Source organism: Mirounga leonina, unplaced genomic scaffold (genome assembly GCF_011800145.1).
Source record: "Mirounga leonina isolate KUSES-001 unplaced genomic scaffold, KU_Mleo_1.0 Mir_129, whole genome shotgun sequence".
In the NCBI taxonomy this organism is placed as follows: Eukaryota; Metazoa; Chordata; class Mammalia; order Carnivora; family Phocidae; genus Mirounga; species Mirounga leonina.
Genome location: NW_023270323.1, coordinates 33,922,484 through 33,994,572, shown reverse-complemented (window position 1 = coordinate 33,994,572; position 72,089 = coordinate 33,922,484). Strand labels below are relative to the sequence as shown.

Below are 72,089 nucleotides of genomic sequence, written 5' to 3'. Positions count from 1 at the left end.
ACTGTTTTTCTTCTGTCTTACATTCCCGGCAATGAGCAAACGACAAAAACACCAGGCATCTAAAACCCTATTCTTTCATGAAACTTGGAAGAATATCTTAAGTGAACATCTTGGGTGGAATCATTAGGCTCTTTTCATTTGTGCTATTGTTGAACTTAATTCCTGCCTTGAGGATTGTATGTTTGTCTCCTCACGAGACAGGCTCCCTGAAAACAGACCCAGCTTTTTGTTTCTGGAGCTTCGAACAATGGCACGGTGCCTATACACAGCAGGTGCTTTATACCTGCTTAATTAGGGAAGAACTGATTGGCTACATGACAGAATGAATGATGGACTGAAGAGTTTGAGTAATGGAGATTTCGTTTGTCATCATAGGCTAACAAGGAAAGCAACAGAGAACTGTGTCCTCAGCAGTTGTGTGGAGAGGGTCATTACGCTACAGGGGCCCAGCCCTTGATGTCTCAAGTGGCAGTTGCCCCCGTCATGCAGCAGGTGACACCAGCTACGCCATCACTGATAGCTCCAGGGAAGGCCACTTATGGGGTAACTGCCACTTTAGGGGGATTTCCTATTTGCAGAGATAGCAGGCTACCAAGGTTATCCTATTCCTTGTATACATTCCATGCAACTTCGGGACACCAACACGAGTATATACACATTATATTGAATCCGGTGGTCTTCTCTGCCACATCCAGGGGTCGCTCGATAGGGCAGACACACCTTACAAGGATTAAAGGAGTTCTTGTGAAAAATAGATAAAAAGAGAGATGCAAGGTAATGTAAGTGAAATCATAAAGTGAATTTTATGTATCATTAATTCTGACGAGTTTATTGCTTTAGAAAATTATTATGGCAGTCTGCTACAAAATACTTAACCTAATTTAAATTTCAGAACACGGTTTTTGGCAAATCATTAGAAGCAATATTTTTAATCAACAAAGTGGATCTAATTTGGATTTCAGATGCATAGAGAGAGAGAGAGAGAGAAAGAGAGACAGGGGAGTGGGATGGCGGAGGGAAGAAGTTTCCTAAGGTAAGCACTTTGTATTTCATAGCTGTATTTTAAACATTGTTAGAGGAGCAAAATTAAATAATGATTTTTTTATTTCTATACAGAAAACCCACAAAAGAGGAAAGTCTGAACTATTTCCTTGCTAGCATATTTTAATTTATATTTTTATAAAGTCATTATGGTTCCAGGAATTACTTTACCACTACACACAATAATTTTGCCAAGAACCAGATGAATTTTAGAAGTTCTATTAGAATACCTAGCAAATACTGTTTGTTTGTTTTTTTAATTTTATTTACTTGAGAGAGAGTGGCAGACAGAGCATGAGCAGGGAGGAGGAGGAAGAGGCAGAGGCAGAAGCAGACCCCATCCCAACCCCCACTGAGCAGGGAGCCCGATGCAGGGCTCGATCCCAGGACCCTGAGATCATGACCTGAGCTGAAGGCAGATGCTTAACTGACTGAGCCACCCAGGCATCCCTTGTTTTAGGAATCAGTATTTTAAAATTGCCTTCGCTTTGCTCTGACCAACAACTTAACCTTAACAAGTTATTCTGATTTTCAAAAGTTTAAATCAGGAAAGAGCGCTACATTGTTTTCTAAAGTTTAATTTTTCCAGTTCGTTCAGATTTGTTTGATGGCATCGTCTTTTTCACAAGGTTTGGCTGCATCAAGCATTAGTGCTATAAATATAGGTCTCTTATACAGATGAAAAAGAGTCTCTGCTTTCACATTTGCTCACTGTAAAATGTTGGAAAATGTGAGAAAAGGCAATGTTCATATCAGTCAGTTGACTGCATGCTGTGAATTGTAGGCAGCTCTCACAGAATCCTGGCTTCATTTCCTTGTTTTATTTCTTCCCAGAGCAATCATCCATGATACCAGCAAATAAAGCTATCCACTGCCCTTAACCTAAAACCTAGATGAGGTCAGTGACTGTCAGAGTCGAATAAGAGCCAGCAGTACATAAACTGGTCTGTCCTCTGGACATTGTTGAGGAATGCAAACATTTTTTAAAATGATGCATGTGTGTTGATAGGAGGAAAAGTGAATTAACTCGGCTTATTCAAGGGAGATCAAAGGCTTTAAAATCAATGGGCCAAATTCTGCTTTTTATTTATGTGTCTATCACTACTGATGAAGTCAAGATGCCCATAAATGAAAGCAGAAGGCACTCAACTCATTCTAGATATTGGCATGTTTTAGCTTTGTCTTAAAATGTGATGTTTTGTATCACACACACACACACACACACGAAAGGTTATATACAGAGCACCTATTTTTACTACCTGTGATTGACAGCCCAGTTTCTACTGACATACCTTTTCTTTAAGATGTGTGGAAGAACGTGAGAAGACTTCACTTCACCCAAATGAATTTAACATGATTTGGTGAGAAAAATTAGATACTTAGAAAGTGATATCAGGAACCAATTTGCTAGGTGGTCCTCAGACAAAGAGCAGGCCACCTGAGTCTCATGGGGAAAGTTAATCATCCCCTCAAGAAATGAAAATTCCGATCCTCTTAGAACACACCGTGGAAGAGATAACTGAATCAAAGAACTTTTGAATGAAAAACAAGAGCTGCATTTTTCAAAAAACAAGTTCAAAATGTCCAATACGTGTCATGGAGAGCAATGGATTACTTTCTAGGACATCCAGCATGCCCTCATCATGGGGGAGGAGAGATTATCAGGAAATGACATGGGGCCATTGAGGATTTGGTCTTCTTAACAGACCATTTCACCAAACAGGAAAGCCAAAAGTCTCAGGCAACAACTGCAGCTAGAAAGGAGGATACTCTGACAAGTACCCCATACTTTGGTGATATTTCAAATACCATAATCTCATCGGCAAAATATCAGAGGACGTAGAGGAAATACATTTGAGTTTCTTCAGAATGTGGTGGAACAATACGGCCCATACGAAAAGGATTCCTTGTTTAAAGGTAATGGATTGATATACAATGGAATAATTCCAAAATAATTTAGGAAAACTGTATTCATATACATTAAAAGAAAATAATCAAAAGGAAATAAAGCAAAACACAGAATGCCTGTATCAGAATATTTAAGGATTACTTCATTAGCCTATGCTTTCTACATTTTATAACAAAATAGCATACTTAAATATTAGACCCGAGTACAATTATTTAAAGAACTGCTGTCCTCTACATATTTGTGCAATGAAAAAATACACATAATTGTTTTGATTTATAAACTAAATTAAAAATGCCTTAATTATGACATAAAGTGAAATTTCTTGATATTTTAATCGCATAGGTCATTCCCACATCAGTTCATTTGAACATTTAGATCATTTCAATATACACTTACTGAATGCCTGTCCTACCTTGAAAAATGAGATTCCAAGAGTTTCATGAACTAACTCTATTAATACTTTACAAATTATGTTAAAATAAAGCATTTTATTTCATCCTCACAACTCTGTAAACTTTTATTTTCAGCAAATGTGTAGTTGAAGAAGGATTAGGTCACATAGTTAGAAAATAAGAGAGACAGAGATTAAAAGCAGTGTCCCTTCCCATGCTCCACTTTCTATTATAATTGCTTCCTAATAACAAAAGATTCAGTATTTTTGATTCACTATAGACTAAAGGTGTTATTTGTGGAAAGGTTGAGATAGAGTAATTCCTTGTAAGACAATAATGACCAGTGGCAAAATGATTCCAAAAAACAAGTATGCTTCCTGTTCTCTATGGAGCTACTGGAGAGGGTGGATCATGTTGGATAACAGAATACTGTACGGCACATTCTGTAGGAACAGAAAGAAGGCCAGTATGAATGATATAGAGGAAAGGAAAGGTAAAATGGAAAGAATTGAGCCTAGAGAAATCGGTAGGGCCACACAGCATTAAACTGTGAAGGTAATGTCAAGGACTTTAGTGTTCCTCTTTAAAGTCTAGGAATCTATTCAAATATTTTAGGACTATTCAGATTTTATTTGTTTAAAAAATATGGCTTGTAATATGCAGAATTGTGGGAAACCAAAGTGGTCACACAAGTCACTGAGGAAAATAACCATTGGTCTCCATGATTCAATAATCTTCAAAACTGGGCCATAGTAGTGTATGGCTATCTACAATTTGCTATGGATTATGAACCAAAATATATATAGGATCCATTGACTCCAGCTGTTTATACATATTCTTAATGGAATTGTGTTTTTTTTTTTTAAAGATTTTATTTATTTATTTGACAGAGAGAGAGCGAGAGCAGGAACGCAAGCAGGGGGAGTGGGAGAGGGAGAAGCAGGCTCCCCGCTGAGCAAGGAGCCCGATGTGGGACTCGATCCCAGGACCCTGGGATCATGACCTGAGCCGAAGGCAGACGCTTAACGACTGAGCCACCCAGGTGCCCTGGAATTGTGTTTTAACTACAGTGTGATCTTTAAGGAAAGAAAAAGGGTTGTCACATTAATTTCTGAATTGTTGAATACTGTTTATTCATTTAAATGAGTATCACTAAAAACTATTTGATATTTGACCTCAGTCAGGTATGTACACAGCTGCTGATTCAATTGTTTTGCTAAAGGACCTATGTGATTTTCTCCTTGGCAGTAACATTTTCTAACAATAAATGTTTACTTACTATTGTATATATAGTCACAAGTAGATTTTTGATGAAAATATTTGAAAGAGTTGAATGGATTAAACATGTCAAAAGCCAAACTTCATTTTGCCAGTGAGGCTTACTTAAATTACTACCTACCAATGGTCAATATGCTAATCTTGCTTCTCAAGGATCTGATAAATTGCAGCACCTGAAAATGCTTACTTTTAAGAACTTAATAGCTACTGTATATTGAAAGCCTGTGTAGCAGACCTGGAAATGCCCCCACTTGGATGCCCTGCATAATTGAGGGATATATCTGCTGTCCCTCTAGATTCTCATCACATTCACTCCCAGGCAATGCTTGTCTGAGCTGATTCCAGCCAATGAATGAGCACTCTGGGGTACAAATGAGGAGCATCTTTTGAGATGTGGGACTTACCTGATGAATGGCTTCAGCTCAAGGACCCTCAGCTGGTCTTGCCAAACCTTTCATGAATATGCACTGCACTGAGACTCTTTCTATTCAAACCTCCTTTCCCCTTCTCTTTTTCAGCATCATTGCAGCTTTTCAGCTAGAGGCTGTCCGCACCTTCTTCCCTTCCCTTATTTTTATCCTTAACCCACATTTCTTGCAATCATTCACTCATGTATCTAATTTTATCTTGGCATATGCTTCTCAGAGGAACCGTACAAACAGAAGCATTGAAAGGAGTGGTCTGAGAAAACAGGCATGCTAACATGAAGTTAGCAAGGCCCCAGCTGGTAATGTTTCCATTCCTAAAGATTTCACTGTTGGTGACCTGAAAAAGAAGTCCACGAGGAGGGAAATTCTCTAATAGGCACGATGATTCCGGATTTTCTAAAGATACAGGGGTAAATGGGTTCTGATTTTCAATATATGTGCTTGGGGGGTGCAGTTGCCCCAAAGCCCCTACCAAGCAATGCTCTGCTACCAGCTGGGTGTCCTACAATACAACTCAATTCTGACACTATCTACTTGGAAATAACATCGGATTCTACAGGTTAAGGGTTCAGTCTCACAAGACCATCCCCATTTCAGATGCCAATCCCAAGCCCAATTTATTACCTGTGCTTCTGACCCATCAGATATCAGCTCCCAGGATGCCCTCCTTGGATTTAATTTGCTAGAGTAGCTCAGAGAAACATTACTTACTATATAACAGCCAGATGAAAAGAGATGCATAGGTCAGGGTACGGGGAAACAGGCTCAGAGCTCCCTCCAAGCATGCAACTTCCCCCAAATCTCCATGCGTCCACACTAGCTTGGAAGCTCTCCAAACCCCATTCTTTTGGCTTTCTTATGGAGGCTTCATAACACAGACATGATTAATTAAATCAATATCCACTGGTGATTGAACTTAATCGCCAGCTCTTCTCCCCTCCCTGGAGGTCAGGAGGGTGTGACTGAAACTTCCAACTCTCTAATCACGTGGTTGGTTTCTTTAGCAACCAGCACCGATCCTTAAGTGGAGTCCAAAAGTCTCCTCATTAACATAATAAAGGACACTTTGATCACTCCCATTACTTTAGAAATTGCTTGTTTTTAGGAGCTCTTTGCCAGAAAAGATGAAGACCACCTGTTACGTATTTCTTATAGTAAATCACAGTATCATAGAAGGAAGTAATACCTACAGGGATAGTAGAGTCCACCCTTACAGCTGATCTGTGTTGATACGTTGTAGAGGGGTAGTGAGAAACTGAAGGTCATTAATTAGCTGCTAAAGGCTACACATGAAAGTCAGGGAGTTGCTTTAGTAACTTACAAAGAGGCACTTATCACCTGAAATGGATGACTGGAAACAGCGGAACAGCAGACCGAGGCCCAGATAAGAGTAACTGAGCTAATGTGACATTTAAATTTCCAACCAAAGTAGGTCATTATGCTAACGTCAGACCCTTATTGTTAGAACTTGGGACAAGTAACACGGGATGAAGCTATCTAGATGAATATACCAAAAGATGAGAGCTTTACAGAGATCTTTAAACCCTCAGTGTCATGTAGGCAGACCAGGTCTGAGGACACAGAGAGGGTTTTCCAGACCAGCCAAAGATGTTATAGCCACTCTGGAAACAGTTCAGCTTCAGGCAGGGTGGAAATCAAACATGAGCCACAGGAAATGAGAGCAGAGTATACTGGAGATGTGGAGAGAGTGGATACAGATGGAGCGAGCATCCAGGAGACTCAGAAAGGAAGAGGAGCATGAGTCTTGTCTTTGCTTGGGGGTCTGGAGTTTTTATGGAGGATGGTGGTCTGGTGTTCATGTCCTTTCAGGCATTCAGCAACTGGTCAAACAAGGATGAACGCTCAGGTGTCCTCTATATGTTTCTTATGCCCTGGATCACGGGGTCTTGGCATCAAAGCGTGTGGAGTCAGTGGTCTTGGAGAATGTTTATAAGGACCCTGCCTGGTCACTCCTTAGATATTATCTATTGTGCTGGAAGACTCCAAACAAATCATTATCCTTAGCTCCGTTACCTTTACAGGAGGACATACATTAAGGCATGTGTAAGGTGGAGGTGCGGGCCCTAGCAAGAATAGAAGCAGGAAAAGAAGCAAAGAAAAAAAAAGAAAACAGCTTTCTCTTTCATGGGGTCCCTTTAATGTCCCTGTCTTGAGAGCTTCAGAAGTTGCCAACATAATCCCTAGAGCCAGAATTTCTCCTACACTAGTGGATGCTACAGAAGCATCTCCCCAAGAAGTGCTACACAGGAATGCCTGGGTGGCTTAGTTGGTTAAGCATCTGCCTTCAGCTCATGATCCCGGGGTCCTGGGACTGAGTCCCACGTCAGGCTCCCTGCTTAGCAGGGAGCCTGCTTCTCCCTCTGCCTGCTGCTCCCCCCTGCTTGTACACTCTCTCTCTCTGATAAAGAAATAAAATCTTTTTTTTTTAAGATTTTATTTATTTATTTGACAGAGAGAGAAAGAGCACAAGCAGGGGGAGAGGCAGGCAGAGGGAGAGGGAGAAGCAGACTCCCTGCAGAGCAGGGGGAGCCAAATGCAGGACTCAATCCCAGGACCCTGGGATCATGACCTGAGCCGAAGGCAGTCGCTTAACTAACTGAGCCACCCAGGCGCCCAAATAAATAAAATCTTAAAAAAAAAAAAAAAAAAAAAAGAAGTGCTACACAGATGCTGCACTCAGAAGTTGTCTCCATCTTCTCTCTTGACTTCCAGGCTGACTAAGGTTAAATCCCAGGAAAGCTCAGCCATGGATTTGCAGGGAAGGAGGAAACTATGCACCAAAAGAGCTGCAATGATTAGAGAAAGATTCCTCATGGAAGCTAAAAGAGTATCCCTGAGACTTATTTAGAGCATACTGGATCACCTAACCTAGAATGTAAGACTTGATAAACAAGAAGTTATTGATTTGGAGGCATTTTCTTGGGTTATCAGATTTCATACTGAAATAAAAACCCCACAAATTGGGGCCAATTCACTGTTGTAAAGGCTCTTGAAGTGTGGAAAAAGTGATGGTCAACACTGAATGAAGTATAAACCCTTGACTTGTCATGGCAGGTGGTAGAGCAATAAAGAACTGAGAGTAGTAGACATGCTGGGATGGATATATATATTTGTGAGTCCAGAAGACTCACAGAAGACAATGTTCCACAGGTAAGCCTAGAGGACATAGTATTTATTCAGTAAGACTATGAGAATGCACTGATTAATGGAGCTCGGGCATCACAAAGAAGTTCAATTGTGAATCTTTTCTGCAGGCTAACCCTGAGGTTAAGAGAGCCACCAGAGAGCCTGGTTTGATGATATTGATGGGGATAATATAGCCTTAGAATAATAGAAACCAAATGGCAAAAGTGACAGTGCTAAATTGTCAAAAGCCAGGATACTGTATCTACTTTATGGCATGGTGGAGGGGCTTGACACACAGTAAGTTATGGAAATAATAGAGTGTGGTGGCAAGTTGGAGTGAAATAGATGGGTGGTGCTAGACATCTACAACTAGGAAAAGGTGAGAATAGATCAGGAGCATGAAGGTAGTTTTCTTGATGAAAGGTCATAATCCCTTGCTCAATACCTAGACCAAACCTAATTTTTACATTCAAAACTCTGCCTGGAGAAGTATCTGGGTCCCTAGGAGGAAAAACCCTGCAACACAACTCCAAGTGTGTACTCTAATAATTCCTCTAGTCTATTGCAAAGTGACCTATGGCCATTTGACCAGGTGTATACAGTGGGAACAAGAGAATACCCAGGCGTTACAAACACTGAGGGAAAAAGAGCTTGATTTTAGTAATACCTGAAGACCTAAAGCATCAAATCAACCTCCTTTTAGAATAGCAGGCCAGTTAATTTTTTTTTGCTCACAGGAAAAAAGCCAATAATTTTTGAGCACGTATGATTCATTAGGCACCAATGACATCATTTAGTAACATTCATATATCTGTTTACTACACTACCATCATTATTAGATGCACAATTGGCAGACATCATGGTATGATATAAAAAGAATGGCCTTTTAAGCCCACTGAATTCATGGACTCACCCAGTGGTCATTTCTCTGGTTTTTAGTGTATAATTGGAATTGACATACTTGACAGTTGGAATAGCTGCCAAATTTGGTTCTTGGTCTATGGAGTAAAAGCTATTGTAGTGGGAAAAGCCCAAGTGGAAATCTCCGAAACTGTGCCCCCTCACACACTGGCCAAAATATAAATCCAAAACAATGAAGTGTCCTGGAAGGAGAAAGGGAAAATGGTGGATTTTAGTGCATATGATTAAAATTTTAGTGCAATGATTAAAAATGTCAATGATGCTGAGATACTAATACCTATCATATATACATTTATTTTGCCATTTGTTATCTGTAGAAGGTGAGAGATCTGGAGAATAAATGTGGACAACTGCAATTAGTAGTATCTATAAATACCTGAAGGAAAGGAAAATGAGCAAAGTTGGTTTATAGATGGTTTAGCTTTCTATGTGGGTGCAAGCTGAAAAAAAGGTAGTGCCCTTGAAAGACAATGGAGAATGACAATCTTTCCAATAGTTAGAATTGCAAGCATCGCACTGCTCATTTACTTTATTTAGAAAGGGAAGTGGCCCAAGAAGAGGGCATGATAGAGACACAGAGACAGAGATAGAGACAGAGACTCTTGGGCAATGGCCAATGGCTTGGTTATCTGATCAGGGCCTGGATGGATCCATCAGTGGATGGACATTGGGATTGGGCACAGAGAATGAAAATTTTTGTATTATATATTAATGGCCAGGAGCAATCACCCAGAAAACAACAGGCATTGAACAACAAATTGGGTAAAATGACTTGGCCAATAAATACGAGTGAATCATCACCGTTGTATACTCTGGACTGGCACAATGGGCACAAGAACAAAATGATCATGGGGGCAGAAAATAAGGCTATAATGGGACACATTCTTTAGTAGAAGTGCCGGCAGTAAATACACAGAGGAATAGATAACTATTTTGTGTACTGAATGCCTTTCCTGCCCACAGATCCATAATCAGCAGCACTATTTGAGGTCGTATGGAATGCCTATTCCATAAGGATGTAATGCACAAAACATAGCATCTAGTCAGATAATCTACTTTCCAGTGAAGGAGATATGTGAGAGCAAACACAGCTGTGGGATCATGGGATCCACTGGTAGAATAAAATATTGTGCCATCCGGGAGTAGTTGGCCTTATAGAGAACTGGAATGGTACAACTGAACTGTCAACTCAGAGGCAACCCTCTGAAAGAATAGGATAACATCCTTTAGGATAGAGTATAATGCATTAAATTAGAGACCTTTATATAAGGATGTATCCACAATGGAAAAATATATGGGTCCACCAGCCAAGGAGTAGAAGCAGAACTAGCTTCATTTACCATCAATCCTAATGACCCATGAAGTGGTCTGTGCTTCTTGCCCTCAGAGTTTACATGGTTGAAAGTCCTAGTCCCCAGAGAGGTGTACTTTTGCCAGGGGACACACAAGTGCTCAAGTGGACTACAAGCTATGGCTGTTGCTAAGGCACATTAGAGTCCTTGTGTCCAGGGACCAGCGGGTAAGAAGAGTTACTGTCATCACAAGGGTAAAGGACCTTGATCACAAGGAGGAAATGTGACTGCTTTTACACAATGGGAACAGGGAAGAATAAGTATGGAACCCATGTGATTCCTGCAGTTGCCTCCTGGTATCCACTTACACCATTGGAACTGTAAAAGGACATGTATAGCAAGCCTGGTTTGAGAATGCATGATTCCCAAGGACTCAGATACTTTAGTAATAAAGGTTTGGGCCCCAGGACCATAAAAGCCATCAGGACTTGCCAAGGAGATAGCTGAGGGTTAGAGTGAGAGGGATTTAGAATGGATAATAGAGGAGAGATAAATGAGTACCAGTTCTGGCCCTGCAACCAATTGTAGCAAAGAGGGAGTAGCTTGTCCTACAAGACTTCTCCTTCACCATTTCCCCTTAGAAAGTGAAGCTCATGGGAACCATAGAGAAAAAACTCCATAAACTTGTGGAGTAAATTATATTTACACTGCACAGGGGTGGATGATGGCAGCCATGAAAATATGCAATTCAAATCATCTTGTGGGTTCCATGCTTGACCAATGTTCAAGCTACTGACTCTCTGGATTCACCATACGTTTGTGCTGAAACTACGTTTCTCACAGGCTTCTTCCACATACTGACTTGAGTACTGTAGGGATTGGTACTGCAAGCCTACTCCTGCAAGGCATGGGATCCTTTACTGGGAAACTTTGGCTCCAGAACTACCATTACTCTGGCTGAACCTTTTCTTGGAACGGCACTGCAGTTAGATTCTTTCTATTCAATTCTCTTGTCGTCCTTCTTGCATATGTGTTAGATGTCATCACAGGCTGCAGTCTCTCTCTCTCTTCTTTTAATTTCACTCCCCTTTTATCCTCCACCAATGTTTTCCATCATAAATTTCTTGCAAGCCATATTCCGTGCTGGTGTCTATTTTCTGGAGATCTCTAACACAGTCTGGAATGGACTGGATACATAAGACATTCTCTGTCATGTTAACAATAGTTATATAAGGTAAATGTCATCATCACCATTATGTCCATAAGAAACTGGTGCTCCAGAGGTCAATATATTTGTCCAGGAAAAGAGCAAGAAAACTGTGGAGCAAAATCTGCTTGAATCTAAGGCCAGTTCATTTTCCACAACACCTAGGAGTGATTCTTCACTTTTAGCCCCCAGTTCAATTATTACCTAGTCCTTTGGAATCCAATCACTTTTCCATGGCAACCATTTCATCTTGGCCCAAGCTCCAAAATCACTTTTCCTCCCCACTCTCCATCCACAGTGGCTTCTTCCATTTTTATTACATGTATAATATTTCCCTCTGCAACGGGGTCAACTAAAATCTCTCTCCTTTCTCTGGTTAGTTTATCTTTATACATTAGATCTCATCAAATATTTCTTCTGGAAAGTATCTCTAGCTTCCACTCAGCTACAGTTAATATTGTGTGGTCATTTGATTAATTTTTAACCCTTCCCCCACTCATGTAATCCATATGAGACAGAGATGATATCTGATTCCACCTTTGTTTTACCAGCATCTTATAATATCTACCACAGTAGACACTCACTGATATATTGTTGAAAGACCAAAGAAAAGATTAAATGAATACACCATGCTTCTGAACACTTGGTTTTTAGAACATACATTGTATTTGTTTCAAAATTCATTCTAATTGCAAAAGATGATTAGAAATGGTTGACATAAATTTTGTGCTTTACTTGTCATACTTGCTAATAAATTTCAGTCACCATGTAGTAACTACTAAATCATAAGTTGAGAGACTGAGAGCTTATCAAATGAGGGTGTTAAAATGGTGGCATCATTACATTTGTCAAACCAGAAAATTATCACTGGGGTGACTTTGAAAAGCACAAAATTATCACTTTCTTATTTTTTCTCCTTTTTTCTTCTAATAATATCACACAAATCCAATTGTAAAAAGTGAGAAAGGTATGACTTGTCAATGAAGAGAATAAAATTAATGATACTGGCCATTATTCAGTTTTCCTCTGGCTCCATGTAGAGAGAGAATTCAACCCTTCCAAGCCTTTTGACTTTGGATATAGCCATCCAGTAAGTTATGGCCATGAAATGTGACTGGACGTGAGGCGTACTCAACTTCCCAGATTTCACTTCCCCTTCTCTATGGATACTTGAAGCATATATGGGGATGTCAGAGCATTTCCCCCAGGATCCATGAGCGTATAGTGCAGAATTCTGAGCCATGTAGCAAGAACAAGAAGGAAATATTTATTAAAAGCTACTGATATTTGCATGTTATTCTTCCACACGTTAAAACATACTCTGTCCTAACTCTTAAAATGTGTTTAGGTATATTCCTGGACATGTTCAGAAATTGTGTGTAGGAGGACATATCTGCCTGAATATGTATTTTCTTTTTTCTTTTTAAAGATTTTATTTATTTGACAGAAAGAGACACAGCGGGAGAGGGAACACAAGCAGGGGAAGTGGGAGAGGGAGAAGCAGGCTTCTTGCGGAGCAGGGAGCCCGATGTGGGGCTCAATCCCAGGACCCTGAGATCATGACCTGAGCTGAAGGCAGACGCCTAACGACTGAGCCACCCAGGCACCCCCTGAATATGTATTTTCAAATTCTTAGGTAGCTGAAATAGAGGACAAAGAACTATATACGTGGAACAGTAACTGAGCATACGATCTCCATAGCTATTTGGGTCTTAGATGCCACATTTTATTATATGTGGGTGATATCTGCTTAACATTCAATGGTCACCAGGTCATGAATTACATTTACTAAGAAAGATTTCTTAAAAGTTTACTACATATTTTTTTTTCTTTTTTTTTTTTTTAAACTTGAAAAGGTTATGGTTTAGAGTGGTTATGAAAATTACCTGGAAAGTAATTAATATAAAGCCCTAGAACAAAGATGGTCTCTGAAATATAAAGCAAAAACATGAGCTATTAACATTTTATGTTTTAAGCAATAGTCCACAAGAATGTTTCAAAAGCATGAAGCCTTTTAATTTTTTTTGTTTGGTTGGGGTATTTTGTATGTATTTGTTTTTACTTTTCAGTAATGTAAACATATGTAATAATATTTTCCAGATGGAAAATGTACTATGCTTTGTGTATGCTATTTCATTCTTTCAAAGTATGGTTTTAATCTTGATGCTTTTTTACATAAAAAAAGCAAAGGTTGTCAAAAAATGGAGCAACATTTTAGAATATGCCTGAAATATATATTTTTACATATATAATGTCCCATAATATAAGCATCATTAAATATCTCAGGACCTTAATTTGCCTGTTCAACTTCTCTTGAATTCAAAGAGCAAAAGCAAGAAAACGTATTTTTGTATTTTTCTTTTATCTCTCCCACCTTGTTTTGATGGATTAGGGAGTGTTGCCTTACAGCAATTGATAAGTAGATACTCTCACAGGGTGAAAATGGAAAGTTTACAAAATGTTACTTCTTATAGCTTGTAAACTTCTCCCTCACAAAAATTCTTAAGGAAAGAAAATATTTTCAGTCTTTGTCTTGATTCTTGAGAAAATAATACATCGTTTCTTATCCACAAAAATGCACAGTTAATAAAATATTTTTGAGTTGGCTTCCTAGTCACATAGTAGAACATTCAAGCCCATTAATAAATAACTGAATTAGCCATAATTTACTGTGTATAATCACCATTGTTAAAATTAATTGTCTTAACATTGAAGTCTTTAAATTATTTATTTTACCAAAATCCAATTTAAACTTCATGTACAAAAACTTGTACAAAGATAATTAAATGATCATAGCAGAGTTTATCATAATAGCAAAAACAAAACAAAACCCCTCACAATAATCCAAATGTGAATGGATAAACACAATTGTCATATGTCTATACAAGGAATGCTACTTGCAATAAAAATGAATGGAATATTGATACATGTTGCTGTATGGACTAACCTCTGAGATATTACAACAAGTGAAAAAAGACAGAAAATAGCACATACTACATAATTCAATAAATATGAAATGTTCAGAAAGGGAGAGACAAAGTAGATTAGTGGTTGCCTGGAGGTGAAACTGCAAGACAGGATTAATTGTAAACTCTCACCTGTGTTGATGGATGTTCTAAAAACAAATGTTGGTGATGGTTGGTAAATTTACTACAAACTAATTGTGCATTTAAAATGGGTGAATTTTATGGTATGTACTTACTATATCAATAAAATTGTTTAAAATACCTAATTCAATATTATTGAGAAAATTACGTGTGAAAGGTCATTAAGAAAAACCAATTCTAATTACAATAAAAATACTTAATATTAAGAAAGAATATCTCTAAAAATATTTATGATGATGATCTGTAGCTATTGAAATAGGTGGTTTGAATTTTATTTCTGACATTTTTGACTGCATTTTATGCTATTACATTCTAAAGTAAAATAGTTAAGATAAAAATTGATTTACACACGACATTTTCATCATGTCTGAATTACATGAATAATTAGCAATTTGAAACCAGTAAGAGGTACTCAAAAACTTTAAACGCATTATGTTATTATAAAATTTGTGTTCTCGTGATTAGTGACAAAACAGAAAAAAATATTGAAAATCCAGCTATATAAATGATACTAAGAAAATAATAATAATAATAAAAGAACCAACTGAAATCTCAAAAAAGTAAAAAGTATCAACTGATAAAGACAGAAGATAAAATGTCATAAACCTGATTTGAGAATTTTTATTTAATTAAAAAAGAAAATCTTTAAGTGAAAAAAGCCAGTCTGAAAGTCTATCTACTATTTTGATCCCAACTATATGACATTCTGGAAAAGACAAAATTATAGCAAGAGAGTAAAAGATCAGTGGTTGGCAGAGGTTAGAGGGAGGGGAGAGAAGTGAAACACAGGGAATTTTTAGGGCAGTGAAACTATTCTGTATTATAAGGTAATGGTGGATACATATCATTATGCATTAGGCAAAACTAACAGAACTGTACAACAGAGGGAATGAACAGTAATGTAAATTAGCAACTTAATAATAATGCATCCCTATTGGTTTATCAGTTGTAACAAAAGTACCACATCAATACAAAATGTTAAAAATAAGGGCAGCTCTCTTGCACTGTTGGTGGGAATGCAAACTGGTGCAGCCACTGTGGAAAATGGTATGGAGTTTCCTCAAAATGTTAAAAATACAACTACCCTATGATCCAGCAATAGTACTACTGGGTATTTATCCAAAGCATACAAAAACACCAATTCAAAGGGATCCCCACACCCCTATGTTTATAGCAGCATTATTTACAATGGCCAATATATGGAAGCAGCCCAAGTATCCATCAACTGATGAATGGAAAAAGAAGATGATATATATATGATATATATCATCTTCTTTTTTTATATATATATAAAATGAAATTATATGTAGTGGAATATTATTCGGCCATAAAAAAGAATGAAATCTGGCTATTTGTAATGGCATGGATGGAACTAAAGTGTATAATGCTAAGTGAAATCAGTCAGAGAAAAACAGATACCACATGATTTCACTCACATGTAGAATTTAAGAAACAAAACAAGCAATGGGAAAAAAAAAAAAAAAAAGAGGAGAGAGAGAGAAAGAGAGAGAAAGAGAAACCAAGAAAAGACCCTTAACTAGAGAACAGATTGATGGTTACCAGAGGGGAGGTGGGTGAGGGGATGGGTGAAGTAGGTGATGCGGATTAAGGAGCTCACTTGTGATCAGCACCGGGTGATGTATGGAGTTGTTGAATCACTATATTGAATACCTGAAACTAATATAACCCTGTACGTTAACTGTACTGGAATTAAAATTAAAAAAATATCCTCAATATATCCTTCAAAAAAAAAATAGGGGTAACTGTTGGTAAGGTAAAAAATATGTATAAACTTTCTGTATTTTCTGTTCAATTTTCATATAAAACTAAAATCTAAGAAAGTCAATTAATTATTTTTAAAACAAGTTTAATGATTTCTGAAGGTACGTAAAATAAAATGACATCATTTCATTTTTATTTATTAAATTATTAAAAATTAAAATTAATGATAAACCAATGATAAATACAATTCTAGGAGTTATATAAACATATACCCATTTATTTCTTTAGACATTTGAATGGAGGACTCTCTTTTAATATGGCAATATATTCCATATTCCTTAAAAATGTTCTTATTTGACATAATCACAGTCATAAATTTGTATTACGGCAATAACATGAAAAAAGAAAAAATAAAATATATTAATTATTTTAATAAGCATAATGTTTGATAATAGCAATAATAAAATAAAATTTATGGTTAACATTCATTGAGAGTTTCTCCCGTACTATGGTATTCTCATTACATATATGAACTGAATTTCAAACAATGATTCAATGATTAAATAATCTGATTGTCATACACTAGATAAAATATTAACTCTAATCATAGGTATGGATATTAAAAGGAAATATAGAAAATGTTTATAATATAGTGTTAATTTTTAAAACAATTATAAAACTTCAGATTGTAATATTATCAAATTCTCAAGAATATAAAAAGGACCTGGAATAAACATGGAAAAGTAAAAACATATTGTTGGGATATGGAGAAATTGTGAATGTTCTTTTGTATTTCTATTATTGGGAGAATTTTGTCTATGTATTTAATACAACTCTTGGCATTACATTATAGTAATATAATAAAATAAAATCCTATATTGTATTTGCCACAGGCATTTTCTAAAATTAGAAATCTATTATGCACATCTACCATGATTTTAACCCAGTTTTATTGACAAAGACAGGGAAGGAACAGGCATTTCCAGTAACTTGCCCAAGAACATGCAACTAATAGCGAAGCCACTACCAATTATATAACTTGGGTGATAAATGTGCAATGAACTCGTTTTGTAAGCTTATTCGAGATATCCAGGCTTGAAATCATCTAATGAAAAAGGCAAGTTTTTTTTCAGTAATATTTTGAGAAAATAAAGCTCTGTCAATAAGATCCACCAAGAGGTTACATTTTAAACTGTTCTACAGTAACTTAACCTTTTATTTGCAGAGATTTCACAATAGAACGATGTTGCCCACACTATCTCATGTGATATTGACAGCTAATTCTTTGAGATAGGAAGAGTAGGAAACATTGCTTTTTGACAGATAAAAACAAACACTGAACTTGGGGATGTTAAATCTGTAGCAATAAGGAGGATGAAATCAGAGCCTTTCCCATCAACATCTGCACCCTGGCCGTTCTGCTTTCCGTAGGTATCTCCTAGATTTACCTTTTGCTCTATATGCTCCATTGGGTTTCCTTACCTGAGCAATATCATGTTTAATTTCCTTGGAATTTAGATTTCTGAATTCTGCCCTAAGAAGTTTTCAGGTGGGAGAAGAGCAGGAATTTAAAAATATAAGAAGCTCACTTTTATCTTTCATCACACAAAACTGTGTAATTCGGGAGTAAAAGATGGACAGAATTTCTTAACTTCAAAATCAAGGATGAATTCAATATTTCCTTTCTCCTCAGAAATGTTCTTCATTAGAAAAGCTTGACTTTTTTACTATCCAGTGCATGTGAGGATTCCTTCCTTCCTAGTCTTGTATTTTCCCAGTGGTAACCACAAGCTAGTGTCTAAAAAGAGAAAATGTACTCATTTAGCCATGCTGACCAACTGTCTTAGTCAACTCACCAATTTCCTTTAAAATAAGCAGTGACATCCTTGAAATCACTTTCACTTTTATAACGAAATAGTGATTTTACAAATCATATACTCTATGTTACTTCTCTTCTAGGTGATAAATTTGACTACTTGTTAGCTACACCAAACTTTTTAATATAACTATTATTTTTTAAGTAACTAATTGAATAAATTGCATTTTTTACATCCTAATTTTAAAATTGTGATAAATAATAATTGGTACATTTAGTTTTATGAGGGTTTGAAGCTTATTCAATGTTTGGGTGCTCTTTAAAAACAATGCAACATTTTAATTATAAATCGGGTATAAAACATTTGAAGGAAGCCCAGCAAATAAAGATCCCACAGCTTAAGTTATATTAGCTTCTTGGCAAATCAACTTTTGCTAACATATAGTGAATGCTTTCCCAATAGGCTTTATTGAAAATGCTTTTCATGTGTTATTTCATTTTTTCCCTTATAATGCCCATGTGAGGTAGATACCTTTTTTAACCACAACTGATGAATAAGGACACTGAGGAAGAGAAAGATTAAGAAGATAATAAATGGCAGAGCTGGAATCAAACCTAGCATCCTGTTCCTGGATTTCTAAATTAAAAAAATATATACATTAATGAGGATGCATAAAAACAGAATAGACGTTTATCATTTTGCCCAACACCTTTATTTTAGACAAAGAGCATCAGATAAGTGACTTAACAAAGGTTATATAGCTGGACTATTTGTCATAAAGTTAAAACTGAAACTTTAAGTGACATTTGACTTTCATCTCAGTTACTTTTCTTCTTAACATATCTACCAGGAGCAAATTTTAAGAGATGATGGTAAATCACCATGACACTCAGCCATGTTAACTGATTTTGTTTCAAATTATTTGCTTTGCAGCAATTTCAAGCTTAGCCACTTTATTTTTCACTGAGACTTGGTACATATCTTTTGATATCTCCAGCCACAGACAGCTAGGCCACAGAAAGTCATAATGTCAGATTCTATTTGTTCTTCTTCCCATTGCAATTTTGTTCCTGCAAAGCTTTCAATTCTGCTTATTTTTATCCAAGGTTTGCAGTGGGTTACTTGCTTCACTCTCTGTTTAATTTAGTTATTTTCTCCCTGGTCCCACTGTTAATTCGGTGACATATCATTCTAAACCTATCTGTCAGTCTCGTGGATTTGCATGCAACATTATTCACATTTTGCTTAGTTTTACAGAGACCTTTATGCATATCTTTTTGTTTTGTTTTGTTTTGTTTTTAAGATTTTACTTATTTATTTGAGAGAGAGAGAATGAGATAGAGAGAGCATGAGAGGGGGGAGGGTCAGAGGGAGAAGCAGACTCCCTGCCGAGCAGGGAGCCCGATGCGGGACTCGATTCCGGGACTCCAGGATCATGACCTGAGCCGAAGGCAGTCGCTTAACCGACTGAGCCACCCAGGCGCCCCTATGCATATCCTTGACAGAAGAATATCTTACTGAATTGTGGAAGGTTGCTGTATATGGACAAGCATGTAAGCATAACCATTATTCCCATGGCTTTCTCCTAAATTTAAGTCCAGTCTTTCTATCCAAAACAAATTTCTGTGCTACCAGATGGATGACAATGAGGCCTATAGTTGAATATTTGTCATTTATTACTTACTACCTTAAAAACATTTCCTAGAAGAATAAAACAGAGTATGAATTTTATTGGGAAGCAGAATAAGGTTTTTATATACCATGAAATGTGATTCCATACATTTCCTAATGGTCAGAGGAAAAAATGAGATATGAGATATACTAAAATATAGACATCACATAACCAGACCTTTTACTTCACCGATATGATATTGCCTAAAACACAAGAAATATCAGCACCATCCCAGGAATTAAGGATTATTGATTTAAATGGTTAGTTTTTTTTCCAAAAGGCATAGATAAAGAAGTAGTAGAAAACAGCAAAAAGAATAAGAAAAAAATGAGAATAGGCTAAGGAAACTTGGTGACAAAAATAGAAAAGAAAACATGATAGCATTTTTTTTTTAAGATTTTATTTATTTGACAGACAGAGACACAGCAAGAGAGGGAGCACAAGCAGGGGGAGGGGGAGAAGAAGAGGCAGGCTTCCCGCTGAGCAGGGAGCCCGATGTGGGGCTCGATCCCAGGACCCTGGGATCATGACCTGAGCCGAAGGCAGACGTTTAATGACTGAGCCACCCAGGCACCCCCATGATAGTATTTTTAATGGAAATATTTAATATGTGATGGTATTGGATATATCATATTTTTATGGCGTATAAGCTTTGAAAATTAGATTGGAGGACATGTATTACTTAAAGTGAACATTAAAAAGTTGGATCAGATTGGTGGTTTAAAAAACATTAACAAAAAAATAACATCCTTTTTAAAGATAAAATCTGACAAGTATGTCTGATGTTCAAAGCAGATACGCTGAAGCTGTTCAATTTCAAAACGTGATTGGACATCTGAGAGCCCGGCTTATTTCACCTGCTGGTACTCCCCTCCACAGCCTCAAAGGGGTTGGCTGGGGCTCTAGACGTTCTGTAGAGAATAGTATGAAAAGTTCTCACTTCAAATGTGTTTTTAAATTTATAGACCTGACAAGTCTTTATATGTTCTTACCCTTTCAATTCCTATCTCTTTCACTTGTGGAAAATGTTCCCTGGTAAAACAAAGTAAATCAGCATACACTTTTCAGTAATGGGTCATTGACATTCTGCTATGAATGGAAAGATGGTTTTTGCTGAGCAGTCAGCTAAATTTTGCTGTGAAGCTTGTGTTGAGTGTGGAGGTCAAAATTCATGACATGCATGACAACACAATTATGAAAGTTTTCACGTATTTTTACTTGTGATGAGATAAAGTTTGAAGGTAAAATAGTGGGAGATCAAGAAGCTTTTACACTTGTTTGGTATGGGAGGAACATATCTAGAATTTCTGCCTTCTTCATGGTAAAAACAAAGTGATTTGGAAACCCTGAAAGTATACAAAGATTATCAACATAAAAATTTGAACTTGCATGGATGATAGTGGACACAGTATAGTCATTCACATTTCTCATCTGGTTTCTTCAAGGGAAAAAAAAAACGAGAAAAAATATTGAAAGAAAAACCACATAAATGAATCATAGTGACTAATGTGTAGTTCACTCAGGTGGTGGCCCCAATTGTAGTCACTTTGCTAAATATAGCATTGTTAATAGAATTGATCGATACAAGTCTGGCATCTGGCATGGGGCTATTTATATATGGACAGTGTTCTTCTTGATCCATTATTAGAGATTATTGAGAGAAGTTTACAGATACATAGCAAGAAAAGCAATATAACAAAAGTCTATGTTAACTGTCCTGCAATCTGTAACTATATAGTCCTGAGTACTATGCTGCCCCATTGTGTTAATGGGAATAATACTAACTGGACTTGTTGAGGAGAAACTGGCAAACTCTATAGACATCATAGAAAGACATAGTTATGACAGTAGATACAAGGAAAAAAATCCAGAAAACAAAACAAAACAAAACAAAACAAGTGTCTGTGGACTTCTTAGGAGGTTAGTGATCTGGGATATACTATGCTATCCCTTTAAGATACAACACAAATAGGGTGATGGGTGGCTCAGTTGGTTAAGCGACTGCCTTCGGCTCAGGTCATGATCCTGGAGTCCCAGGATCGAGTCTTGCATCGGGCTCCCTGCTCAGCAGGGAGTCTGCTTCTCCCTCTGACCCTCCCCCCTCTCATGTGCTCTCTCTCTCTCTCATTCTCTCTCTCAAATAAATAAATAAAATCTTAAAAAAAAAAGATACAACACAAATAGTTGCACTTTACCTCTCCTGCCACTAAGATAGAGGCACAGCACTTGAGATTTTATTATACTCTTCCACATAATTTATTGGGTGACTTCCATGGTTGTCAGTTTTAAGTGAGGTGCAGAACAAGACTCCACTTACGAATGTTCAGGCAGCGGGGAAAGCTGCCATCCCACTTGGGATGTAAGAGTCAATAGATTTCATCTTGCTAAAGGTATCTGATGAATAATGACAGCATGTGGAGTCAGGGATGTCCCAGAATAGGGACAGGGTCCTGAAACAGGTGATATCCTCCTCAGAAGAGAAGTGCTGGTACTCATGTAGAGAATGAGCCTCTGATATCGATACACTAATTGACTAGGCAACCATGGCTAGTCATCATGAAATCTGTGTCATCCAATTCCCCAGTGCATAAAGTTAGGCAGACACAGCAGCAATCTTTTGCATGATGGTAGTGATACAATCAAAAATTGGCCTGACCAGTTGCAGAAGAAATGAAGACACAGTTGGCTTATAACTATAAACAGTCGTCCTATACTGTCTTATCACCAACTACTTTTGCAACCATGCCACACACATAGTTTCATGGGATGATCCCAATGATCAACTGATGGAAGAAGAAAGGATGTGAGTCTTTACAGAAAGATTGGCATGTAATGTGGCAGTAAGCTGGACCAAAGTTGCTGCTACAGTTCTGCCCCTATAAAAATTGGTCATGAAGACAGAGGTGAAGGGAAACACAATCCATAGTGCTGCTAGCAGAACATTTGGCTGTTCACATACCATGGAAGGAAAAGGAAGTTAAGATAGAGATATGCTTTGATGCCAGGGACATGGAGAATAACTTGGCTGGTGCCTGGGACTTGGGCCAGAATTATGTGAATGAACCTAAGGAGCTGGACATGTGGATCTTTGTTTCTCATATAACACCAGAGATCATCTGACACAGATGAGGCTCGAAAACCAGATGAACAGGATAACTCAACCTGTGAGGACCACTAGCTTTTCTCTTCAGCTTACCCTAGACTGGGCAGAGACCCAAAGTAGAGTGGAAATGGTGTCGGGGATGGAACTATAATTGTTGCCAACAGTGCAGGCTCTCTATCTCACCACAGCTGGTGAGATAGACAGTTGTCAATCTGCTAGTAATATAAACTGAAGCTGAGCTAGCATTATACCTTGGAGAGACCAGCCATGCACTAGGTGGTAGTGTGCTAAAATTTCATAATTTCCACACACAAGGAGAATTCATCCCTAACAGAATAGATATGGATATTGGAATATCTTTTCTGGCACAGCGACTTCACCAGTAACTTCTGTCAGTGGTGTTCAGAATACCTGACATAGGGTCACCTGGGTGGCTCAGTCGATTGTCTGCCTTTGGCGCAGGTCATGATCCCAGAGTCCTGGGATCAAGCCCCACGTTGGGCTCCCTGATCACTGGGGATCCTGCTTCTCCCTCTACTCCTGGCACATGCTCTCTGTTGCTATCTCTGTCTCTCTCTCTCAAATAAATAAATAAAATCTTTAAAAAAATAAAGAATACCTGATCTACCATAATGGTATCCCACACATTACCCTTAAAGAAGAGACACATTTATAGCACAGGACTGGATTAGTGTGCTCACAATTATAGAATTATGTCATATATATCATATAGTTCTTCACCCTGAAACAGCTGAATTATTAAAACATTAGAAGGCCCTACTAAAAACTTACCTCAGCTAAATCTGTGGCTTGGACAAATCACTTTGAAGGGTTAGGATAATGTCTGAATGGAAAATATAGTTTGGTATCTTTGCCACAATGAGGAATTACCAGTGTAGGAATCAAGGGATAAAATAAGATGGACCTTTTTCATTTTCACTCTCATTCACCCACTTGTGGAATTTGTACTTTTCATCTCAGCAAATGTATACTCTGCTATATTTGAAGTCCATGTTCCAAAGACTTCAACACTTCTATCAAAGTGTATTGTAGGGTTTCACTGAATTGGAGTCTGTGCTTATTACCCGCTCACTTTAGACTTCTCTTGTCAACAGTCCAGGTAGTAGAATAATAATTTCTCTATTGGCTGATGTAATAACCCTGCTAACTATGAGAAGATGGGGTTGTGACTATGTAATGGAAGAGGGAAGTATGTTAGCAACACAGGAGTTCATTATATTATTTCCTGGAATTTATCTGCCCAGTGACAACTGTAAATGGGCAACTGCAGTAATATGCACATCATGCTGAAGGTCTGAATCATCCTAGTAAAATCCAGAATGCGTAGTGAAGGAGATGAATATTAAATATTGCCCTAGGACCAGTTGCAGAAGCAGTGACTGTCTTTTGCCAAAGGTGTTTACTTTTTTTTTTTTTTTTAGGAAATTATAAGTGACCATGTCTTGAATATTTAGATTCCCTCAGAGATAAAACTAGTCTGGGACAGAGTCCTATTATATCTGTTGTAGCAGGAGCCACACCAACTTCAGGTCAGATACCAGAGGCTCTGGCTTTCCCAGATGTAAGTCACACCCTGATTGTGTGGTTGAGTAAATATTCTGTTGGACGATCTTTGATCGATGAATAGAAAAAAAAAAAAAAAAATGAAGGAGTTAGCACATAAATTGGTTGCCTTTTCTTCCCCACGTAGACTGTTTTGAGATGCAGGAAATCCATTACCTTATCTGAAGATACCCAGTATGATCGAGTGATCAGCCACATTTTCATGTGATCCTAAGCTTGATTGAGACAACTTCAATTTTCTTTTTCCCTTCTCTGCTTCACTTCCCTTCTTCCCTCATTCTGTGGGATTGCTCACCCTAAATAAATAGAATGTGTCAGCATTGTCTCAGCACATGTCTTGTAAGAATGATAAACTCAATGTGAAGCCATATTCAAGAAGGAAAATTCTCCTTTGACAGAGCTCTTTACTTTGCAGGGTGAATGGCTGCTCAAGGAAAAACAGGGGGTACAAAGTCGTAGCTCTCCATCCCAGCACTGAGAATCTGATGCTGAGTCTAACTTACCCAGCAAGGTTTCTTCTTCTCCTAAGGTGATTTTCTCTCAAACATTTCTTTACTGTCCTAGAATCTGTTGTCCATCAAGTTTTTGTCTGTTATTAATACACGTACATGGCTAAAGTCTAGCTATTGACCTGGTCCACGTCTTCCTAATTTTGCACATGGGCCCAAACATATGAGAAACTTGCTTAGTGTCTTAGGACATGACTTTTAAGGAAACGCTGATGTTTTAGCATGAGAAGCAATCCTTACCATAAATCTTGAGGCCTGTTTCAAAAGTTGAGTGCATACATTCATGGACTAAACTAAGTGGTTTCCTTGAGAAAGGTTTGCACTACCACTTTAACCCTCGGTTCTTTCTAATAGATCCAGATCTTAAAATGTTAATTAAAACTTTCATCTATAATTTCAAGTTAGTTCCCCCCTTATTATCCCTAAATTCAATTCAAGGTCTCCAAGGAAGGGGAAGAATGTGATGATATGTAAAAGAAAATGACAAGATGTCTGGAACTCCCACTGGCAATGCTGAGTCCATGATACTGAAATCCTTGTTCTCTTAAACCTGGTCACTATGGTAACCCACAGAGAAGGACTATTTCATTGCCAGACTACCTCACTCTCTTTTTTTTTTTTTTAAAGATTTTATTTATTTATTTGAGAGAGAGAGAATGAGAGACAGAGAGCATGAGAGGGAGGAGGGTCAGAGGGAGAAGCAGACTCCCTGCCGAGCAGGGAGCCCGATGTGGGACTCGATCCAGGGACTCCAGGATCATGACCTGAGCCGAAGGCAGTCGCTTAACCAACTGAGCCACCCAGGCGCCCTACCTCACTCTCTTGAAGCTGGGAGATGTTGCTTTAAAATACATATGAGTATTTGGAGTCGTACCTAACTCAATCCTCTAATTGTAGTCAAATTTTAGATAGTCTTATCCTAGTTGTCCAATATTCTGGTACACGAGATATGAATGTTCTTTCAAATAGAAATACATATTTGCGAAGGGTTTAACCTCAATACATTTTTAGCTGACAAAATCAATGCTTTTGAATTTATATATGTATATGTGTTTGAGTGTTGATACATGTAATTAAATATGAATACATATGTTTGATATATATTTATTTATGTAAATATTTCAATATACAAGTAAATGCGTAAGTATATATATGTGTGTGTGTGTTAGTATATGTGGATGCACACCTGTGTGTAAGAAGTGAGACAATGAATGTCAAACATGTAATATTAACATTGCAACAAATTGCAGAGATTCTCCCATATTTTCCAAGAATGCACACTATACATAGACATAAATATACATAGACATACATAGACATGTACCCAAATGGACATTGACTGGTTGTAAATTTGAGATGGGATATCTGCCCTGAATAATGGCTCTAATTCTCGGAAAGAATTATCAAGGCAATGTCTTAGCAGATATTGTACAATATAGAACCCTCTTCTGTTTTGGTATACTTCCTCATTTTAACTTTCTATGCTTTTATTTGCTTGTGAGCCAGCCAATGATTACCAAGATGTCTAGCAAATAGTAGACATTCAATATAAAACAATATTGCAATTGAAGTTCTATCCAACACACAGATCTTACATTTTGCCTATGTAAGTAGTATCTTTTAGAATGTCTATCTTTCATTTTATCAAAAATGTTAAAACTGACCCAAAGAGATAGCAGCTGTCATTGCTAGAAACTGTAGGTTTGAGTATCAATTTCCTATGAGAATCGCACCATCTCATTCCCCTTCCTTGTTGCACCCTGGACACCTGACACGGAGTGTGAGAGAAGTGGGCAATAACAGCAGAAAAGGACATTTGGCAACCAGTGTGTATTTGATTAAAGCTCAGCTCCAAGTCATATTTCCTACCTACAAGTCATACCTGAGGGCAGTGCAAAGTACCTCTTATCAGGATCAGTGAAATAGTATTGCTTGGTTTACTTATCCATAAAACCTATAGCTGTACCTCTGAAACAAATAATACATTATATGTTTAAAAAAAAAAAAAGAAGATAGTAGTAAGGGAAAAATGAAGGGGGAGAAATCGGAGGGGGAGACAAACCATGAGAGACGATGGACTCTGAGAAACAAACTGAGGGTTCTAGAGGGGAGGGGGTGGGGGGATGGGTTAGCCCAGTGATGGGTATTAAAGAGGGCACATATTGAATGGAGCACTGGGTGTTATACACAAACAATGAATCATGGAACACTACATCAAAAATTAATGGTGTAATGTATGGTAATTAACATAACATAATAAAATAAAATTAAAAAAAAAACCTACAGCCAATTCGGTGGGGGCAGCAAGGTGAGATATACACTAATCACATCTACTAAGATCAGATCAAGTCAGTTTTCCATATTTCGTACATACATAAAACCTCAAACTCTCAAACTGATGGGTGGTGAGGTAGCAGAACCAACATGTACACTGGCCATGTTAAGGTTTGCTTAGAATAAAAATTTTACTCTTAGCTTTCACACCTTCGTGATATTTGCTCCCAATATGGGGATGCATGGACCTTTTTTGCTCTCCAAAACTAGGAGGTGGAGTCTCTGGCTGAAGGTTTTGGAGCCTGCTCTGATAAGAGCTAGCATATTAGATCCAACCTACATGCAAATGCCTGATGACAGAATAAACCTAGATGTTAAGATACCGTGACCTGTTTATCCCCCAGCCTGTGTGGGTGTGTCATGTATTAATATGAATATTTGTTTTATATAGGTTTGATTTTCTTCTAATTTTTTGTTGTGTTGAATAATTCTGTAATAACTATGAGTGATTTGAAAAAGCTATCTCTTATTAGTTTTCACAATACCATATCAAAATGGTAGGGTAACTGTGATCTTTGATTAAGGCCCTGCATTCAAAGAGGTCACTTTAATCTGGACTTTAGTTTGTTTGCTTGTCACAGATATTATTTTTGTTTTAACAATTATTCGTTCACTTAATCATTAAAAATGATTAATTCTGGGGCACCTGGGTGGCTCAGTCGATTGAGTGTCTGCCTTCAGCTCAGGTCATGATCCCAGGGTCCTGGGATCAAGCCCTGTGCTTGGGGCTCCCTCTTCCATGGAGAATCTGCTTCTGCCTCTCCCTTTGCCCTGCCCCTTGCTCATGCTCATGTTCGCTCTCTCTCTCTCTCACTCACTCTCGCTCTCTCAAATAAATGGATAACATCTTTAAAAAATAAAAAAAATATTAATTCTTCCTTGTTTGTTTGGCAGGTGAGCTCATAAAAAGGGAAATATACCTACAAAACTTAATGAGAAGGGAATAGATTAAATATCAAGAATAATCATCGTCTCTTAATTTCAGATGTTCATACTTTGAATAGAGATCCTTCAGAAAAATATTACCAGACACAACTTCCTGGGGGTATTAGCTTCAGTTGCTCTGCTTTAGTTAAAAAAAAAAAAAAAAAATGAGGGCGCCTGGGTGGCTCAGTTGGTTGAGCGACTGCCTTCGGCTCAGGTCATGATCCTGGAGTCCAGGGATCGAGTCCCACATCAGGCTCCCTGCTCAGAGGGAGTCTGCCTCTCCCTCTGACCCTCCTCCCTCTCATGCTCTCTGTCTCTCATTCTCTCTCTTGCAAATAAATAAAAGAATCTTAAAAAAAATATATATTAAAAAAAATGGGACTTGTTTATAGCATCTACATTGCTATTGCTCTTTAAATTAAAGAGACACAAAATAAAATATATAATCTATAAAAACATTCTACCTGGATTTTTACTTGTAAAAACTTGACACAGCTCCTTTTTAGATTTATTTTTTTAAAAGATTTTATTTTTAAGTAATCTCTATCCCCTATGTGGGGCTCAAACTCACAACTCTGAGCTCAAGAGTCGCACGCTCCACTGACCAAGCCAGCTAGGCACCCCTAGACTTACGGTTAAATAGATAATTATGTCACATTATTGACAAGTTTAAAGTAATGGAATAACTAACATTTATCAATCATTTATCCTGTATGCAGAGTGTGGCTGCTTCTATGTGTTGTCTGCAATTCTCTTCAAATTATATATTATCATTCAAATTTTAAGAAAGAGAATATAGAGGCTCAAAAAAGACGAAACCCTTTACACATACTCACATAACTAGTGACAAACCAATCCAAACCTAGAGGTTTCCAACGCCAAATTTCACATCTGCTGTAATTCTATTCTAACCTAACCATTGCTATAAGACTTACTCTAGGGCGCCTGGGTGGCTCAGTTGGCTAAGCGACTGCCTTCAGCTCAGGTCATGATCCTGGAGTCCCGGGATCGAGTCCTGCATCGGGCTCTCTGCTCGGCAGGGAGCCTGCTTCTCCCTCTGACCCTCCCCCCTCTCATGTGCTCTCTGTCTCTCTCATTCTCTCTGTCTCAAATAAATAAATAAAATCTTTAAAAAAAGAAAAAGACTTACTCTAACTTGATAAAGAATCTTTTGTCACCAAGCCATTTTTCACCTTGTGTGTCCCAGATTTCTTAAAGTTTGATTCTGATCATTTTCCCTGTGGAAGGGAAGAAAGGAGAGCAAGTGTGAGCCTCTGTATAGGAAAACAAGCACAGACTTTTAAAAACCTTAGCCTTCTTACATTTTGGCATAAAGCTGTGAACTTCATAACTTTGTACAACAAGATATAAAGCAAATACGAGAGGAAAATAAAGTACTTGTACTAACTGTTAAAAAAAGAAAATAAAAACGATTACTTCATGCTAAAGAGGTAAAAGTACACATCATAAACATCATTTGACTAGAAGTATATATTTTTTGAGTAAATATATCAGGATAAATTTGTTTGAGGCCAGATCACAGGCATATTTTGAACTCTACTATTGGTTACATTTTGTTTTCCAAAGTGAGATAGAGCATCCGAGACAGTAGTCATCACCAGTTCCTCAAAATGGGTAATCAGTGGAGATGATCCAAGGAAAAGGAAGGGGCTCTATTTGAGCTGGCCTGGAACAGGTGATGAATTTCCTCTGGTTCTGTGGACCATGGAAGAGAGAGAACACCATCCAAGGACTGAGATACAGCGTGGTGCATCCTTTCCCTGATACACTAGTTTTTATCTCGTGCCCAATCTGAGCAGAACTTTGGGTGTGATCCAAGGTTCCCCTATTTCGTTAGGGAATCCCTAATACGTAAAGAGCTTAAACCACTTCCATATCCACAGGTAAAATCCAAAGGCTGTGTTAGCGTCCTGAACAGTAAACAGGAGTGGGGAAAAGTGAATGAATAGTTGGTAAGCATATTTCTTTGTCTACTTTAAGACACAACTAATACATCTATCTTCTTTATGTGAGTGTCTGATTTGATTGCTCAATTTACAGATAAATTGTCTTAAACTCAGAAATCTATCTTTAAATTTCTTAAATTAAATTAGAAGTTATTCTGGAATATGTGGTGAGTCTATCATTTGGTGGTCTGCTATTTTCGTGTGTTTTCTATGTTACTACTGTGAGTTCACTGTCATAATTTAAATGGCTCCATACAATCAAGGTTATATTTATGTAATTACCTTAATAATAAACATCTAATTGCCCTTGCTGTTTACTTTTTTAGGCACCACAAATATTCTTTTTATGGAAATCTTTGGATTGGACGTTCACCCTTTTTAAAGTATCAGTTGAGAGTTTCAGAAAAGTGGAAATATTTTCTATGTGCATAGCATTTAAAAATGTTTAAAAGATAGTGTGCCACAAACAGGGAGGCATTTTGTGCCCTTGATGGCCACTTCTCTACATACAGCATAATTTCAGAAGTATATACCTCATTCTAATATACTTTGTCGGGGGCTTGGCATGAATTGGAGTGCAATAATGAATTTTTTTTTCTAAAAAATAGAATTAAAAACATTTTGCTCTGATTTAGCAAGCCACAAAGATAGTTCATTAGGATCACCAACACAAAAATTTTGGATTAAATATTTTTTGCCTAGCTTGATATAGTCATTTTTTAAGCTAGTTCTCAATATTGAACTATAGAAATTTTACAGATAGTAATATTCAGATAGCAAATCACAAATCTTATTTTTTCAGATTTTTCTGACAAAATTATTTCTGATGTTTTATTCATGTGATTGTTTTTATCCTTGCCTAGGCTAAGGTATGCTTGGATCATAATTGAAGTCAGATTCATTGAGGGTTTTGTTTATTTTGTTGGTTACATACTAAGTAGTACTTCAAATGATGTTTGAGCTCAAATCTATATGGTGCTTAGTGTTAATACACAAAGCCGGAATCCGTGATTTCATATATTTTTACACTTGCAATCGCCTAACCCAGATTATTTTGAATCAGATAAAGGGCTCAATTAGCAATTTACATAACCAAAAATAATTTTGCTTACTTAAATATTAAAAGGGACATAAAAGCATTTCCTATTTGCTCCTTAAAAATGTATTTCGATGTTCAGCTATTTTATTTTATGTACTCCTTTTTCCCAGCTCTATTGGGGTATAATTGACATAAAACATTGTGTAAGCTTAAGATGCATGGCATGGTGATTTGATACATGTATATACTGCAAAATGATTACCACAATAATGTTAGTTAACCCATTCATCACCTTTCAAAGTTACTCTTTTTTTTTTATGATGAGAACACTTCAAATTTACTCTCTTAGCAACTTTAAAGTATATGATACAGTATTGTTAACTGTGGTCATCATGCTGAATGTTAGATCTTCAAAATGTACTCATTTTATAACCCTTTGACCAAGGTTGCCCCACTGTCATCCTCCAGTCCCTGGCAAACACCATTCTATCCTGTTTCTATTAGTTTGGCTTTTTCATAAATTCCACAAATAAGTGAGATCACACAGTATTGGTCTTTGTCTGACATTTCACTTAGCATAATTGTTTGGCTATGTTTATTTACAGAATATGTTGTAGTACATGTCAAAAATCAATGTAGTAGCAACTAAAATTAATCACTTTTATATGGATACTTTTTTTCAAGTCAGAAGCAAGAGCAAGTTATGTGACCAGTGGATACAGGACAGTTGATCTATTATTCTGCATATGTGACTTAGATGATTATCACATCCAAATCATATTTGTGAAAATGAATATATTGGTTGACTTACAGAACCACGGCCAACTCACAAAATTTTGACTGATAGTGAGGATTATCATATACTCAATTTTTTGCTTTCCAATTTAATTCAGAGACCGTAGGTGATATGTGACACCTTAATTGGTGAATCTACACATGGTAATGTTTTATATTTATGAAAGATTTTCCTGAATTACATTACTGATTACTAAATTTAAATATATCTAAAAAAAAAGATTTTTTAGGTTTATGTAATCCTTGTGTCGATGCGCAGTGGCAAACCTGGAATGATATGAGACAGGAGATGGTAAGGGATGATGTTGGTCAGTGTCATGCTCACGATGCCTGGTGGCATCTCTCACAAATCAAAATTTCAAGATTACATGTCATTCTTGATACACCGAGACCTTATGGTAGTCAAAGTTCCATGAAATTTAAAAGAAGTCATCCATGTAATGACACTATCCTGGTGTTATTAATATTATACATTTTAGTATGAAATTTTCCACTCAAGCATTGTGAACTGGCGTCCACCTGGTACCACGGTGACCTCTAACAGACATGTCTGGTGCAAAGTGTGTATAAGCTTCTAAGATTGTCACTTGTTTATTTTCCCCATAGGATAGGATAAGACAGTGAATTCTGTTAATCCTTGCCATGGAGTCTTTCTCCATTGCTATTCTCCTAAGAGGCTGAAGCTTTCAGGTAGATGATAAAATGGGGCAAAAATATATGAATTCCTTGGAGCTGCAATATTAAGAGCAGTTTGCTCCATGTTTGTATATAATCTGGCTTTGACTAGAAGTCTGCAAAATCTTGCCCCCAGTGAACAATAGAGTGGCCCTTAGTTATAATTTGTCTGGAACAGCTTGTGGAATTCTATGTCTTGTCTAGGTATAATCATGAATAGTCTCTTACAATTTTACAGACTGTACTGGATGGTAAGTTATATAATCAAACTACTCAGAAGACCATCTTGAATTCTTTTTTCTCCCTATTCCATAGCTGAGACTACAAAGGACTCCAGTTCCCTGCCTAAGAGACTTCTGTTTCATGCTCTTTCATGAGTACTCTGGAAATTTAAGGCAAAGCTTAAAGTTTTAGGAACTTCTCATTTTAGGAGAAATCCAGTTTTAACATCTCAGTTACACGATATAGTAGAAAAGGTCTTGGCCACTAAAGTGAGAAAAAACTAGGTTTACATTTCAGCTTTATACTTAGTAGGTGCTATACTTTATAAAAAGGTTTAAACTTTCTAACCAACTGGATAATACATAACTTTCATCTTCTCATTCCTCTGTAGTTTTTAAAGAAGGCAGGAGGTTTTTGATTTTTTTTTAGTTTTGGCACTGTGTATCTTGGTTCTGGGAACAATGCTTTCATATACCAGGTGCTCAATAAATATTTGTTAAATGAAGAGAGTTAGGAATGACTTTGGGTCATCAGTTTTCATTGTGATGAGAAGTAAACGTAAACATGTGTATGTTTTTGGAATATAGTAGGCTCTAAATAACTGTAAACCTTCCTTCTTCCTCCTAAAGCGCTTGTTAGTAGTGTTCAATATTTTTTTAGTTAAAATTACCTCTTCCTTTTTATTACATCATTCACACATTATTTAACCAAAGTTATTTAAAAATGTTAAATTTAAGGCCATTAAAATATGGAAACAATAGTTCACACTATGCTTTAAAGAACAGATGTCATGGTCTTCATGACATTTCCAAATAGATGTTCAAAATAATCCACATGATATGTTGTATTAAAATATTGCCTCCTAAACAAACTTTTCAGTCTTACACTTAACTTATATCTAAAAAACAAGTCAGAAATTCTGTTTACCATACAACTTTTGCTACCTACAACATTGGCAAGGGCAGTCATAAAAGTAGTTTAAATACTAGAATTTACAAAGTGATTTTTAATCTCCAAGGCCATGAATACATGAATACATTTGGATTCTTCATTATACTCACCTCTTGCATTGCCTAAATCTCCCAACTGATCTACACCAAAGAAGTTTGGTGTATAAAATACTTCCTATGGAGTTTTCAGTTGGTAAGAATTTTCTCAATGATAAATAGTATCAAAACCAAGTCAAAAGACAAATAATAAACTAGGAAAAATACTGCTTGAACACACAAAATAAGTTGCAAATTTTCTTAACTTTTAGAAAGAGTACAACTCATTCAAACAGGAAAAAGTCTAAGAGAAATGAACACAAAATACCCAATAGAACAACAGGCATAGTATATGAAGAGATAATTTATTTTCGAAATATTTTATTTACTTATTTGAGAGAGAGAGAGGGATTGAGAGAATGAGTGGGAGGAGGGGCAGCTGGAGAAGCAGACTCCCTGAGGAGCAGGGAGCCCAGCTGGGACTTGATCCCAGGACCCTGGGATCATGACCTGAGCCAAAGTCAGATACTTAACCTACTGAGCCACCAAGGTGTCCTATGAAGAGATAATTTATCAAAAAAAAAAAAAAAAAAAAAGAGAGACTATCAATGAGACTATCTAGTAACATATGAACAGATGGTGAATTCTGTGCATAACTGAATGAATGCAAATGAACACAAGAAATAATTTTCACTAATACAGATGAAGTATATGAAAATGTTACTAGTACCAAATATCATTTAGTGTGTGGGGAAATGTGTAAATTAGATGTATAAATTAAAATAAATTAAATATGCTCCTATACATCTGATGATAGTATAACTTTGCACAAATTTTTAATGATGATCTGCAACAATTTAAAGTGGGGGACCATTTTACCTAATATTTCAATCTTTATCACCTGTATTAAAGAATCACACACTTCACAAGGCAACTTGTGAAAAATTCGCATTGCAACATTGTATTGCCTAAATATTGGAAACATTAGGTATTAATCACCAGATACTTGATAAAATAAAATGAAACATGAAATATCCATTTAAAGAATAGGATAGTTGTGTATGCATTGATATGGAAACATCTCCAATCTATATTATTAAAGGAAAGGCAGGATGCTTACTACATTCCAGAGTCTTTCACAAGAATTCCCTAATGTATCCCTACAATATCCCTATGGGTTAGTACTAGCATTTTTTTTTTTTTTCATTTTAGGGAATAGAAGAAAAAAATTGATGTGGGGGAAGACTAACTCAAGATCACAGAGGTAAAAATTGAGTAGCAATCAGCTTGATTCCAAATGATGTATATTTGGTCATTATAATGTACTTTCTTAAGTGTGTTTCTGCATCTCAGTCTGTTCCATAAACTCAATTCTATCTTTGGGTGCTGACACCACACTGTCATAATTATTATACAAAGAATTTTGATACATGGTTCATTTGACATTTAACATTCCACGTAAGTCTTGGAATAAGAAATCAATTGAAATTTTAATGGACTTGCTGTAAATGTATAGATTAGTGTTAAGGGTTATTACCTATATACTTTTGAGTTTTTCTGTATTGGACCATGGTCTGGTTCTATTTATTTGGGTCTTTCTCTTTACTGAGGCTCTTTTTTTTTTTCTTTTGTCTTGATAGGGATCTTGCACATTTACAGTAATGATGTCTTATTATTTTATATTTATGATTTTATTTTATTAAAATGTCCCTTCTTTTATAGAAAATTCATTTGTTTTTAATTTTATTGCTATTTTTATTTATTTGAGTGCACATGCAGTAACTATAAAGGTTTTCTTGTGGTCATTGACCACTTCCATCTCTCCAGCTCTCTTTTTTCACTATAAATTCTTTGGCTGCAAATTTTCCTACCATGAACATTCTCAGAGCCCAAACTCCCCAGGTTGAAAGAGACTGATTATTTTCTCATTACTGTATACTCTTTCTGAAAGGAGCTGTTTTTTTGTTAGTTTTGCTTTATTTTATTTTTCCCCAACTTTAATTGATGTGTAACTGACAAATAAAAGTTGTACATTTTAATATGTACAAGTTGAAATAATCAACCTAATTAACATATCTATCACCTCATATAGTTAATCATTTTCTTTCCTTTTTTTTTGTGTGTGTGTGTGTATGTGTGTGTGTGATGAAAACACTTAAGATCCCTTGGCAAATCCCAAGTATACAATACAGTATTGTTAATTATAGTCACATTTCTGTAGCTAAGATCTCAAGAACTTATTCATCTTATATAACTTGGACTTTGTACTCCTTCACCAACATATCCCAACGTACCTCTCCCCACAGCTACTGGCAATCACCTTTCTATTCTCTTGTTTCTATGAGTTTGACTATTTCAGATTCCACATATAAGTGAGATCATGGAGTATGTATCTTTCTATGTCTGGCTTATTTCACCTAGCATATTGTCCTCCAGATTCATCTATGTTGTCACAAATTACAGAATTTTCTTCTTTTTTAAGGCTTTATAGGGGCCTGGGACAGGCCACGCCCAGATGGGCCACTTTGGCATGAAGATTATTTTGAGCTGAAGGTAATCAAGACCCTATGATCTAAAGAGAAACTTTTGCCCCTTCCTTAACTACATAGAAAAATTTAAATTGGGGGTCTTCCCCAGAATAAGGGTCATTAGCAGAGATACATTTTATCTGAGTGACACATCTATATGGCAGGGCAAACATCTAATTACTAAACATCTGTTCTTCTAATTGAGTTGCATTCCTTTTCTCTGAAGTCCCAGACCCCTGCCCCATTCTCCTTAGCTCAGGACGTCATATATACCTCATTTTGCCTGTCTTTGGAATTTCCATGTCTGTGTGATTTCTTCACATGTCTGCTATTACATTTATTTTCTCCTGTTAATCTGTCTTATGTCAATTTCATTCTTAGTCCAGCTAGAAGGACCCTTGAAGGGGACAGAAATTTTTGCTCTTCAATAACTCAATAATATTACATTGTTTATGTAACATACTTTTTATATTCATTCATATGTTGATGGACATTTAGGTGGTTTCCATATTTTGGTTATTGTGGATAATGCTGCCATGAACATGGGACTGAAGATATGTCTTTGAGATTCTGATTTTTTTTCCTTTGGATACATACCCAGAAGCGGGATTGATGGCTCATAAGGTAGTTCTATTTTTAATTTTTTTATGTATCTCCATGTTTTTTACCATAATGGCTTTGCCAATTAAAATTCCACCCAAAAGTATATAAGGGTTCCCTTTTCTCCACATCTTCACCAATATTTATTATCTTTTGACTATAAAAAAAGAAAGAAGAAAGAAGAAAGAAAGAAGAAAGAAGAAAAGAAAGAAAGAAAGACAGAAAGAAAGAAAGGGAGGGAGGGAGAGAAAGATCTCATTTGTCTTTTTGATAATAGACATTCTAACAGATGTTAGATAATATCTTATTGTGATTTTCATTTGCATTTCCCGGATGATTAATGATATTGGACACTTTTTCATGTATCTGTTGGCCATTTGTATGTGTTTATTTTGAGAAATGTCTGTTCAGGTTCTTTGCCCATTTTTTAAAATGAGATTATTTGTTTTTTACTTTTGAGTTGTATAAAATCCTTATATATTTTAGACATTAATCCTTTATCAGATACATGGTTTGCAAATATTTTATTCCATTTTGTAGGTTGCCTGTTCACCATGTGGACTGTTCCTTTTGCTGTGAAGATTTTTTTTTTTTTTTAGTTTGATAGCATGACTTTACATGTGATCTGTCATGTGGAATATGCACGTGTGCTTCAGAAGAATGTGTATTTGTCTGCTGTCGCCTGGAGAGTTCTGTGTATCTCTTAGGTTCATTTGGTCTACATTGTTCAGTTGGTTGTTTCTTTATTGATTTTATATTTGATTCACATTTCTCTCTCTGCCTACAATTTCTCTCTTACTCATTTCCTCCTTTATTCTCCCCCAAACTCCTCTTGGCTAAAGACTACTGATCTTTCAAGATGCAGACCCTGCTATATTTACATAAGGAAGTTTTTTAGTCTCTCCTAGGTAGTTCTTCTTTTCATAACTTTTATCAACTGCATGCATTTCTCATAAAACTACTAAACTTTATTGTGCCATTTTCTCACTTATCTTTCTTAAAAAGATATTGTCTTATTCCTAGAGTGTCGGACAAATTTTAGGTGCTGAGTGAATGTTACTTAACCTAATTAAGAGGAAAACACTCATGAACTGGTAAGTTTTGGCCCTATGGAAATAATGATACAGTAGGGAGTAAATCAACTTAATTTTTGTTTCTATTCAGTACTTCCACCACCCAAAAAAGAAATGGGACTGAAATATATTTGAGGTTATGAGGTAATCTCTGAAGTATTGTAATTTATGGCATCATGGCAGAGCAACTAAAGTGGTACATGGAATTATGATTAAACATGGAACATGATTTTTAATAGACAGATATTTAAGGTTCATTCAAGTCTCGATGTGAGTCCACAAAGCAGCTCATGCCCATCTGTTGTCTTCTTACTTTATTCAATTGCTATCAGTGGATGCCAAGGAGGAGTTACTACTTCTATATGAATCTTAGCACAAAGGCTTTAGATAATTAAAAATGATAGAATTGGGACAGACTGCTAAACATAAACAGAAGGATAAAAAGACATCTGGCATAATTAACAGTGAATAAACCAGGTTTAACTAGCCTGAGTATAAAACACAGTGAAAACATGAAAAACTGAAAAACTTCTGTTGAGAGATAATTCTGCTGATATATAACCTAAAATATTTCTCTTCAATTGAATTTTTATTAATTGGGACATTTCCATAAAGTGGGATATTTGGTTTTTAGACTTCATCTGCTCCTGCTGTTTATTTCTCAGTTGAAAGCATAATCTTTTGTTTGTGGCATTGAAATTAGCTTCTGTAGAGATGATTATGATGTACATTCAGACAATTGTGACTTCAGGTGAGAAATAAGCAGCAGGAACAGATGAACTCTTAGCAATAGTGAAGCTATTTTCATGCAAATATCTCCGCAGTGACAGAAAGATGAGAAAAAGAATTACAGAACACAGAGGGCTTACAAAAATATTTCATGATATTGAATGATTTTCTGTTTGTGTGTGTGTGTGTAGAAGAATCAATCAGAAGGTTTTAGAAACATATTCATATGTTGTTATAAATCCCATTAAACTAGTTCTCCAAGAGAAATTATATTCATTTGTTTTATTACTAAATCAAATACAGTATCAGCAGGTATGCCTGTTCTAGATGCAGTTCTACGGTTTAAGCATTTAAAATTCAAGAAGCAAATTCATTCAGTAAAATAAGAACTCGATATATAGGTTGATGAGATGTGTTTCTGTTTAGATATTTTGTATAACAATCTGTTTTTTAAAAAATAAAAAAAGAGAAATGGAAGGCAGAGTCATCTCGACTCGATTAGATGCATACGCTATCCAAATTACAACAAATTGAGATATTCAACAGTCTATGCAGATGAAACTTAATAGCATCCTCAAATCTACTTTAACATTTGCCATTTGTCAATTCTTAGGTAGAGATACAATATGGAAGTCAGATTACAGTAATACCCACCACATGCTATTTCCTATGATTTACGAATAAAGAATCAAGAAGATAAGAGATTATGTGGTAGAAGAAACGAACATAAAACTACAATTTTCATTCGTGTAATACTTAATTGTAAATTGGTTCTTCATAGGTATATGTCATTGACCTATATAATAATTTGGAGCTATAATTTATCAGTAAAAGTGGAATAACATCCCTCGCTCTTGGCCATACCCAATTCCTTTCAATTAAACCTGAAGATGGGATTCAGGTATTAATTACAGATAAAATGGCACACTGATAGAGCATACTTAAGAGCTAGAATTTAGAGAGAGAATGCCATGAGTCAAATCCAGTCTCTGCCATTGGATGAAGAAAGATGCTTTGCCAGACCTATCAAACATACTGACACATAGCAGTAGGGAAATGGGAAATCATTTTTCCTTCCTTGTCTCTCTCACTCTTGCTCTCTCTGTGTGTGTCTTTCTGTCTCTTCTTTATAGATGAACTACTTGATACAGATTCTAAATATTTCTGACTTCTCTCCCAGTTGACTACAAAATATTCTCATATCATCAGGGTCATAGATGTACTGCTATCCATCAATGTTATAGAAGGGTTATTCGGAATTCAGTCCTACAGATAATCTTGAGCATCTCTTCAGTAATTAACAGTATGAGACATCTGTCCCTAATTTACTATATCCAAAAAAACGTCTTTCAGTAAAAACATTTTCAGTGTTTTTCATTTCCTCTCTTTATAAATCATTATAACTGCATACCAAACTTTAATTTTCCTTTTATTTTGTTTGGGTGCTTATGTTTCTTGTTCCTTTTGTAGCTTGTTTGAAATCTATTGAGTGCCTACAGTTGGTAAGACACTAGATCAGACTCTACACATTCAGTGGTGAACAACTGGGGCATAGTGCCTGTTTTCACGATTCTTACAGGCCAGTGGGGGAGACAGAAAGTTAAACAAGTAAACACACATGTAACCATCCTAAAAACTGTTGAGTGCCATTGAGGAAAAATGAAGAGATAATAAAGAATAATAGAAATATGTCTTATTAGTAAGGAAATATCTCTCTGTGACAGTAGTATTTTAGCTGATGGAGAAGTCAGATGTGAAGTTTTGCAGAAGAGCATTTCATGAAAAGGAAATAAGCAGATTAAAAAAAATCCTAGATTGAGGGGCACCTGGGTGGCTCAATCAGTTAAGCACCTGAATCTTGGTTTCAGCTCAGGTCATTATCTCAGGGTTGTGAGATTGAACCCCACGTAGGGCTCCGCCCTGAGTTCGGAGTCTGAGTTTCTCTCCCTCTCCCTTTGCCCTTTCCCCTGCTCACTCATGCTCTCTCTCTCTCTCAAATAAGTAAATAAATAAATAAAATCTTTTTAAAAATCCTAAATTGAGCTTGACTCTTTTTACCCCCCTTCGTTTCTTTACATTTATAAAATGAGATCAATGTTTTTCGAATACTTGTAGTGGTCAAGGGATATGTGGAAAAACATGACATTAAAATTTATGCAGGATTCAGATTAAATAAAACATAATAATCTAGGCTCTGTATGGTGCCGTTGAAAGCCAAGTAAATGGATTAGGAGAATAATGAGGCAATAAGATTTTAGCTGGCTTCAGGTGAAGGGAAGAAATAGTAAGAAGGTGTTCTTCTGGGAGGTGTCATTTATGCTAGATTCAATGTTAACCAGTTATTTCTTTGAGAAATCACATTATCTTAGTTAGGCACAGTATTGCTTTATTGTTATTGTAACCTTGATGTCACTGCTATATCTTTAAGGAATAATGTAGTGACTCATAGCAAAAATAATTTTGGTCCTGGTAATACTTAGAAATCACTCAACAGACCCAAACAGTCATGTAGCCTATGTCCCATAGCTACAGTTCCTCTCACCCCTCCTCAGGAAAAACCTCATCTCCATTAACCTTGCTAGCTGCAACAATGAGGTCCTTTGTTAAATCTTCTCTGCATTCTAGCTATAAAAAAAAAGAGGCTTATACATAAAACAGCATAAACCCAGAGAAGAAACATTCCTCACATTTATAGGTCCATTTTTTTTTCTGCAAAAATTGAATATCAATTTATAAACTCTTTTATTTCTGCACAGCTTAAAAGTCATATGAATTCACATAAATAGAATTGAATAGGTATTTTAGTAGCTAGGCAATAAACTAAGTGGCTCTGATAAAGAGATGCTAAAATATAGAGCCTAAAAAAGACAGAAGTCATTTTTTCCCCCTCTCATATCAAAACTCAGAGGGAACTATTCAAGGCTGAGAGTCAGCTCTGTTCTATGAGGTTAACCAGGGACTCAGTTTCCTTCTATCTTGCTTCACCATCCCCTAGGGTGTTGCTTTCATGCACAGAGTCAGAACAGGCTCACTACAGATGTACCCACATATAGCCCACTAGAGAAAGGGAAGACAGAACACCCAACTGCCTTAAAGACAAGACTCAGAAGTTGCGCACCCTAGTAACACCCACATACTAATGGCAAAATCAATTAGATGGCCACAGGAAGCTACAGAGGAGGTTGGGAAATGTAGCTTTAGTTGGGGCAGTCATGAGCCCACCTAACATGCTGGTAAGACAGTATGGTCCAAGTCACTAAAAGGAAGAAGAAATGAATCAATATTAAGAAAAGTTAGTCTCTGACACAAGGAGTATATAGTCTGTCTCATAATTGACATTCAAAATATTACCTAGTCTTCAATTATGACAGATATAATCTTGATATTTAATATAGATGCTATGCCTCTAGCTGAGAAATTCTTGATATTTTTTTGAACTTACATTTATCAACTCCTCTAGGAAATCTTTGTTAGAGAATTTTATTCTTCTCCGATGGTTCCTCCACACAACACAAAACCAGATAAGCACAGTTTGTACTTCTATTCATTCACTACTTTTTAGTCCACAAATATTTAATAGGCACTTATTATATACTGGTTGCATAGCAAATTCCAAATGTACACTGATGTTCAAAACGCACATGGTGTCTCTGCTCATGAAGCCTGTAGACCAGTGGGGAAACATTCAAATAAATGAAAACTTTTAAGTGTCATAGTGACATGAGGGAGGTAAAGAGTGCTATGGAATGCATAATAGGAAGGTTTTGTCCAGTCAAGGAGTTGTGGGGAGGATTTTCTCAAGAACTGATGATTATAGGGAGATCTGCTGGACAGAGTCAGGGCTACCTAAAGGAGGGAGGAGGGTGGTGGATGACAGTGTTCCTGGCAGGGGGAACAGCAGACTCCAGGGCCCTCCTTTGGGAGTGTGTCAACACTGGCTGGGGAGAATGAGTGGAAGATGAGTGAGAATAAAACACAGAAGGCAAAGAGGTGACTGAGCTTGAGAACCAGGCAGGAAGGAGATGAGCTGGAGCTTTGAGACCTTGTTAAGAGTTTTGTTGTTCAACATCAGAGCAGTGGATTGCGACTGAGAAGACCAAGCAGGGAGAGAAGTGGAAATCAGATTTCCACATCAGAATGATCCTTCTGACAACAGTGCAGACAATGGTCTCTTAAGGATAAAATGGTGTGGAGGTTTGTTCTTCTCCAGTAGCCCAGGTAAGCATTAACTACGAATGGACTGGACATATCATTCTCTAAGGACGATTTTACATCTCTGGACATTTTGTGTCCATTTTGGAAGAAAAAGAATAGCTATACATTTTATAGCCAACCATTCTAAAAACAACCTAAGCCAGTAGAGCCTGTAATATGGTATTTCTTACATTTTTATACATTCACAAATGTCTACAAACTTAAACATTAGACATTTACAACATTAAAGAACTTAAAGTTGTTTCATCCAAAGCCACCCACCACATCTCATAAATTCAAATATATTTAGGTTCCACATAAAAAAGATGTGTTGTGTAAAAGCTCCAATCAAGAAATGATAGTTCCTAGGTTTACTTGTATTTATCTGACATAACTCTTCAACTACATTTTTGTCTTTGTTTTTGTTTTCTACATGGATTGTTATAAAGTGGATCAGAAAGGGAGAATTTATCTGGATATATTTAAATTAACTATTAAACATTTAAGTATTGTCCTTTAGCAGGAATCCTCACAGATGAAAGTTTTATGTTAACTGTTTAACATCAAACACAGGAATGTTCAGGGGAGCAGAATTTAAGGAGTAGCTTAGGGAGACAGGTAGGCTCAGTGGAGAACTCGTTATGTCAAAATGTTTTAGAATGAATATGGGAGAGTCAGGGTGAGTGTTATTTTCCTGGTTGGCCACTGTCTTCCTCCCACAGGACACATTTTTCCCCCCTTAATGTACACATTTCATGATTTCTTGTTTTTTATTCTAATAAAACCAGTTCCTCTGAATTTAGTTGAAATTAATTAAGCCTTACCTAAAAATTTTAAAATGCTAATAAAAGTAAATGAGGAAAGAACAGTAGATTTAGCACTCTGGCTTCAATATTAATGAACATTTGATCTATTTATTGCAATCAAAATATAACTTTGGAACTGATTATAATCGTTTTGACTTGGGTAGTCTTGGTAGCAAATAACACTCATTAAGTATCAAGAGACAAACCCAAATGGCTATTACATTGAGGTTCTAATTTAGCTTAGAATAATAAATAACACCATGTAAAATGAGAAGAAAAAAAATGAATATCTGTTATTTTATGCATTCAATTAATAGTTTCTATTCCTCTATATTCAGAGTATTGTGCTTGTCAGCAAGTTAAAATGGGAAAGCTTGAGACATTCTGGAGAGACAGACCTGGCTCTGAAACCATGTTCTGTGTGATGGTTAATTTTATGTGTCAACTTGTTAGGCCCTGTCACTCAAGTATTTGGTCAAACACTAAATGTTGCTGTGAAGGTTTTTTTTTGGATGGGATGAACATTTAAATCAGTAGCATTTGAGTAAAGCAGATTACACTCTATAATGTGCATGGGCCTTGCTTTAAGAGAAAGAAGATTGAGGTCACCCAAGGAAAAGGTAATTCTACTTCCAGATTATCTTCAGGCTCCAGTTGCAACACGAACTTTCCCCTGAGTCTTCAGCCTGTTGGCTTCCAATTTTGGACTTTCCAGCCTCTACAATCATTGGAGCTAATTCTTTTTTTTTTTTTTAAGATTTTATTTATTTATTTATTTATTTGACAGAGAAACAGCGAGAGAGGGAACACAAGCAGAGGGAGTGGGAGAGTGAAGAAGCAGGCTTCCCGGTGAGCAGGGAGCCCAATGTGGGGCTCGATCCCAGGACCCTGGGATCATGACCTGAGCTGAAGGCAGATGTTTAACAACTGAGCCACTCAGGTGCCCCATGTGAGCTAATTCTTTAAAATATTCCTCTCTCTCCCTCTCCCCTCCCTTATTAGCCTGCCCTCTTCTCCTCCCTCCCTTCCTCTCTCTCTCTCTCTCTCTCTCTGTATATATATATATATATATATATATATATATATATATATATATATATAACATAAGCAGAAAAAATGTTTATGCCATGTAGTCCATAATGGGTATTCTACAATGTGTGATGATGATGATGATGATAGTATATAATTAGAATGAAGTGGCTTAAATAACTGTGCATAGTTCTTTAATTTTTAATTTTAATTTTTTTTTTGAGAGAGAGAACACATGAGTGGGGAGTGGGGGGAGGTGCAGAGGGAGAGGGAGAGAGAGAATCTTAAGCAGTCTCCATGTTCAGCACAGAGCCTGATGTGAGGCTCGATCTCACGACCCTTACATCATGACCTGAGCCAAAATCAAGAATTAGATGCTCAACCGACTGAGCCACGCAGGCGCCCCTGTGCATAGTTATTCTTATTTGAAAATTCTGCCACTGATGCCATTCAATCTGTTCATATATATGTGTAATCAAGGTTTACATTCCTTTAAAGAATTCTTGATCAATTTAACATTAAAAGATGATTTTGTTTTGTTTTGTTTTGAGAAGCAAGAAAGATTTATCATCTATAAGTGTTTTTTGTTGCTCCCATGGTGCTGTGAGCAATAAGTCTCTCAATTACCCATCCTCAGTGATGGAGATACCGTTAGGTCTAAGGGCTTTGCCATGACTCAGGATGGAAATGGAGAATAATTTTAGAAAAGCCGTTCTACTAAAAGTGAAGGACCATTTTCGTTATTCATTCATCATTTAATAGACATTTAGGTGATTTCCATATCCAATGGAGTATTATTCAGCATTAAAGAAGAAGGAAATCCTGCCATATGGAACATCAATAAACCTGGAGGACCTTATGCTAAGTGAAATAAGCCCATCAGAGAAGGAAAAATACTGCATGAATCCATATATATGAGGGATCTAAAATAATCAAACCCTTAGAAACAGAGAGTAGAATAGTGATTGCCAGGGACTGGGGGGAAGGGGAAATGGAGCGTTGTTAGTCTGTAGGTATAGAGTTTCAGTTACATGAGATAAATAAGTTCTAGAGATTTGCTGTACAAATAATGCTTATAATTAACAATTCAGTATTGTTCACTTAAAAATTTGATCAAAAATGTTAATTGTTCTTACAATGAAAGCAAACAAAAAGGGGCAAGAGGAAACTTTTGGAGGTGGTGGATATGTTTATTACCTTGACTGTGGTGACAGTTTCATGGGTGTAGGCATATCTCCAACCTCATCAACTTGTATACATTAAATATGTCCAATTTTTGGTGTATCAATTATACTTCAATAAAACTGTTTAAGAAATGAAGAAGCAAACAGCCTTCTTGAGAAAGAGACTCACAGGCCACCATGCAGCAAATCATAATGGAAGTAGAAAAGCTCAGCAGGGAGACCACCGCCAATCAACATTACCACAGTGAGAAAGCAAATGTTATGGCAGCCCAAGCAAATTAACACAGTCTGCCACTTACTAGTAGCTTGACCTGAAAAAGTCACTCACTTCTGCCCTACCCATCCAACTCATTTATGTCATCTACAAAGGAAGATCATACCAATCTTACAAAGCTGTTCTAGCTACTAAATATTAATAATATCTATAAATATAAGGGCTCTGTCTGTCTTGTTCACCTCCATATTCTAAGATAATGGAAGGATGCTTGGAATTGTAAGTCTCAACAGGATTTATCACTAATTAATGAATATCAGAGGTCTAGTATACTAAATTCCTCATGGTAGGTGACAGGTTTGTGGTCGCTGTTAACTCTATTCAGTGTCATTAAAGGTGAGGAGAGTAAAAACAATTTTTGTAGGAGGCAGGTTACCCTGGGAACAATTCCAGAGGGTACACATTATAAAATAACAAAACCAGTAGTTCACACACTAACGTGTGGTGCAGAAAAGAGATCGATGGGATTTAGAATGGATGGAAAGGGCATTATGCAAAAGGTGAGGCTTCTTTAGGTCTTTGAGTATGAACATCATTTGGAGAGAAGCAGCTATTTAATGCAACATTTTTATTGTTAACAATAAGGGAAGCATTATAAATGCATTCTCTTTGAATGGGAAAACTATAACAATTTTTGAATATCCTATTAATTAAGCTCAGCTCAAGCAGCCTTCATTGAATTCTCATTCTTGAACATCAGTGTCACCAATGAATTACTTTATAGGAAAATGACTGCTACCAGCAGCAAGAGTAAAAAATTCAAATAAGCTAAAACCTCATTCTCAACCACTTGTAGTTATGAAAGACTGAAAGAGTTTTACTAAATGTGTCAGATTCACAGTAATTTTACTGATTGCCTGGCAGGCTGTCAGACTTTAAATACTAGGAGGTATTTACTTTAGTAATAGGATGCAACTGTTTTGAACTATATGAACACTGAATAGGTTGTGGGATATCTGTGTTTTCTTTCTTTCAAATTAGCTGAGTTTCATTCCCTCAAATTCCTTTAAAACTTGAAGTTTTGAAGTGCTGGCATTCTTACTAGTATGTCTTTACAAGGGCTGTAGAAAAAGGATCATATGATTTATTTCCATAAACATAAAAGAAGATCTAAACCAAAATTTATTAGCATGCAAGTGATTACACTCAGTTTTCAAAGAACCTTGTTTTAATCTTATTAATGCCTATGATCTTTCAACTTCTCTCATAACAAGGTAGTTGAAAGTATCGAGATAAATCCTAAAATGAATTTCTAGTCATAATTTTTTCAGGACAAGATTTTATCAGTCTCTTTCTGATTTGCATTTTCAAATGCTTTTGGTATTAGCGAGGCCAAATATGGAATATTACATGATCATTTGCAAATATTCTCTGTCTTTTCTGAGGTACTATTATTCTTCTCCACCTGATTGTTAATTCTGGTCTTGATTTAACTCATGAAATGTCATAGAAAATTGTTTAAGTATCAGTACTCTTTTCCTCTACCTTATCACTTAGGAATTTTCCAGGACAAAAGTCCTTCTATCAGCCTAATTGCTGAAAGCAGTCAATGCAAAAGAGATCCACAGGTCCACATGTTAATTATGTAGCATACATAAGAAATGAACTTTCCTTGTGGTAAATCACTGAGATTTGAAGATCTTTTATCACCGCAACATCTCGTATATTATTATGACACATTAACCCAGACTCTTCATCATGGATTTATTCATTCACATCCCAAATACTTTGAATACTACACCATATCAGGCACTGTACTATATACTGAGGTTCTAATGGTAAACAAAAGCAGATTATTTTCCTGCAACTATGGAACTCAGTCTGGAATGACCATGCATCACGATGATGTTTCGCTATTGCTCTCTCTCTTTTAAAAAATATATCCAATATGCTGACTATCATAGACTCAGGTATAGGTTTCTCTGTCAAATTATAGAAGTAGCAGTCTCCAAACACTAAGGATAAAAGGAATTTGAAAAATGGAAGAGCAGAAAAAAGATAAGCCCGGAAAGAAGGCGATATTTTAGTCCAAAAAGAAGTCCTCAGATGTTATTATATGTATCTCTGTGAGGATTGATCAAAGTGGATGAAGTTGGAGCCCTGTTTATCTTCTCTTTGTCTTCCTCTCTACAGGAAGTTTCAAATGGTCCTTTGAGTTATTTCATTTTAGGTAGTACCTGAGGCTCAGCATTGAACTTTCTCATTCCTAAATTTAGAATTAATAATATTTTCTAACTGTCAATAACCCTAAACAAAGCCCTATAAATACAGAGTTTAAATTGTGCAGCAAATTATTGTCCTGGGAATCTCTAAAGTATTATAATAAATCTCATTATAACTGCAAATACCTTGCTCTTAGCTCAACTCATAAATTTATATAGATGATTTGCTATGTTATATATAATCGATATCTACTATATCATATAATATCTACAGAGCTTCTCAACTTACAGTAGAGTTACCTCCTAACAAACCCATCCTAACTTGAAAATATCACAAGTCCAAATGCATTTAATACACCTCACTTACCAAACATCATAACTTAGCCTAGCCTACCTTACATGTACTCAGAACACTTACATTAGCCTACAGTTGGGCAGAATTATCCAACACAAAGCTTATTTTATAATAAAGTGTTGACTATCTGATGTCTACTGTCCTGAAGCGGAAAAGAGAATGATTGCGTGGGTACAGAACGGTTGTCAATGTGCGAGTCCGGGTAAAGGACTTGTGCTCGCCTGGCTGACTGGGAGCTGCAGTGCTGTCCCCACCCAGCATCACAAGGGAGTATCATACCACATGTCGTCAGCCCAGGAGATGACTGAAATTCAAAATTCGAAGTACAGTTTCTACCAGATGACTATCACTTTCCCACCATCATAAATTATAAGACAAACCTTTACAAGTTGGGGACACTCTGTATATATCATAGAGATAGATACTTTCTTGTATATTATACATCTATCTACATCCTTATCTATATATCATCTGTCTATCTAATTGTTTTGATCTAAGTTTCCTAACAGATTTATTTCTAATTTTGTTTTTCTTAAGATTTTTAAAATTCTCACAAATGCATACTTCTGAAAGAGATCAAGTGTGAGCTAAATTTTTTTCTGTATTTTTCCAATATAATGAAGAAGTAAATATTGGCCCTGCTGAGAATCAGATCATTAGAACATAAACATAGTTTCTCACAGGACATAGTCAAGGCCATCATGTAGTTGCAAACATGACTAATCTCTCTTTCTGAGCAATGATTAGTTTTCACCAACTCCACTTCTTGCTCTTAGTCCTCCTTCCTCCTGGATAAAAATTATTAAATCATCAAATCAACACGTTTCTCCACTTTTGGACACTATCCAAGCCAGAACAGGTCCCTATTTGTCTAATTGCTCCACAAACTTACTGAATAGTACCCCAAACCCTAGAAGAAGTCCTCTCAACTCCCTTTTCCTGAAATGTCCCCCAGTTTCCCCTGGTGTGTGTTTTCTCTTGCTGTAGAGAGCTAAACAAAAACTGACTTTGCTTAAGGGCAAGAGTGTCCCTTTTGATCTTTGATGAATTTCAACAATAATGATATAGGGCTCAAAGGAACTCTTTTACTTAATGGCTACACACATACACACACACACACACACAGATGTTGCCCTAAATGTCAATAAGTCTGTATACCACAGGGAAAAATATTTGTGTATTTTATGTAAAAAAGGAAATGACAATTTTTTTCTGAGAAAGAACATTTTAGTCCCATTCAGATTTTAAATGAATGGAAAATGCTCCTTTGTATATGTTTCAAAACCTCCGAGGAGAATCCATTCTTTTGGATTGGTCATGTAAGGTGCTAAGCCATTTTAAATAATGCTGGGAATACAAGTCAGTGGGCACAGAGAGTCCTGAGATGATCAATCATATTGCATTTACTGCTAAAACCAATATTTCCATTGTTTATTCTTGTTATTTCAACCCCATGCTTCCCTGGCAGAAACAATGAACTGAATGGGACAGATTCTAAGAATTTTACTAGCAATAAATATATGTCAAACATTATTCACCCAAAGTATACATTCCAATGAAAAAGAAATAGAATTTATACATTTTCCCCAGGAAGAATGAAAATTTGTGAGTTAGGTTAGTTTCCTGGTCAGAATTCTGTGAATGCTTTCTGCTATAGTCACAACTTGAGATTTGTTACTTTAAAGATATAAAGGAAGACTATAAAAAAGATTCATAACCTCAAATTACATTAACTGTACATTAAGGGAGATGCACAAATCCCAAGAAATAATGAAACGTCAGGGCTAGAATCATCCCTTTTCAGGTTTAGTGTTCAATCTCCTATGATCTTGCATAAAATGCTATTGCTGTTCACCTTGCTATTAGGAAGTACAATTGATTTGCTTGCAATATTTATTAGTGCATTAGTCATGTACATTAGCACTAAACTGGAAACAAATAATGCTTTACTTCCCTAAGTCTGTGGCGAGCCAATGCAAGTAAAAATGTAGGTACTGATATAAATACAAGTGTGACTCACGCTCCTGAAATATCCTTCCTTTACCCAGATTTACCAGAAAAATTTAGAGATAAACATACTCCAACCATTTCAACCTTTGATGAGTTAGAACAGTTCACGTTAGTCAGGCGCATTTTTGTTCTTTCAGCTTGGTGTCCTTTTGACAAATTATCAATAAGAGGTCACAAAATAAATCAAAACTGAAAGGAACAGTTTATCTTATATTAATACATATGATAGATTAAACCCTGAGGCTATCATTTTGCCAAATATCTATAACAGCTCAGGTGTCATCCCAACTTCTGCATAAGACTTGGTTATTGGTCTTAAAAAAGAGGGAGAAATGTATCTTCAATCAAATATAAGTAAGTCTGGAAGCCTGATGTTATTCAAAACAATTGGCCCAACCTCACTACCACCACCACTGCTACGGTGTCTGTATCTACACCGATTTCAAGCCAACGTTAGACCGCTCACACCATGACCACCTACTTCAATTTTGGTCTCTGGTTACTGGCATATGGAGTTTTTCTGTCATAAAAACCAAAACTGGTTCTTCCCAGAGGATTTTGGATTTCCTGATTCCTTGGTTCTCATCATCCTGAGTTTTCTCCTGTAGAAATCTAGCCCTGTGCAACCACACCCTATCTCCTGACCCTTCAACAATTCCCCAAGTAGGGTAGCTTCAGGACGGGCCACTCCTCTGCTTTGCTGGGGAGATTGGAGCAACAACAAAGAAGAGTTGACAGTGTTAATGCATGGCATTAGTAAAAATAGTTGTATAAATATTGTGGTGGGTTTATGCATTTTGTACTAGAATCCTGTCATTTTAATTTTCTCTTTATTTTGATTTAGCACTATGGTCAAATCACAATATTTTTCAAATAGTCCTAACTTCAATTTTACTATTTGAGAATTTGTGATAATCCAAACTGAGCTGTCCAATCTAATAAACTGCCACCATTTATTGAGTGCTGAGTGTGTGCCAGATCCCGATACATCTTCTAAACTTCACAAAGCCCTTACAAGATAGGCATCATTATCCCATGTGACATATTATATTTCTTAAAAGTGGCCAGAACCATACCTCCCATTGGACATGCTTTTTGCAACATGACTTTGCCATTCCTTATCAAATTGTCCTAACTCTTCTCCACTCTTGAGTCTGGTCAGGCTCTCTATCCTCTAATAAAGAACACAGTGGGACTGGCACTGTGCCATTTCATATAGCCCTTGACTGGCCTAGCAACTTCTACTTTCTGTCTCTTCCTGTCTCCTGGAAACCAGCCCCTATGTAGGATTTGCAACATCCCTAAGTCTTCTATACTGTGAAAAGCTCAAGAAACTTAGAAAGATCCTGAAAGATGAGATACCACGTGGAGAAAGAGAGGCCAAGGAGCATTAAGATGGCAGGATAATCATGGTGAAACCACTAAAGCCCAGTCAAATGCCAGAGCACAGGTACCAGATACTGGAATCAGAGACCACAGGCCCCTTGTCCCAGGACCGAATTCGTCTTCCATGGAATTGTGAACTTATGAAAGTGGTTGTTGTTTTTATCTGTAAGCTTGGGATGGTTCCTTAGGCAGAGATAGATAGCCAAAACCCCACTGTTTTGAAGGGCACACAAAGGCTCAGGGAAGGTAAGAAATTTGCCCACGTCCACACAAATATGAGGTTGCTAAGCCAGGATTTGAACCACATTCTCTTCACTATATATCCCATGGTCTCAACCACTACATAATGCAGAACTTCAATATATATCTAGAAATGTTTTTCTAAAGAGACTCAAATTGCAAGTAATACTATAGGGAACATGTTACTTAAGAGAATAAACTCAGTTAATGGGCTACAACATATGTGTGTTTATAACCAAGCAGATGCTCCTAATTACAAATTTATTTTATCTATTTATTGAAATAAGCTGACATAGTCTCTGCTTAGAGACACTTTAATTTAATATGTGTTTTAAACCAATAGAACTGCATCATTTTCTTTCTTTAAAAAAATACATTTATCTGGATTTTCACTATTTCATGCTAAATTTCCAGAAGTTTTTAGTAATATTTCAGACCAAATTTACCTAAATTGTGCTTTCCTGTAAGTTATTTCTTTAGTGCTCAGCTAAGAAAACAAGTCAAATGAAAGAGAGGTGTTAGATAATCTTTTATGACTAAGATCTAGGTGAATTGACAAGAAGAAAAAATTCTGTGAACTGAGGAGTCTCAAACTCCAGGCTTTTCCTATCACATAGGTGTGCTTGCTTCACACATGTCTTCCAGGTTTGAAATCTAGACCCATGTTCATATTTCACCAAGCCACCACAATAACTACAAAAAAACTCTCTCTTTTTTTAAAGGGTTTTATTTATTTATTTGACAGATAGAAAGAGAGAGAGGGCACAAGTAGGGGGAGCAGCAGGCAGAGGGAGAGTGAGAAGCAGGCCTCCCACTGAGCAGGGAGCCCGATGTGGGACTCAATCCCAGGACCCCGGGATCATGACCTGAGACAAAGGCAGACGATTAACCAACTGAGCCACCCAGGTGCCCCTTCAGCAAAACTCTCCTGACCAAGTTTTCACCAGTCTTGACTGAGGATTTAAGGAATACAAGGCAAAATTACTTTGCATTCAGAATTCTTGTTCCTCAAAGTTTCTTTGTCTACCCTGGGACTTCTCTTTGAATTTTAGGTCATATAGAGCTAGTTTTATAAAAACTGTTTTCAGTCTTTCTTTTTTTCCTTTTCCTTTTTTTTTTGTCTTTCCTTTCATGAGCATACCAAAATAGTGATCCCCCAATTCTATTTTATTTTATTTTATTTTTTGTTGGTTTGTTTTTTAAAAAAAATATGGAATGCTTCATGAATTTGGGTGTCATCCTTGTGCAGGGGTCATGCTAATCTTCTTTGTATCCTTCCAGTTTTAGTATCTGTGCTGCCCAAGTGGGCACTCAATTTTATTTCTTTTAATGAAAAGTGTTGTTGTTTAAATTTTTTGTTTTCTTTTGCAGTTTGAGCTCCTGCCTCCATGTACTCCCAGAGGCCATGGTCTTCTACTCTAATTGACTCCATAAAAACATTTTCCTTAACAAGAAAATTCTCCCTCACAAGGAACTTTGGGGCTAGCTGTGAATGCAATAATGCACTCACCATTTGTTTCTTGATTCTGACCACTCTAACTCTGAAACCTTTGGGGGAAGTTACTTAACTCAGAGTTAGCTTTCATGAAATAAATATTGAATAACAGCAACTTCAAAATGTTCCTGAGAAAATGAAGTGGAATAAGGAAGATTAAGCCTAATAGAATGAACGAACTTCATCAACAGTCATTTCCTTCCTGCTGATCTCCTGCAACCTTTCCCCATGCCTTTCTCCCAGCTATTAAAATCAATCTAGAGTGTTTCTTCCTCTTTAAAATAAATGTTACTCAGTACCAACAAAGCTTCCTGTTATTTAAAAATAACTTTTTCCTATCATCTTATTGCCTATTAGCTTCCACCCCAGTCTGTGGATATGCCTGATTTCATATATAATGTAACCTATTCTCTAGGTATAAAAACATGAAAGTAAGGAGATTTTGTTCATTCTATTTCTATCCTGTACTCCTAAATTCTTGAAAAAGAATCATACCTTAAGAGAACAATTTTAAGTTACTCTGTTAAATTGACCATGTACAGCAATAAAGCTATAGTGTTTGTGAAGACTGTGAGATTTTTTCACAAACAAAAATTATACTTTACAAAGGTATTAGAAGATGTCTTTGAAATAGTTAAAGTTAAAATAAAGCTATCTTATCAGGCACAAGATATTTCTTGGTTTGATTTTGGGTTTTAGAAAAATGTGTACAGATTATTGTAATTAAAACAATTATAATTATAATCAAAATAATTACTATGTTTGTTCTCCATAAATTTCAATGAAGTGATGGAATTTTTAAATCTTTATGCTTTGATTATATATTTAGCTTTTTGTGTACTCCCTACATCTATATTACTTTGAACTAGTCAAAGAAATCCACAAGTTAATCAGAAAAAGAAAATATGAAAGATACATTGTCAATAACATTCCATGCCCATTGTATCTCATGTGTTTGGAATTACAAAAGGTGTGTAGATACCTGTCAAATTATCCTGAAGTATCTGCCAGGGTGAGGACAAGACCCATTCTCATTGTTGTCCCACACCACTGTCATCAGAAGAGGGAGATTGGCGGGACAAGAGATGGGGAAATGATAGAAGAACACACGTGGACAATGTTCCTCACTTCTCTGGGAAAAAAAAAAAAAAAGAAGGAAAAGTAATAGTATGGCCTAGAGTTATGAAAAGGATGAAAAGTGGGTGGAAATTTTCTTTAAATATTTAGCATTGTGAATGCCTGTGGTAGAGTTTCTTTACCTTTAACCTTTAAACTAATAAAAAGGACATACTCCAACTTCAGGCACAATTTTACATCTCCAGTTATGACTTTGGGTCTTACCAATCAGAGAAAGTGCAATGATAGGTAAATATAAAACTGCAGCAGATTTACCTTTTTTTTTTTTTTAATTTTTTTTGCTAATGCTAACACTCACTTATGCCTATGTTTGATTTGGCTTCCATTGGCAACAGGTGATTCTATACTTGCCTCCAAGCTCCAAGGGCATATGTGATTCAGAAATGGCTAATCAAAATGCTTAATTTCCCAGCCTGTATTTAATTCAGAGATGTGACCATGACCTAATTTGTTCCAATGAAATAGACTCTCTCAAGTTACTGGACAAACTTTATTTATTTATATGTTTGTTCCTTTTGTATTACTGAAAGGAGTGATGTTCTCAAAGGAGAGTTAGTTGTACAAAAAGGGAGCATGGCTTTGCTTCCAAAAGTAAGGGACTGATGTTATGATTTTGTTTCTCTAGTTTTCTTCAGAGTCCATATCGCATCTCTTTCTGCCACAAACTCTCAAGGACAATTGAATCTGCAAAGCCTTAAGAGCCAATAGGAAGGGTTACTTGCACTGTAGCATGCAATATATAGAATTTCCTTGCCTGGCTCACTCAAAACTGGCAAGTGAATTATGAAGGTATCAGAGATGGGATCTTAGTAAAAGTATGTAGAAGATATACACAGTTTCCTTTAATTTTGAGAGATTATGCAAAAATGTCCCTAGAACACTAACATAAGATTTTATTAATGCAGCAGGTTTTTGCAATTTCAAATAATTTATCTTTAACCCTCTTTACATGTGCGTAACTACCAAGACATTCAGAGTACCTGTCCATTTCTATGTTCTAGTTCTTATTAGCTCAAAGCAGTGTAACAGTGTAACTCTTTGAAATAGTTACATAGTCAAAGTCTATGTGAATAAATTTTGGACAATGCAAGACATATTTCAGATGAAAGCAAACTCCTTTTGAAGTTGATTGTTATCAGAGGAAAAAAAAAGAAGAAAAATCCATTTCCAGAAGAATAGATGCATATCAGGTGCTAAGAACTAGATCATTTTGCTTTGGAATAACTGAACACTAACTGCTAGGGACTGGAATAATTTGCTTAGTAGAAAATACCAATTCTGACACTATTGTTATTTCTGATAATTATTCTTCAATACCTTCAGTCTTGCACTTACGCTACTGGAGAATTAAATGGAAAATGCTGTAGGAATCATTATCACTGCATCTTTCACATTTTTTATGGTAGTTTAATTTTTGAAGTTTCCAAAGAAGCTACATTGTATTTTTGTTTTGAAAAAAAAAAAAAACAACTTACACAGGATGAAATGCACAGCTCTTATATGCATGCAACTGATGAGTTTTTGTAAATGTATATACCCAAGCAATCATCACTTCAAATAAGATATAAAACTTTTCCATCTCCCAAGCAATTTCCATCATTTCCTTACACATATATCTTTGAGCAACTGCCTAGCATTCTACTTCATGTCATAGAAAAACTTCTCTTGGGGCACCTGGGTGGCTCAGTTGGTTAAGCGTCTGCCTTCAGCTCAGGTCATGATCCCAGAGTCCTGGGATCAAGCTCCGCATGGCATCGGTCTCCCTGCTCTGCGGGGAGACTTCTTCTCTCTCTCCCTCTGCCTGCTTTTCCCTCTGCTTGTGCTCTCTCTTTCTCTCTGTCAAATAAGTAAATAAAATATTTTAAAAAAAAGAGAGAAAGATCTGGGAAACCAAGGCTATATATTTTTTTAATGCCTGAGTGTTGTGACTCTTACCCTGATTCGCCAAATCTCCCTCATCTTCCCCTCCAATCCCCTATCCCACCTTCACTTAGGAAAACTCTATTCTGCTTTATCATCTGAAATTAGTGTTGCCTATACTTAAAGAGGCAAATAATGTGACTGTGTATAACTTTCAGGAAATATGTTGTTTTGTAGAACAGATGTGCACCCTTCCAGCCTTTGCTCTGGAACCTGTTGCTGTTTAGATATATGAGCTGGATGCCATTGGAATCTATTGATCAGAATAAGCTTCATAGTTGTCAAGTGATAAATGAAATTTGACCCTAGTTTACCCCAGGGTAAGGCCAAAACGATCGTAAAGAAAGCTGTTGGTAATATTTCTGTCTCTGAATATACTATTTGAAATAAATATGGTAGTTCACTCAGGCGGAGTACAATAAAAACAGAATAGATATTATGTAGGTAATATTTCTAAAAGAAGAGATGATCATCTTGCAGAAACAGTATGTACTTATTCATCACCTTCCTTCTACCAAATTATTCAGACATTCATTTGATGCTGGAACATTAAAACATATATTTCAATTAATTCAAGATTTGAGGAACAGAACTTTGCAAGGAGGATCCATTTGGAGGAAATCTGAATAGTGTTGAAATAACAATATAGATAAAAATTGATACAAAATGAATATACATGGAGTGTTATTCAATTCAACATTGAGGTTATTTATTCAACAGATATGTATTGGGTTTCTACTTATACACGTGGTTATTTTTTTAATGCTAATCTCACATGTAGAGACACATAAAAATGTTATTGATACCTTTATTAGGCTACAATAGGCAATGTAGATAGATACTGATTATATGGAATACTTCTTTTATCTCCTGTATGGAGGGCATAACTCACCAAACATTCCATCTATTTTTTACACATTTTTCAGGTCCCATGCAACTAAGTAGGGCCAAATTACCACTCTAGTCAACAGGCTGTGCGCAGGAGTGACTTATTTTGCTTTTAAGCCAAAGCACGTAAAAGTCAGTGCATAACGCTCCAGTTTTTTCCTCTCTGAATGATGCAACCCATTTCCTATGATACATATGATCCGTGATATATATGATCTATGATATATGACATATACACAGTACATGCCCATTCAACTTCTCTGTATGCTCAGTTGTGCTTGTCTCACTATCTTACACTTGTTATTGAAAACACTTCTCAGAAAAAAAATTCCTATATGAAAATCGCTGTCATAGAGTGTGTTTCCTAGGGACCTACACTAGAACAAGGCATCTCTGTTCACTGCCCACTCCTCCAACTTTATCACACGCCACTCTCCCTGAGTCACAGTACCCAGCGACATCAGTCTTTGAAAGATTTCAATCTCTGGGGCTTGTCAAATGTTTTCCCGTTTTGTTCTTGTGCTTTTTGCCCTAAACACTTTCTCTTTTCTTCACAGAGCTGAAGCATTTTCAACTTTTGGGATTCATTGTGCTCTACCCAAAGAGCCTTCCTGACCGTCTTGTGCTTGTTTACAATCCTAGCGTGGCAGGATGCACCTCTCTCCTGTTTGCCTCATATCTCTAACACTATTTATTTCTGTTTTCTTATTTGGATTGTATGTTTGCAATAAGTGAATTAATACTGTATCTATTAAATAGCTTTTTTTATGAAACAATCTATATTGTTCAACAGAGGCACTGTAAGAGAGTGGGAGTTAAAATTCATAAAAATGTTATATTTTTTGGAAGAGTTATGTAATAACTAACAAATTGATAATATATTCAAACACTATTTTAAGAAAAAAATCTTTTTTTTCTTTTTGACATGGAATTATTGTTAATTTTATTAGATGTCATAATGGCATTATGGGTTTTTGTTTCTGTTTCAAATGAGGTTTTATTTTTATTCTTTATAATGTAATAAAAATAACATATATGCATTAAAACAAAACATATGCATTTATTAATCAAACATTAAAAATAATATAGGGGATGTAATAATTATGGTGCATAGCCACCAAATTTCTTAGTTGTGTTTATCCCTGACACTATGTCACTAATACTATATTGTTTCTCTGAAGGATACATTTTTCAAGATATTCATTTTTTTTCATATAATTCCCTGCAATCTTACTTAAAGTTGAACTCTATGGTTACTAAATGTGATATTATGCACACCATTAACTACGTTTTCTCTGCTGACAGTAATAGTTTTAACTTATACTCTACAGGCTGAGGTACTTGGTAAGCTCAGAGCATATTCTGTGCAATCAAAGATATTCTTAATTATAATATTTTTATATTTAAATGAGTAAATATTTCAATCCAATTATTTATTTTAATAGACATTTGCCATTGGCCTCCATTCAAATTACCTTTCTCCAAAAATTGTTCTTATAAGAAAAATCTCATAAATCCATTTTCTCTATGACTATTTATATTTTGCTCAATTTAGATGCAGCAAAAAATAAGTCTTCTCATTTTTATTCAATTCCACTACAGAATATAAATTTATTCATTTAGAAATATGGATTCCTTTAAAAAAAATATATATATATATATATTTTACCAGAAGTTGAGACATTCCAAATTGCAACTTGGTAATTTCAAGTTAAATCCAGTATACCCTTTGAGCTCTTTACTACATTTGTTAGCTCCCTCTTTTTTAAGAGATACATTACAATGTCTGCCTGTTTGCAAGATTGTCAATAATTACATTTCCCTAAAAGCTTTGGAAGCTGAATTGTTCTTAAGTTGCATTTGCTGAATACTTTGATTAAAGATGTCCAAATATTTTTGTAAAAAATACAAGCAATATTCAAAGGATTCATTTAAAAAATTCAATACCACTGTTGAACACTTAGATTGATTTATAAAGTAACTCCTCAAGTTGGGAAGAATGTCTTTTATGAAGTAATTCAGTCGTTGTGTCTCCTTAATCTTCTCCCATCTGTGATTGTTCCCAGTCATTCCTCGTCTTTCGTGATCCTTGAATTTTTTTTTTTTAATCTTTTTTTTAAATTTTTTTAAAAGATTTTATTTATTTATTTGAGACAGAGAGAATGAGAGGGACAGAGAGCACATGAGAGGGGGGAGGGTCAGAGGGAGAAGCAGGCTCCCTGATGCGGGACTTGATCCAGGGACTCCAGGATCATGACCTGAGCCGAAGGCAGTCGCTTAACCAACTGAGCCACCCAGGCGCCCTCGTGATCCTTGAATTTTTGAAGAGGATCAATAAATTATTTGTGGACTGTTGTTAAATTTGGATTTGTCTGATATTTTCCGATTCGGTTCAAGTTCTGCACTTTTGACAAGAATACAACAGAAGTGAGGATATGTCCTTTTCAGTGCATGGTATCAGGTGGTCCAGGATCTATGGCAGATGATGTTAACCTTGATAGCTTTGTGAAGTTGTCTGCCAGGTTTCTCTACTGTAAAGTTGCTATTAATTCTTTTTTTTAAAGATTTTATTTATTTATTTCAGGAATAGAGAGAGAAAGCGCAAAAGCAGGGGGAGCGGCAGGCAGAGGGAGAAGCAGGCTCCCCGCCCCCCGAGCAAGGATCCTGAAGTGGGACTCCATCCCAGGACTCTGGGATCATGACCTGAGCAGAAGGCAGATGCTTAAAGACTGAGCCACCCAGACGTTCCTCTATTATTCCTTTTATAATTAAAAATACCTTGGGAAAGACACGTTTAGACCATGTAGATACCCAATTTTCAAACTTTGGTCACTGATCTACCATCCACGTGTGGAGCTGGTCTGTAGTAATTATTATTACTTTTTAAGATTTTATTTATTTGAGAGAAGGAGAGAAAGCATGAGTAGGTGGGGCAGAGGGAGAAGGAGAAGTAGACTTCCCACTGAGCAGGGAACCTTACACAGGACCCCATCCCAGGACCCTGAGATCCTGACCCGAGCCAAAGGCAGACCCTTAATTGACTGATCCACACAGGCGCCACAGCCTGCAGTAGTTATTAATCTAATATTTGCTTAATACTGATTTTATATTTTCTTCATTCCTGCTACATTTTAAAATTTTAATTCTTGTATAATGGAAAACTGTCCCTTCTCGCCTACATTTATTTATTATTCAAGTATTATTTCATGTAACTATGAAATTCAAGGATACTTGTTTTATTCTATCAGTTATAATTCAATACTACAGTTTATTTTGTTGCTTTGATTATTCCAGCTTGGCCTTTGGTAGTTTCTTCAGGTTGGCTCCTTTGTCCTTTTGAAATGATCTCACTCTTTTTGGAACACCGCTGGTTCTGGCACCACAAAGTATTTTTACCTTACTTTGTATTTTCACTACAGAAGCTGTGGAATCAAGTACTTCTTTTAGTAGCTCTGTGGTTCTTTTTTTTCACTGGGGAATGGTATTTAGAAACCATGATCTAGACCTCAGTTGTGTTCACTGCTACTAGGGTATCATTGGTTTGAGGCCCTTTCAGTTGATTAAGCATAGAAATTGTGTGTGTGTGTGTCCATAGCACGTGTGTATGTACATATGCATGATTATATACATAATCATGCATATGTACATACACACGAAACTACTTACACATGCATCCATACTAATCGATCAATATATATAATATTTATGGTATATATTATATAATATATATTTATATATAATATTTTATATATTATTTAATACATTTGTATCATACTCATACTTCTGATTCTAATTTAGTATCACAGGAATTATTCTAGTCTCCTCCTTTTTGTTACTTATAATATTATAAATAATGAAATATATTATAAATAATACTTATATTTATCATTTTTCTCCAACAGTGACAAACATTGCTCTCTTTATCTACAATACCCTTAAGTATTTACTCATCCTTATATACACATAAAATAGTTTCAGAATTGCTACTGTAAACCCTGTAGAAAACCGATTTGCTAACTAGAGTATGTAATATACTTTAATGAATTGTATTACATGTATATATTTAGGGAGATTATGAATTTTTAAACACATCTGCTACCAAGAATTTCTTTTTTTTTTTTTTTTTAAGATTGTATTTATTTGACAGAGAGAGACACAGTGAGAGAGGGAACACAAGCAGGGGGAGTGGGAAAGGGAGAAGCAGGCTTCCCGCTGAGCAGGGAGCCCGATGCGGGGCTTGATCCCAGGACCCTGGGATCATGACCTGAGCCGAAGGCAGACGCTTAACGACTGAGCCACCCAGGCGCCCCGCTACCAAGAATTTCTAATAAGATATTAGGTACAAGAACTTCAGAGAAAGAGTATAGAGTAAGCAGGTATAAAAAGTTGATAGCTTGATGAGTTTCTAGATTCAAACACAACTATAAGGTATCATTTTAGAAGATGCCTAATACCTGTTCGATCACTTTCCTAAGAATGCACACAGGTCATCACTTGCCTGAGCTATCAGGTTGGAAGTTATCATTGTTAAATTTATCATGAGTGGAAAAACAAAAAAACAAAAAAACAAAAACAACCATAGCATGGGAAATGGATACCATTCAGTTTATACTTATTTGTTAAAGATGATATTTCAATTCATTCAAGTTTTGAAAAAAGTAATAGTACTAAGTTGCAATATTCCTGAATGGTAATAGCAAAAAACCAACTGGCAAATCACTATTGCTTCTGTTGGCTCACTATCCCAGCATCAATCATGGTGAAGTATTTTGGTATTATAAGTGGGAGAGTAAGACACAATACTACCGACATGAAGAGTGAATCATTCCTCGAGCAGTTCAGTATCTTACAAATACCTCCATTATAATGTTTTAAATCATTGCTATTCATGACATGGACATGCGACCAGAGAAAGAAATTAACATTTGATTCAATTGTTTAGTAGAATATTATAGATGTATTACATGCTCAGAATAATGAAGCTGGGTTGTTGAAAACAATGTCAACCCATCTTTCATCCTTCAAGTTGACCTTGTCTTCCATGAAAGCATTCTACAGTTTGTTTTTAACAATCTATTTTCCATCTCAATTCAAATTTTCACAAGATGGAATTAGACACTAAAACATCTTTGGAATTACACCTTCATTGGTGTGTTTTCTCATATGAGAAATAAATCCCATAATGTTGCTAATAAGAAATATTGAAAAATCAAAGCATACTTTCTGTTCTATGTGATGAGATTATATTTCAAAATATAAGGATTGACATGCTATACATACCTATGAATTATAGTTGTAAAAGGCATCTGTCACACCTCTCTTGATGAGCCCTGAGAAACATGGAATTGTTGAATTGCTCCATTGTATACTTGAAACTAATATAACACATTGTGCTAACTGCCCTGGCATTTTTAAAAAGAGGCATCTTTCAATCATCTCTATCTATCTATCTATCTATCTATCTATCTATCTATCTATCTATCTATTTTACTATCAAAGAAAATTACGTCTAAATACATATTTGGGAATAGTGACAACAGAAGGCAAATTTGCTTTACTGTTTCTTAAAACAAGCTAAGAAATCAGAAATCAGAGATGCCTGGGTGGCTCAATCAGTTAAGCATCTGCCTTCGGCTCAGGTCATGATCCCAGGGTCCTGGGATCGAGTCCCACATCGGGCTCCTTGCTCCGCGGGAAGCCTGCTTCTCCCCCTACCTACTGCTCTCCCTGCTTGTGCTCTCTCACTCTATCTCTGCCAAATAAATAAATAAAATCTTAAAAAAAAAAGAAATCAGTAATCAATATATTTCTTCAGGGAGAGCTAAAAATAAGAGCATTTTGTCAACTAAGAAAAGGAAAATAACTTTTAGACCATTTTCGATTTCAAAATTTTATCTCAATAATAAAACGGTCTTAGGACTTCATCTGTAGTGGTTTGTGAGGCCCATTTAATATAGAAATATTGTGATGAAAATCCACATTTTATAAACCTGCCCCCTGAACCTGAAGATGTTCTGTCTAGAATACTGCTTTGATGTTAGCAATTTATACTACATTTGTATGTACAAAATCAGCTACACAAGTTAGGCCACAGGAGAGACAACTAATTTATCCATGTCTACAGTTGGAATGCTAGGATAATACTAATTTAGATAATTTGGGTCCAAAATAGAGCCCAGAAATAGATAAGCAATTTTCCCAGCTATGTTTTAAAAATATCACCTTTTTATATTTACACGAGATTGATATAGAGAGTGAATATATAAGATTGACATACAGAGAGATATGTAGAAAAGAACATGTTATCACTTCTCTTCATAGCTCCCAGATTCAAAAATATTAATAATGAAGTTCCATTTTTGTAACTGTACAAAACCAGTTTAACAAAGGATCATTAAATTTCTATTGGGAAAAATTATCTTTGAAAAACATGTCTTTATTCAACACTATGCTGAGAACAGTGATAAACAATGTTTACAATATCTCACTTATTCTCTCAAGAGCTCCTTGAAATAGATATTATCATCCTCATGCTATAAATGAAGAAATAAGTATTAGTGAAATTAAGTAATTTCTGTAGGGTCCCACAGCTATCAGATCGTGGAACTGGAGCTCCAACTAACTGGTCTGTTAGTTTCCAAGGCCAGAGTTTTCATATACCATGCTGAGTGTATGAGACATCCTACCCAGCAACTCTATCCCTACACCCTCCTGCTCAAAAATTCCATTTCCATACACTTTAGGTTTAGTTTTAAATATAGTAAATGATTCTATTGTATTTTTCAGAAAATAAAGTAAGATACAAAAACCAGTGATTGAAAGCCAGAGAGAAGTTAAAATTCTTTGATTAAATAGTACCACTCAAACATAATGTATCCTGAAGTTCTTATTTCTTGCATATCTAGGACAAGCCTTGGACAATATCATCCTTTGGAAAACAGCATCAATTTCTGGAGGTAGTGTTGCTCTGTTGAGTGGTACTGATATGGAGGAGGGAGCCCTGTGCCATGGAATGAGGGTAGGGGCATCTGGTAACCTACTCAATATAGACAATAAAACTAAGTGAACATCTGGAACAGATGAATAGCCTAAAAATATTACATTGCACTAAATATAACTTACAATACCACAAACCCCAAACTACTAGGAAATTGATATTAGATAAACCATGCATGAAACTCCATTTAAAATTTATTTAAATAAATGTACTAAAATAAATCTATAGGCTTTATAATATTATATTTTGGTGAATATAGCTACTTGTATTATTCTTGAGACTAACTAACAAATTTAGATGCTGTCAGAATTCCGGGGGCTTTAAAGATATAGCATCTAAAAATGGCATATAATCTTTTCTCTGAACGAAGGATAAACATTATTTAGTCTTCAGTTTAAAGTAATAGTGTAACTTAAAATATTCTCATACTTCTATTCCTCCCACATATTTTTGTGGTTATTGGATTTTAATCCCCCACAAAGGTACTTGTTGGCACAGAATTAAAAAATGAGCTGTGAAAATAATACTAACAAGGTTATATAAACTTTGTTTAAAGGGCAAGAGAGTATTCATGTAGCAGATTGTTTCTGATCTATGATTGTTGGTGCATAAGCTTCTTCTCAAAATCCGTTTGTTGTCATGATTTGTAAAGAGAATTCTTAATTGGCTATTTAAATAGCAGAGGTTTTTTTTTTTTTTATCTCTTTTCTTTTCTTTTTAATATATAGGTCTAATGAGGTGCAAAGGATATTGCATATTGTTGAGTTTACCTAAAGGATACAGTCTTCATCTCTCCTTCATGCCACAGTGAATTAGGTAGATAAACATGTCGTGAGAAATTAAGATGGATGATAAGCTTGCTGGCACCATCTTGAAGGCACAAGACATCATCACCCTCTCCACAGGTATTTGGCTAAACTACTCTAACCTCACATTGTCAAGTAGCACCTTGAAGAAATATCACACACATTGTTGAAAGCAAAGAGAAAGTCAAAGATAATATGACTCATAGTTTACATATCGCATACATAATATGGTCTTGATATGAACTTGAAAAGACAATAAAATATGCGTAATACTTAACACTCATTTACAGATATGAGTTCAACCAACATATAATGGAGTAGATAAGACTTTTTCTATTTTATAGATAAGGTTACTTTAAAAAAAAGAAAGATAAATTAATTACCCAAAGCAATTGCTTTCAATTAAAGATCTCAGTCTAAGGGTATTTGGCTGCCTCTGTTTATATCAAAGAACAGTCATTCAAAATATAAATATAAAATAAAGATAAAAAATACAGTTTTATCATTTTTTACATGAAATCCAAATTATTTAGCACGGAACATCTGTCTAGTTTAGACAGATCTGAATGTCAGAATGGTTCTCGTGTCATTTTAAGGACTAGCTCCAGCTCAGACATTTTATTAGAAGGTTCAAAAAGAATCAACTAAAACAAAGAAAGGTCTGTTAACCTTTGCTGGAGATATATTCCACCACCTTTTCCTCTCTTGATGGGGATATTTACACAATTGAAAAGTTTATTCATCATTTTCACCTGTCCTCACCTCACTACAAATTTACACTTGAGAAGTATTTAGTATACACGTGGTAGTCAAGAAGTGCTGAGTTTAATTGAAATGAACTAAACTAGAACACACATAGATATCACAAAAACATATGTATGTATGTGTGTATGTGTGTGGCATATGCAATATTATGTTATATATACACATATACACTTATACGTATATTCTCATAACATAGAATATTTCTTATCTCACACCTATACACATATAAACATAAAACAAACTACACTGAATTGCTTGCTTTTGCATTCTCTAATGTCCTGTTAATTCTTATACTCTTTTTAACCTAAACCGTGCATATTGCCTATTTCATACTACTATCATTAAGATTGTCAAATGTTTGTGCCTTAAGTCTTCAAGCCAAATGGTGGATTTCAAAGGGTATAGATTGTGCCACGAGCCCTACATTAATAACTTATTTTGCCATAACACTATATGCATAACTTTGCACATGGAAGAAAATAAATAGTGTTGATGAGGTGATATTGTTTGTAAAGCATAAAACTGCTTTACACTATCTGATTATAATCATCTTTCCCCTTTTCCCTCTACATGGTATCATGAAGATAGGCAACATAGAATGAATAACCACCCACAAAATAACTTTTAGTCATGAAAGTTGCTGTGAGAAATGGAGTCTACTGACTGATCTTGCTTTGCACAGGTTTTGTCATAGAATCTGAGGTATATTTAAACCCTTTGATCTGAAATTTACCTTTGAAATTTCTATTACGCTAACCTTAGAATTGTGGTTGGCTCTCTCTGGATTTCATATGAAAACTCTTCACACTGGCTGAGTTTTGCAAATATGGACATAATTTTCTGAAGAAAAATGCTGCAGTCACATCCTATAAAAACAAACAAAAGTGCTGGCCCGAACCCGTTGCTTAGCAATGACATGTTCTTCATCTAGTGCAACTTGCATTATTTTAGTTTATAATATTTATAATGTCTTTTTAAGGTTTTACATGTTACAAAGAAATGTTTATGGCTATAAGTTATAGAGTTTTATAATTAATACTGGTATGATATTTTCCCCTACAATCCTATGTAGGACTAGGAAGTGAAAATATTTGAATCCATAATATATTTTCAGTTGAAGAAACACATATTGCTATGCTGTTTAAAGAGAACCTTTGTTTGTTTGTTTCTAGCTTTTTTATATCCTACAATTATTTTTCATAGATTTACAGAGGTTTTGTAATGTTCCTAAAAATTCTACATTTTAGAACCAATTAATTTTATAGGTCTGTGTGTGTGTAGTGTGAAGGATAGGGTATGGAATTTGTAGTCAGAAGACATTGGTTCAAGTCAGTTATACCTTTTATTAACTCCATGACATACTTTTGTGAGTATGAGTGATTTTGATTGTAAAACTGAAAGAATAATAGTAGCAATAGTAAGTAGTAGATTAATATTTGCATAACATTTGTTGTACTTAGGATATAAACTTAGGCATTTAGGTAAGTATAGACGTGGATCTATGCGATAGATACACGTATATAGCTTGTAAAAAGACTTTAGACACCACAACACACTTTTAAATATTAGTAGATACAACTTATGTAGAAAAATAATAAGTACATATTTGACACATTTTCTGCCAGGTACTGTTCAAATGCTTCAATGGCAATAATTATTTTAATGATTCTTATTATACTTTCCATTTGACAAATGATAGAAAGTTTTAATAACTTGCCCAAAGTCACAAAGCTTAGAATTCATACTAAGTCTGATTCTAGAGCTCATGCTTTTAACACCTATTATGACACTTTAAAATGAGATCATCAAAGATGCAGAAATTATTCAGAAACATTTAAAATCGCCACAACATTGATACCATGTTCAATGAAACCAGTCACATAGCAGTCCCCCTCATGCACAGGGGATGCATTCCAAGACCCAGTGGATGCTTAAAATTGCAGATAGCAAAGAGTATCAAACTTTATATGAACTCTATACTATGTTTTTCTTTTATATACATATATACCTAAGATAAAGTTTAATTTATAAATTAGGCACAGTAAGAGATTAACAACAATAATAAATTTTAATAGAACAATTACAACACTGTTCTGTAATAGAAGTAAAAGTTAGTGAATGTGGTCTGTCTCTCCAAATATTTTATTGTAAGGTACTCACCCTTCTTCTTGTGATTATGTGAGATGACAAGATGCCTACATGATGAGATAAAGTGAGGTGAGTAGTGTAGGTACTCTGATGTAGCTTTAGGCTTCTATTGACTTTCTGACAATTTGTCAGAAGGAGGTTCATCTGCTTCCAGACTGCAGTTGACCATGGGTAACTGAAACTATGGTAGGCAAAACCATCGATAAAGAAAGACTACTGTATAAGGTTTGTTATCCCGCCAAAAGTGAGTATATAAAAATGAGAAAAATTAAATTATGAATATAAAATATGAAATATAATTTATTTCATAGATGCTGACTAAACTGATGTAGTTTAAGTAATGCAGTATTGCTAACCATGTTTAACAACTAGCCAAATGTTTTATGTCACTTTTCAACATTTTTTTTAATTAGAGAAGTAAGAACAAGAATTTTGTGATTATAACAAAAACTAGAAACATTTAAAGAACTTTCAATTCTTCCCTTAATATAGATGATTGGATAGAAATGCTTTTTGGTAATCTACAATTATTTCTTGAGTATTAACTCCTAGAAGGATATTTGGCTTAAATATTCCTTGATACATATTCTCATATTTCCAAAAAGAAAACAGGGAGCATGAGAACGTTCAGGTCAGAATCTAGTAGTCAACACAGAGTACAATCCCTTGTATGAAACTTTGTAGTTTTGATAATTGAATGATAAAATGAAAGTCATTATTATTTTGTTAGATATATTTTTCTATTAAAGAATAATTGATGTACAATATTGCATTAGTTTCAGATGTACAACATAATGACTCAATATTTTTATACATTATGAAATGGTCACCATAGCAAGCCTAGTTACCATCTGTTACCATACAGAGTTGTTACAACAATATTAACTATATTCCCTATGCTATACATTTCAACCCCATGTCTTATTTATTTTATAACTGGAAGATTGTACCTCTTAATCTCCTTCACCTATTTCATCTATTATGCCCCTGTCTGGTTTGGCGACCATGAGTTTGTTCTTTGTATCTATGAGTCCGTTTCTGTATTGTTTTGTTTCTTTGTTTGTTTTTTATTTTTATTTATTTATTTTTTTTACATCTTCACATTTCCTTTATTTGGAATCCTAACCTAGTTACAAATAAAATCATCACATGCATTCAGTCATATCTGACAGGTAGGTGCCTCTCCCACCTCTCTTGATTCAACTAGTATGTTTTCATTAAGATGATTTAAAGACATGAAGTTAATTTTAGGAAATAGGTGACAAGGGAGCAAAGGGTTCGTTGAAAGGAGCCCATGTCTTTTACACATGATACCAACTGGGGCACATTATTTTCTCAAGTGAATCTAGATTAATTGGTAGAGACTACTGATAATCTGTTTTACATGGTACAGTGGAACCAAACATGTTAGTTTACTAACTTAATAATATGGGGCTAACAAAAATACCTAACTCGCAGGATTAAAAGAGGTAATATGTCTAGTATAGTGCTCAGCACATAATGATTTATGTTACAGATAGTAACTTCTTACTGTTACTAATATTAAAGACAGAGGTAAACCAGATATTTCACATTATCCTCTCATTTTCTACTAATTCATATTTTGGTATACTGTTGTATTTTCCTTTGAATGGCAAAACAAACAAAAACCTTAAAACTTTTATTCTAAATTCTAATGAAAGTGAAAATATTTACTTGCAGTGTCTTGGGTTACCACTTCCTTTTTTTGCGGGGTGGGCAGCAAAGATTCCACGTATAAGTGAAATCAGTTGGTATTTGTTTTTCTCTGTCTGATTTATGTCACTTAACATGATACCCTCTAGGTCCATCCATGTTTTTGCAAATGGAAAGATTTCATTCCTTTTTTATGGCTGAGAAATATTTCATTGTATGTATATACTACATCTTTCTTTAAAATATTTTCTTTATTTGAGAGAGAGAGAAAGAGAGAGAGAGAGCACAAGCAGAAGGGAGGGGCAGAGAGACAAGCAGACACGCTGCTGAGCAGGGAGTCCGACGCAAGGCTCCAACCAGGATGCTGAGATTATGACCTCAGCCGAAGGCAGACGCTTAACTGAGCCACCCAGGCACCTCCATTGTATGATCTATTACATCTTTATCCATTAATCTATTAATGGACATTTAGGTTGCTTTCATATTTTAGCTATCGTAAATCATGCTGTGATGAACATAAGGGTGCATATGCCTTTTTAAATTAATGTTTTGTTTTCTTTGGTAAACCTGGAAATAAAATTCCTGGATTGTATGGTAGTTCTATTTTAATTTTTTGAGGAATTCCCATACCATCTTCCATAATGGCTGCAGCAATTTATATTCCCACGAATAGTGCTACACATCCTCACGGATACTTGTTATCTTTTGGTTTTTGGATGATAACCATTCTAACAGTTGTGAGGTGATAGTCATTGTGGTTTTGATTTGCATTGCCTGATGGTTAGTGATTTTGAGCATCTTTTCTTGAGCCTGTTGGCCACCTGTATGTCTTCTTTGGAAAAAAAAAATCTATTCAGGAATACTGATGCATTCATATTAATTTACAGCTAAAAAATGAGTGCTGTGTAATATTTTAAGGGTACATTCATATGACATTGTGTACAAAAAGCTTATATTAATGGAATACATATAGGAATGACAACAATCCTTAAGTGTGCCAAGTTTAACTTTTGCTCATGCAAAACAAATGAAAACTGCAAGTTTAAGACAGCCTAAAACAATAAAGAAACAAAAAAATAAAAAAAAATAATAAGTCTTCTAGTAAATTGTAGTAAGTGACATAATATACAAACTGATATATATTTATTTGTATGTTATTTTTATTATTTGTATATTAATTGTATTAAATACATAGATAAATACTCAGAATATTAAAGTATCTTCTCTAGAAGTCTTTAAAAGATTTCCATAAATCTGTATATATGTACAGATTATTATTAGTCTGAGATGGTTCTAGGACACTATGCGGTTTCATGGCATTTATTTTTGGTTTATATACCTCTAAGAGCTCAATGTAATTTTACTGTGCTCATCCTCATGCCATATTTTTATCATAAAGTCTGAAGACAATTCTGAGAAAATGCGACAGTTTCAAACCGTGAATAGTGAATTTTTGCCCAGAGAATAAATAAAATAAGCTCAAAAGTAATAAATTTAGAGTTACTTGGTAGTATCTGATATCTTTTTAAGTACTACCTAAAAAAGGGACACTATCACTACACACATGGACCTAAGTATTAAATTTACATTTCACTATGTACCTCATGTTTATCCT

At 35.7% G+C, this 72,089-nt stretch overlaps 1 non-coding gene across 1 annotated transcript; it reads right to left on the bottom strand.

Moving 5' to 3' along the window:
- Positions 1-53,848: 53,848 nt before the first annotated feature.
- On the bottom strand, positions 53,849-53,955 carry LOC118011011. The gene has a single exon (XR_004679403.1). It is a non-coding gene; the product is annotated as a U6 spliceosomal RNA (small nuclear RNA).
- Positions 53,956-72,089: the final 18,134 nt, after the last annotated feature.